Below are 72,089 nucleotides of genomic sequence, written 5' to 3'. Positions count from 1 at the left end.
AGACTTCCTTGAGCCATCGACTCCAAAACAAATCAGCAAGACGCTGAGCAATCCTCCACTGCTTTCGCAGGTAAGTGTCATCATCGCTGAATAGTCCAGGTCTTGGCAGGTTGGATGAGAATCCAATCAAGAAATGATTTGGAGTCAATGCCTCCTCACTACGTGGGTCAACAGAAACATGAGTCAACAAAGGACGGCTATTAATGATGTTCTCGACTTCAGCCAGCAATGTCACAAGAACTTCCTCCTTAGGTGCTCTTTCTTTGAGGACAGCCTTGAGAGCGCTCTTAACACTTCGAATGAGACGCTCCCAGGCACCGCCCATATGAGGACTAGCTGGTGGTATGAAACGCCAGTCCACGCCCCTGTTGACAGCTTGCAATTTGAGCTCGTCTTTATCCAGCTCCCGAAACGCTGCCTTCAATTCCGTATCCGCCCCACGCATATTCGTTCCGTTATCGGAATAAATAAGTTTTGGCCAACCTCTACGAGCGGCCATTCTACGCAGAGCCATTATCAATGCATCAGTAGTTAAACTCGACACGGTCTCTATATGGATAGCTCGCACTGTTAGACAAGTAAAAAGCACTCCGTATCGCCGCGCTCTTTGCCGTCCGACCGTTATCTCTACGGGACCGAATAAATCTATCCCGCAAACAGTGAACGGTCGCTGGTGATAAGTCAAACGCGCCTCTGGTAGGTCACCAAGTCTGGCTGGAGTGGGTTGCGCTTTCCTAATGCGACAGGCGTAACATTGAGAAGCAACAGTACGCACAGTCGGGCGCAGCCGGACTAACCAGTATTTTTGCCGGAGCTCGTTAACTACCAGCTCATTGTTAGAGTGTCCAGCACGGATGTGGTAGTCCTTGACTATTAGCCTGGCGATGTCGTGTCGACCATCCAGTATAATAGGGCATTTTACTTCATCAGCCACTCCTGTTGCGGCGTTTATGCGTCCACCAACTCTTAACAGGCCGTCTTTATCCAATATTGGCGTAAGCGAGCGTATTCTGCTATTAGTTTTTATATCTTTGCCGTGGCTGAGAGCATCTATTTCCTCTTGGAAACTTTGTGCTTGCGCGTAGCGCAATAACAAGTTTTCCCCCCTGTGCATCAACTCATCAGTTAGACCAATTATATTTTTCTTACATCTTTCAATAAACAATAGCACGGTAGCAGTACTACGCAACAGACGCAACCAACTAGAAAAACGAGCTGGTTCGGGAACAGGTAAGTAACAAAAATTGTCACTACTGTTTACTGTGTGTAATACACCGTGTTCATCTTCTTTTTTTGTTTCAGATTCCGGTTCCTGTGGCCACTGCTCCGTTGGGGAACGAAGAAACATGGGACCCGTAAACCACTCACTGTGGTTGTGCAAGTCGCCACAGTCAGCGCGAAGTTTCGTCGCGAGATCCGCAACGTTTAACTCGGACGGAACGTAATGCCAATCGCTAATGTCACTCAGCTGATCGATCTCACCAAGTCTATTAGCGATAAATGTTTTGTGATTTTTTGTATCGTTTCTAATCCAATTTAAAACGGTTGTAGAATCGGTCCAGTAATAAATATGTGTACTCTTTAATCTGTGTTCGTTTTTTATTGTATCCGCTAACCTACATCCCAATAGCGCCGCCTGCAACTCGAGTTTAGGAATAGTAACTGCAGGTTTTATGGGCGCGACGCGGCTTTTACTAGCGATGAATGAGATATACAACTTATCATTGATTTGTTTACGCCAATACGCAACAGCTGCGTATGCGCACAGCGATGCATCGCAAAAAATGTGTAGCTCAGTTCGCGTCCTACTCTCGCCCATTGAACCGGCAGGGTTAGTAGGCTCCGCCCCCAACGTCTCGCTCCCACACGTTGCATTCTTATCAATAGCGCCGGGCGACATTGATGAATCATCATTGAAATACCATCGTGGAATGCGAATATTATCTATTTTCTTTAGATTAATTAGCCATTGACGAAATGACACAAACAAATTATCAGGTATACTTTGATCCCAACCTAACTTTACTTTCCATGTTTCCTGTAATAGTATTTTTGATTGAATAGTGAAAGGCGCGAGAAAACCGTGTACATCAAAAATCGACATAATTATGCTAAGCATTTCACGTTTGGTAGGTTTTCGCTATAATAGTAAAACATCAACAGGAATACGTTTTAAAGATACATCAAACGCAAACGTATCACTACTTGGGTACCATAACAATCCTAACGTGCGCTCGGGCTGATTTTCAATGTCAAACCGTACGGTCTTTTCACTTAAGGTCTCTTTTGGAATATGTTTTAATACATCTGGGCCCATAGTAAGCGACCACGTTTCGGATCCATATATCAACACTGGCAACACACACTGCTCGAATACTTTTGTCTTGAGACACTGCGGTATTTCGGACATGAGTATATGGCGAAGCTTCCCGAACGCTGCCCATCCGAGTTGGATTCGACGATTGACCTCTTTCTCGAAGTTGGACCTACCTAACTGGACTGTTTGTCCCAGGTATACATAATTGTCAACAACTTCGAGTGTAGAGTCTCCAACCTTCAGAGGAGTGGGTGCAACACGGACATTAGACATGATTTTTGTCTTGTCCATGTTCATTCTGAGGCCCACTTGTTGAGACGCTCTACTGAGGCCATCGAGCATTGTGCCTAGATCCTCCAAGGTCTCAGCCATGACTACGATATCGTCCGCGAATCGAAGGTGGGTGATGTACTCGCCGTTGATATTTATGCCAAATCCGTTCCAGTCCAGAAGCTTGAAGACATCTTCCAGGGCGGTGGTAAACAGTTTTGGAGATATGACGTCTCCCTGTCTTACCCCTCGCTGCAACTGGATAGGTTTCGAGTCCCGATCCTGGAGGCGGACCGACATTGTGGCGTTTTTGTACAAACCCCTCAACACTTCGATATATCGATAGTCAATTTGGCACCTTTGGAGAGACTGTAGCACTGCCCAGGTCTCGACCGAATCGAAGGCTTTCTCATAATCCACAAACGCCAGGCAAAGTGGTTGATTATACTCCTCGGTCTTCTGTATAATCTGCCTTAGCGTATGTATGTGGTCTATGGTACTAAAGCCTTTTCGGAAACCGGCTTGTTCGGGAGGCTGGAAGTCGTCGAGCCTGCGAGCGAGACGATTCGTAATGACTCTTGAAAACACGCATGCGGGCAGGAAAGTTCTCGAGTGGCGACCACGGGCTGGAAGACGTAGCGTGGGCAGGCCTCCTACTAGGTGGACCGACGATCTGGTAAAGGTCGCGGGAAGAGCCTGGATGCGGGCAGCGCAGGACCGTTCATTGTGGAAAACCTTGGGGGAGGCCTTTGTCCAGCAGTGGACGTCATTTGGCTGAAACAACAACAACAACAACATCTGGGCAATTACTCATCCAATTTCGCATTTCAAATCCGCCCTGTTTATGAATGAACGTTATATCGCGAACCATTTTTGTAGCCGTGACGTCATCAGGCAAACTATCAATATAATCGTCCATGTATTGATTATTTTTTATTGCATGAACAGCCTCAGAAAAAGAATTTTGAAAGCGCTCAGTATTTTTGTTTTGACAAATGTATTGTGCAACAAACGGCGAGCAATTCGCACCGAATATTAATGACGTCATGACGTACTTCTGAACGTTAACGTCACTGGAATCTCTCCAGAGAAATCTAAAGGCATGGCAATCATCATCCCTAATCTTTATCCTAAGAAACATGTCCTTTATATCGCCAATAACACCTACAGGTGTTCCCTAAACCTAAACATAATACCCAACAAAGACTGTAACAAGTCCGGGCCTTGCAATAAAAAAACATTAAGTGAGCATCCCTTAGATTTGGCAGCTGCATCGTAAACTAATCGCAGCTTCTGTTTATTGGGGTTATCAACCCCAAAATGCGGCAAATACCATACATGATCTCTAGGGGTAAGTAAATGTTCATTTTCGCTAATTTCACGAGCATAATCATTCAGAAACAAATGTTTAATTCTATCACGATATCGAGAGCCATATCCTTCATCACCTGTAATTTTTCGCTCGACAGACAATAAGCGTTTAAACGCTGAAGGATATGAATCAGGCATTACGAAGTCATCGTATTTCCAAGGCAGTCCGACGTGCCAAGCGCCATCTATTAATTGTGAAGTTTCATTTAAAATTTCTATTGCGCGTAGCTCGTCAGGATTATGACGCGGTTTAATACCTACTCCTATAGACTCCAAAGAAAAATATCTATGAACGGCATCGTGTAGTCGCTTATCACTATACAAGTCACAGTCAAAGGTAGGGGTTGTGGCGGGGGGCAGAGGCGAGTTGTTATTTATTGAGTTAATTAAAGACAAATTCAAAATAGCGTCCGCGTGCCCACCGACAGACCCACCTGTGTATAGCTCGGAACAGTTAGTAAGAGACACAAATGTGACGTCACTCATCCATCCGTGAACGCTCCATCCTAACGGGGTTTTTGTGACGTAGGGCCCACACTGCTGCTCATCGTCTTTTATACATTCAATTGGGGTCATAAGGTGGTAATTATCTTGACCTATTAACAATTTTGGTTGTGCACTACAATTACATAAACCTAAATGTTTATATTTAGAAAACAAACTTGTATTTGAAATATTTTGCACAGGCAAATTTAATTGCGACATTATGCGAGCACACAAGTTAAAAATATCACCATTACTGTTCATAATATCAAAGTTAACAATTTCAGTTTGACATACCAATTCATCGTTCCATGCGCTCCGCGCGCGCATTGTACTTTGTTTACCATGCAGTCCCAGCTGATCAGCGATATCGGACGCGATCAGGGTCACGGTCGCACCATCGTCCAACAACGCATGTGTGTGCACACTTACACCACTAGGACCGCGCACGGTCACCGGCACTACCTTTAAAAACACTTTATGACACTGAGATTCGATCACATTATTTACTGTTTCATCACTAGAACGATCTTGTGATTTTTCAGGCTGCTCCTTACAGGAGACCGGTTTACTCCAATGTAGCAGGGGGTGGTGCGGCTGCCCACACCCATCGACGTCGCAGTTGGCGGCAGTGCACTCCGAGGGCTCGTCGTGACGTTTTTGTAGGCATCTATAGCACAAGTTATTTGTGCGTGCGAATCTCCAGCGGTCTCTGCGCATAGCACGTTTAAACCGCATGCATTTTTCTAATGCATGAAATTGACGCCGGCAAAACATGCACTTTAACGAAGTGTGCGGCTTGTTGTTATCATCGGCACAAAATAACACGGCTTGGTTGTTTCTGTTGTATGTAAAATCTCTCTTCTTGTTATCAGACTGACTTTGTATGTAGCTAACGCCAGATGATGCAATTTTTTCAGCTTCAGCGTACAGGAACTTTGACAACATTTCAAGTTTAGGTAACATTGTGTTGTCTTGGTTGTTGTGTAAGTAATCTGCCCACTTGGTAATTAAAGTAGTCGGCATTTTAGATATAATAATCGACACTTGCTCAGGGCTGCGTAAATAATCCTCTTCGTTAATAGCTCGTGCAGCTGCGACACAGTTCTTTATCTTGATGGCAAAATTAACTATGTCACCGTGGTAGTTTTGCGACAAGGGTTGCAATTTTTTTAGTTGATGTGATATCTTACGCATTATATTTTCAGGCCTGCCGAATCTGAGTTCGAGAATATCCATAACCTCTCTTGGTGATGTGGCGGTGATAAGCAGTGAGCTTGTGGCCTCCTTTGCGTCACCACGGAGACACTTTCTTAGACGCCATAAATTTTCTGTGTCTGAGTAGTTGCACATGCGTGTAGATTCTATGAACGCTTCTTTAAAGTGTAACCACTCCATGGGGTCGCCAAAAATAGTGGTAGGTCCTTAGATGTCGCTAGCCTTGTGAGCAGCTGCTGATCAGTGTTTGGCGGCCTAGACGAGGCAAGGTTGATCGCCTCACGTAGGGCATCTGCCAGATTATTTACCTCGCTGTTCCTTATTGATGGGCAGCGGGTGGGAGCTTGTTCTGCTGGTTTAATGTTCAGATCAGCGTGCGACGTTTCTAACCACTGTGTCACCTTGTCTTTGGTGGATTGTGATGATGCAGATTGACGCGATCCGTCCAGGTCTGCTATATCAGCGTCCAACTTTCTTTCCAGCAGCTCCTTCTCAATGCGTGCTTTTGTACGTGCAGCTGTAGCTTCTGCCAATGCAGCTTGCGCCTTAGCTTCTGCTTGTGCAGCTTCCAGGTCCAATTTGGCCTTAGCTTGTGCTGCTTCATATTCCAGCTGTTTTCTGCGTGCCAGTGAAGAAGAGGTTTTTGCAGATACACTTGCCTTGCTGCTCTTGGTCTGGGAGAAGGTTTTATGGTGAACAACATCTGCTTCGCTTTTGACTTCGCGCTTCTCAACACAATGTGCAGTCGCTTGCTGTCGCCTAGATGCGCCACGTGTGGTCACGCCCGGCGTGTGTGTAACAAGCGACATTCCTGCTTACAGGTTTAATTCCTCGTTGGTGACCCGGTTCGAAGGACGTTTGTAGACGATGTGGTCGCCAGCGTGAGGAAAAGAGAAGTGAAAACACTGAAGTCTAGTTTTGAAAACCGATCCCGGCGGCAGGCGTGCGGGCCCTACCAAAGATGAGTTGCGACTGTCAAGTAAAATGATTTTAGGAACACCGCACGATTGCCCCCCAGATACGCTCATTTATTAAATAACAATAAAGCTTGATAACCAAAGGGTCCTGAACGTACATAAGGTAAGTAAATACAGGTACATCATACAGGTAAGTGTTTGCATTGCTTATTTACTCTAATTGATTACTGAAATGACCATAGTTAGTGATTTTAACCAAAATGAAGACGCCTAATCTGTTAGTTTTAAGTACAAGAAGATAAGGTGTGTAAATAAAGTCAAAAAGTGATCAGGCGCTTCCTATATTTGTTTTCCATTATTTTACATTATTTATTTTACTGTTATACATACACAAATGAAATATATTTTAACGATTTTACTTTATTTTTCAGGTTTTATTTTACAGGTTTTGCAGCAGTGTGGCCATCGCCAACAACCACCTTAATACTGTTTGAAATATTGAAATAAAATTGTTGTATCACATCAAGTTGATTAATGAAACGCATTTATTGATTTTATTTAAAATTGTACGAAATATGGACATAGATTGTTATTCTACATTAAAAAAAATTTTTTTTTTGAACGATTGGCTTTCCTCTTATGGTCAGTAGTGTCAGTATCCCTCTGGAGGCTCCAACAGTAATTTGCAAGCATCCCTGGCTCCCATCTACCTTGGTAACGCTTCTCATACTCTGCTATTTCTTGATGAAATCTTTCTCCGTGTTCATCACTTACTGAACCCATGTTATCCAGAAATAAACTTAAATGGGAGTGTAAGAAATGACATATTGCATCCTAGTTTGTGATACGCATCCAGCATCCTGTTAATTTTTTCATGAAAATCTGGTGATTTGTGATTGCCTTTTAGGAGTAAATTGATCGCAAACGTAACAAAATAAGTCAGGAGAATTAACACATACACGCGGCATTTTGTAGATTTATGAGTAATCTAAATGTTCTGATGACTTTTGTACACATCAATGATAAAATTTTATAAGTACCCTCAACCAAATGTTGCGGAACGTAAATAAAGTAAGATTTCTATTATTTATGTTTTGGGACGTGATACGAAGTTATGAATTTGTTTTCTGTTGTTTACTAAGTATACCTAATACGAATCATCACTCGGGGTATCAGTGATTTTTTTGGTGTTGCATAGTGCATATTAGAGTGTGAGAGAAAGGGAAAGAGTGTGTGTGTGTGTGTGTGTGTGTGTGTGTGTGTGTGTGTGTGTGTGAGAGAGCAAAAATGGGTGTAATAATTTAATTTAAAGTAAATGTTCAAAATGTCCGCCGTTGACCTGAATGCACATTCGACAACGCCGCAAAAAAATTCTTTGTAAAACCTTCTTCTTCATTTTAATTTGGTTTTGTGCTTCAGTCAGCTTTGTCCGCAGTTCATCAATATTTTCATATTCCCTATTGTATACCAGATGAAGGGCAAGAGCTTCCTCGTTGTGGATAAAAAATGTTCTTTTCAGATATTGTCTCTAAATGTGTTCTACATAACGTGAACTTAAGGGATTGCAAACATTACTTAGTCCTAAGAAAGTCAAAAACATGTAACGGAATCTCCAACTTGCCACTTGAGTGGAGCGATTACAGAAAATAATGGCCTATTAAGTACATATTTTTTTTGTGTTATTATAAAAGTTCATAAAACTGCGCAGTTTTTAAAATTATTTTGGACCTACGGAAGTTCTTTTTTTTTTTCAAACTTAAAAGTTGAAAATTTTAGAATGTTCCGCTAAAAGCATATTTTTTATGTTTCTAGCAAAAATTTTGTATCTTGCATCAAAGATAGGAAGTTGATTATTTTTTTCAAAAATCTGCAATTAATAGGGAATCTGTCAAAAAAAAGAAATCTGAGAAAAGTCGACCCAAAAAAAAGATAAAAAAATTTAAAGCCTACTGGGTCATACAATTTGAAAAAATCACAAAATTAACGATAACTTCTAAACTATGAAAAATCGTAGAACATACATGGGGGTCAAATCGATAGGTCTAGTCCTCACCTATCACCTGCCTTCGGCTTGACACCTTACAAGAAACACCCTGTATAGTAGGTTAGTTAGACTATAGACCAAGTGACTTTTGTAAATCTTTTGTACATAAACATAAACATTAAGTGAAACTGTGAGTCTGTGAAACAAACAATGCTTGCTTACAAGTTTCCGCGCGTAAGTACCTCGTACGTCGGTCGACGCTAGGTTCGTCCGGTACAGGCGTGACTGACGTCACGCGAGTCGTCGTCGCGCAACCCGCTCGCTCAGGCGCGCTTCGTCCGGTACAGGCGTGACTGTGCATGTAAACCGTCAACGTCTTCGGTCGTCGCGAGTGATTTTGAGCGTGTTTTGGACAAGTTAGCTCCCAGTGACTATTTGATTTTCTAAACGCATAAACAATTTTAAAGTAATGGTGCTAACGCGTTCGCGTGCAAACAGTATGAACCGAAGTGCTTCTACTACCGCCACGTCGGCGGATGTGGCTTCGCCACCACTGCCTCGGCAGGACTATAGTCCGCCAGGCACTGCTGCCGCGACGTTGGAGGGCATGCACGAGCCTTCTTATGGGGCAACCACTACTGTTGCCGCGCCTCCTGCTGCTGCTGCGGGGTCAGTGACCCTAACCAACGAGCAGTTCGAGTTCCTAATCAGTAGGTTGACGCGCGATCCTGTGAGTACAACACCTTATTCTGGCAATTTTGCGAAGTGTACTGCGCGGTTTGACGGAGAAAAGTCAAGCGACGTGCGCACGTTTATTGATGCTATTACCACATACAAAGAGTGTGTAGGTATGGAGGAGGGCATAGCTCTCAGAGGCCTGCCTATATTATTAACCGGCCTAGCTGCGACATGGTGGCTTGGTGTGAAATCCACTGTACATTCGTGGGCACAAGCAGTAGAGCTGCTTCAGCAAACTTTTGGTCCACGCTTACCTCCATACAAATTATACAGGCAGATATTTAGCAGAGAACAAGGCAATAATGAATCGACGGATGTTTTTGTTTGTAACCTTCGGGCGCTGTTCGCTCAGTTGCCGCCACGCTCGTTGAGCGAAAAGGTACAACTTGATATGGTCTATGGATTATTGCATCAATGCATTAGGGAGAAGGTTCCTCGTACCATGTTTTGCACATTTGGCGAATTATTAAGCGAAACCCGCCGAGTAGAGGACCTTGTGGATGAGATTCGTCCAACAGTCTCAATTAATAGACCATCATCATCATCCACATCAACAACACATCCTGATTTGCCTCCTTTGACGGAAAGCAAACGCCGTCCACACTGTGCGTATTGCAAGCAATACGGTCACTTGAAGGAGGATTGTCGACGGCTTGCCACCCGGCAGCACTCTACCGACACTTCGGACAGGAGTCAACGACCCGGCCCTAAACCTGGGCCGTCCTCAGCGCTGACGTCGCCGCCTATTTCGTGTTTCGGGTGCGGCACTCCCGGTGTAGTGCGTTCAAAGTGTGCTAAGTGCTTAAGTTCAGTGCCTAAATCAGTGAAATCAGAGACAGTTTTTCAATCTATTGATGTTACAAAAGGTCTTGATTCACGCATGCGACCTGTAATTGACATTAAAGTGTTCGGTGAAATAGGACAAGTACTTGTAGATACAGGTGCTAAACATTCAATCGGTAGTAAAAGCCTAAGAAATCACTTAACAAATAATGGTCAATGTTTTGAAAGCATTCTAGTTGAACTAAAATTTGCCAATGGGTGTACTTGTACTAATTATGTTGATGTGGCCACGGTCAACGTTACAGTGTTAAACATAGTACTCCCAGTGAAATTTGTGATGTTGCCTGATGCAACTGAGAGTTTGCTAGGTATGAACTTTATTAAAGACATTGGCATGATACTTGACTTCAATGAGGGTACGTAATCTATTCGGAATGTACATACAATTTTTCCGATGATATTTGAGAAAAATACAACATCTTAACAGGTATGCAGCTCGTCGTTAGGTCTTCGCGAGGATGAGGGCACTAATTTGGGTCCAGGTGACCGGAGCAGATTATCTGAACTCCTTAGTGTCAATGAAGATATCTTCAAACCAGGGGGAGGACCGACGAGTTTAGCTGTTCATCGCATAGATACAGGAAATGCGCTTCCTATTTCAGGCCCGCCTTATAGAGTATCACCTGCTGGAACTGGAAATTATAGAGGAAGCAGAGTCCGAATGGGCTTCTCCGGTGGTACTAGTGCCGAAAAACGACGACGACGATAATCACTTACCATCAGGTGATCCGTCTGCTCGTTTGCCTCCTATCACATAAAAAAAAAAAAAAAAAAAAAAAAAAAAGAACGGTGAGACTCGATTTTGCGTCGATTACAGAAAATTAAATGCGCTGACTCGTACTGATAAATATCCGCTTCCCGTAATCGACGACATTTTAGCTACAGCCAAAAGCAATTGCGTTATGTCCACCATAGATTTAAAAGCTGGATATTGGCAGGTAGAAGTAGCTCCTGAAGACAGACACAAAACTGCTTTTGTTTCACCATTTGGAACGTTTCAGTTTCGACGCATGCCGTTTGGCTTGAAAAACTCACCGTCGACGTTTCAAAGATTAATGGACCGTTTCCGTTCGGGCTTAAATGACATTCGCAATAGTGGATCAAAAGGCATGACAGTCGTGGCATATCTTGACGATATTTTAGTTATCTCGGACGACCTTGACTCTCATTTGCGTGACCTGCAGCTGGTTTTCGACCGTCTTCGTCTGTTTAATCTGAAAGCCAACAGAGAAAAGTGTGTTTTTGCCAGAGAAAGGGTAACATACTTAGGACATGTAATTACCACTAAAGGTATCGAACCGGATCCCATGAAAATCCAAGCTATACAAGAAATGAAGCCTCCTACGAATTTAAAAGAATTACGGACTTTCTTGCAAACTTGTGCGTGGTTTCGCAAATTTATTCCAAGGTTTTCAGAAATCGCACAACCTTTGTCAGATTTAACCAAGAAAAATAAACCATGGAAATGGGAAGAGAGAGAGACTGCAGCCCATGAAGCTCTTAAGAAGAGTCTTTCATCAAGTCCAATCTTACGACAAGCAGACTTTGATGAACCTTTTATTCTGCGTACAGACGCCAGTGCCTATGCACTTGGTGCAGTACTAATGCAGGGTCCAACTCCAATGTCTGAGAAGCCTATTGAATATGCCAGTAGGTTATTATCGTCAGCCGAGCGAAATTACTCGACCACTGAAAGAGAAGCATTGGCTGTGGTATGGGCCCTTGAGAAGTTTCGAGGTTACCTCGAAGGTGCCCAAGTTCGCATTGCGACAGACCACCAACCTTTAAAGTGGCTGCTGTCTTTAAAAACTCCAAGCGGGCGACTGGCCCGATGGGCTTTGAAGATTCAAGCTTTTAACCTTGATGTTGAATATACTCCAGGAAAAGTGAATGTAGTAGCAGATACCCTTAGCCGTCCTGTGTGTTCTGAACTCGAAACTGACGACAACACCACTTGTGATATCTGTCCAGTGTCCATTGATCTACCTCACCGTAGTTCTGAAGAATTACGCAAGTTACAACTGGAAGATCCGGAAGTTCAGAAAATCCTTTTGGACTTTGAAAATAATGACGACTCTTCTAAATGGACGGATCGAGGTTATTATCTATCACAAGGAGTTCTTTTTCGTTTTGATCCAGATGGAGAATCTGAGGAATCACAATTGGTAGTACCAGAATGTATGCGTGCAGAAATTATGAAAGAACTGCACGATGCTCCTACAGCTGGACATTTAGGCTTAGAGCGCACATTGAAGAAAATCAAGGAAAGATTTTATTTTCCCAATATGCGGCAATATGTATTCAAATACCTCAAAACGTGTGACCTTTGCCAGAAATTTAAGCCGACTAATCTCAAACCTGCTAGTCTTCTGCAGACACCCGCCCTACAACAACGCTTTGAAGTCCTCGCCATGGATTTGTTTGGTCCTTTGCCTGAAGGCAGCAAGGGTGAAAAGTGGATATTTTTGGTGGAAGACACAGCAAGTCGATGGGTTGAACTTTTCCCCTTAGCCGAAGCTACTGCTGAAAACTGTGCCAAAATATTGATTGAAGAAATTTTCTTGAGATATGGATTTGCACGCAGAATCATCTCTGACAATGGCACCCAGTTCGTATCGGCGGTCATGCAGAAATCAATGCATGTCTTGGGAGTTCAACAGAACTTAATACCAGTGTACCATCCTGAGGCCAATCCCGCTGAACGGAAGAACCGCGAGATGAAGCAAATGTTGGCAATTTTAATTGATCCCGAGCATCGTCGTTGGCCGGAAGCATTGCCAGCAGTCCAATTCGCCTTAAATACTGCTCCTACCCAAGGTACTGGTCATACCGCCGCATATCTAACTTTTGCACGTGAGTTTCGATCTCCAATCGAAATTAATAATGATCTGCGAGCCGTCGTAAATCAGGAAAATTATGTGCCTCAGATTACACCCGGGTGTGTAATGTATGATATAACTACATATCATATAATACTTAGAGGATATAACATCAAATTATATAAAATCATTTAATATAATAATTATTTACTATAATAAACGAATAATATAAAATTTAAAACAAATAATATTCAAATCATATAAAAATAAAGTGTCGAACAATCAAATGAGATAAAATTCTTTTCCTATAAAACTTAAATCATATAACAATAATAATTTTATATAAAGTTCAATTGTTATAATAAGCATTGCATGCAGCAAGCAAGCAAGCAAACAAGCAAGCTAGCAAACGAGCAAGCAAGCAAGCGAGCAAGCAAGCTAGCATGCAGGCAAGCAAGCAGGCAAGCAAGCAAGCTAGCAAGCAAGCAAGCTAGCAAGCAGGCAAGCAAGCAGGCAAGCAAGCAGGCAAGCAAGCAAGCAGGCATGCAGCATGCAAATTTGACTAAAAACTTGAGACTTCTGTCACGGCTCCGGCACTGCGGGGCTCTGGCGGTCCCTCGCGTGCTAATCGTCGCAGATGGCTTTCGCTCGACACCGCGTCTTCGGCTTGCTGGCCGGCTTCGCCGGCCAGCCTCAGCCGCGGCGCCTCGCTTCCGGCCACCTGCTCCTCAGCCCGCGGGCCGCCTCGCCCCTCCGTGCCTACGCGCTTCTAAATTACACTCTAGGGGTAGGGCAGACAAGACTACGTGGAGTCGGTTTTACGGCGATTCGTTTTTGTCACTAAAGTCATTTATAAGTCAAGCTAAAGAAGAACATACTAAAAGTTATATCTATCAGAAATTATATCAATTAAAGAGTATACCAAATAGTCGTTATAACAAATAATATTTATTTTATGTAATGGTTATATAAAATATTATTAATATTAAACAAAATTACATCAAATGAGTCTTAGATTAAGTAAGGTTTATATCAAATGTCTTTATGCGTTTTGATTGGTATCTGAAATGACATTATTAGAAATGATTTATTATATGAAGTAAACATTATATCGATAGTGGAAATATCAATTACTGTAAGGGACAAAACACGACTTTTCAGGAGAGCCAAAAAACGATTTTTTTTTTCTTTATACCTCAATATCTTTTTATGTGATGTTACGATTTAAATAGTTTCTATGGCAAAGTTTCTTAGAATTTTCTGTTCTTTCATAATATAAACGCCAAATTTTCGAAAAATGGGTAGTTTAAAAGATAGCATGTCCCTTACATTAAAAAAACGAGCTTGACTGTACCTTACAATGTTGAAATTTCACAGTATGGAATGTCATGTATGTTGTAAGGTACATTTAAGAATAAACACGACAGTAATATTATTGTAACTTGACAATTTTAACATTGAAACCTGATGTAAGTAGAGGTTGCATTCGAGTATTCATTAACAAAACGAAGAGAAAAGATAGAAACAAGACAACTTAGTGTTCACAAATGCAGTTGGAGGCATCAAATACACATCACCAACAAAACATTTAGTCACTGATGATGCCTACGTCTGCATTTGTGAACAAGTTGTCTTGTTTCTATCTTTTTCTGTTCATTTTTACGCAGTTAGGTTTTTTTTTTCAATCATCGTTCGTTCGTTTTAGCCGAATGACGTCCACTGCTGGACAAAGGTCTTCCCCCAAGGATTTCCACAACAACCGGTCCTGCGCCGCCCGCATCCAGGCACCTCCTACAACCTTCACCAGATCGTCGGTCGACCTAGTGGGGGTCTGCAGCACATTACGTCTTCCAGCTCGTGGTCGCCACTCAAGAATTTTTCTGCCCCAGCGGCCATCAGCTTTGCAAGCTACGAGCTCCATCCACTGCCACTTGATTTTAGCGATTCTGCGGACTATGTCAGTCACTTTGGTTCTCCTGCGGATCACGTCATTTCTGGTTCAATCACTACGAGCATAGCACGCTCCATCGCCTTTGACCTTGAGTCTTCTTATGAGGCCCACAGTAAGCGACCACGTCTCAGATCCATAAGTTATCAAAGACTTTTGTCTTGAGACAGTGCGATATTTCAGACGTGAGAATATCACGAAGCTTCCTGAACGTTGCCAGCCGAGTTGGATTCGACGATTGACCTCTTCCTCGAAGTTAGACCTACCTAAGGCTGGTTTTAGTGTCACGCAGACCGTCAGTGCGGATCGCTCCGCACAGCCAATCTGTATGAACTGATAGGGAGCGAGCGATTCCTGCGGACCGCATTACTCTAAAACGCTTCCTCGAAGTTTACAGATCGGCTGTGTGAAGCGGATCCGCACTGGACGGTCCGCGTGACACTATAACCAGCCTAACTGGACTGTTTGTACTAGGTATATATAAGTGTCAACAACTGCCGAGTGTAGAGTATCCAACCTTTAGAGGAGTGGGTGCAACACGGACATTTGACATGATTTTGTCTTGTCCATGTTTCATTTTAAGACCCCCTTGTTGAGAGGCTCGACTCAGGCCATTGTGCATTGTGCCTAGATCTTCCACGGTCTCAGCCATGGCTATGATATCGTTTGCGAATCGAAGGTGGGTTATTTACTCACCGTTGATATTTATGCCGAATCCGTTCCAGTCCAGAAACAGTTTCGGAGTTTTCAGTTTCCCCTGTCTGCTGCTGCAACTGGTTTCGAGTCTTGATCCTGGAGACGGAACGACTAATGGCGTTTTCGTACAAGCCTTTCAACATTTCGATGTATCGATATAGGTAGTCAATTTGACACCGTTGGAGAAACTGTAGTAGGTGTGCCCAGGTCTCGATCGAAGCTTTCTCATAGTCCACAAACGCCAGGCAAAGTGACTGACTATACTCCTCGGTCTTCTGTATAATCTGCCGTGGCGTATGTATGTGGTGTACTAAAGCGATTGAGAGATTGAGAGGCTGGAAGTTATCGAGCTTACGAGCGAGACGATTCGTAATGACTCTCGAAAACAGCTTGTAGACATGGCTCGGAAGTGAGATGTTAATGTTGCTATAATTATTCTTCAACAAGGTTTTGTCGCCTTTTTTGAAGAAGAGTGTCACCACACTTCTGTGCCATACCGTAGGCGTTTTTCCTTCGAGGATGACGGAATTAAACAGCTTCTGAAGAGCCTTCAGCCCCTCGGTCAAAAACCCAACTGCGTAAAAATGAACAGAAAAAAGATAGAAACAAGACAACTTAGTGTTCATAAGTGTAGTAGGAGTGGGAGGCATTAAATGCATATCACCACCAAAAAAAGTAATTGATATCTTATATGCATATTAACGTAAGGGCCTAATTATAATAAATCAAAAAGTTTTAAATGAAGTAAGGTTCAATGAGTTCAAAAGTTAAAACCAACAGTTTAGGGTAAGGGCTGAATTGTATTATTAAAAGGAATTTACGTCCTTTAAATCATTTGTTTCCCCAAAAGTCGTATTCAGACGACTAAAAATGTTTAAGGTAAGGGTCATTTTTTTAAAGATATCAACATTTCAAGTATACCAATCGATAGAGCCGAAAATTCTGAATGCGTTGGTATATATAACTCATTTTGGCCAAAATGTCCCTTACATTAATTGATACTTCCACTATCGATATGTTAAAAAATTATATCGAGTGTTATTATAACATACGTTTATTATACAATATGAACGTTATTGAAATGAATTTATATCATATAAACTTATATAAACTGTCACGCACCCATTACACCCTACTTAGAAGATTTTGTACGTCGCCTACAAGATGTAAAATGGCGAGTTGAACACCAGCAAGATCTTCGCAAGGATGCTGCGGATAAGAACCGACGAACTGGACCCATCTACAACGAAGGAGACCTCGTTCTTATAGAAAGTCATCGCCTTAGTCAATCAGCAAAAGGATTTACGAGTAAATTTGCTCCTAGGCGCGAAGGTCCCTATCGTATTTCAAAAGTAGTTTCACCTACCACCTATGAAATTGTAGATAGAGATAGTAACCCTCGAGGGAAGTATCATGCCAGTCTACTCACACCTTATGTCGGTGATTCGAATACCGCAATCGTGCACGGCCGTAAGAGGGGAAGACCGCGGCGTAAAGTACCGGTTGCCAAGCCATCCTCGATGTCTTCTGATGGCTTGGAGGGGGAGGATATAGCGCGCGATGTTTTACCGCGAACCAGGAGTGCTGTGTCTCCCGTGACTGCCACTAGCCCGCTCCGCCGCTCGCCCCGCCTACGCACACCGCGCTCATAAACTCCGGCGCCCCACGTCGGCCAGTCCGTCTCAGAAAGGCAAACGGTGCGCGCGTCACGAGCCGCGGGGCCGGCGCGCTTTGTTTCTCACTGTTATTTTGTCTTTTCTGCTTTGTAATTTTTAAATCTACTTGTGTCACGTTTATAATATTGTCTTTAGTGAATAAACCATTTAAAACCTACTTATACGCCTATAACTTCTATTTATCGATAATAGGAAACCGTATTAGAACATGAGCCCTGCACTAAGTTACGACCGGCACATGCGGCCGTACTGTGTATTTTGACGCGTCAGTGGATATCGGAAGAAATAAAATACATTGCGCAGTAGTTAAGCATGACATAAAGTGGTTACTGACTAAATCGTCAATGTACAACGTGTTTGAGTTTTTATCACCACTAAGTTCGATATCGCAGTAACTGTCACGGCACTGAATTCGTTCGTAAAAATGTTTAGTTTTTTTATTTATAAGCAAAATACCTATGGATTTGCAATACTTACATGTGGTAAATGACGCCATTGTTCCTGTAGTTCTTCGTTTCACTTGTGTTATTGCACGTAACGACGCATTATCCAACAATATCGGAGAACATTTCCTCAGTACGACTGAATCGCGACTAACCTGGCTTCGCGGGCGATGTTCGTTTCTGGGCATATCGCGGAGACACGCACCACGCCCCCGTTTCACATCTATTCCCTTCTATGATCTGAGGGAATAAGGAACTTGTATGAAAGAGCATTATTGTCATCTGTTTACAGTACTTTTGAATGATAAGTAGGTACAAGCTTATCACACATAAAAGCATGGTTTAATTAAAAAAAAAAATATGTAGCTTCTGTAAAAAAAAATATTTTGCGGAAGGAAGCAAATTACACTAATTTGCTTCCTTTTTAAAGGTTTTTTTTATTAAAGAGTACTTAGTTAATTAATTAGTTTTTAGAACAATAAATAAACTCGTAACGTGATAAGGTGTAATGGTGTAAGTAACTAATTTACTCATTACATTTTTAGGGTAGATTTGGATTAAGCTCAGTCCAGTCGTCCAGTTCAGTAGTCGTCGTTGAACTCACAGCTGATTGTGGCTGATAGTTGACTGACTCATGGGCGAGCGCGGGTAGTGGGGCGCGGGACGGAGGGCGCAGCGTTTGCCCGGGTCACCGGGTGAGCGCCGCGCGCCGTTTGCGTTGGGGCAGTTGGGGGACTATTCTGCACTGTAGTGGTCGATTATGGAAATCGTAGATATTTAAAAAATAATAAAAAAAAATTTTGATGTCAGTTTTTTTGCTGATTCGTGATCAGAATAAGCTACTTAATCAACTCCCTAAATATGGCGGGTATTGAAATCAACACTCTGTATAACTCAATAATTTAATTATATTATTAATAGTAAGTTACATAAGATTAACATAAGCAGAAGGCATAAAATATCTGGAGCACTCTGTCAGTTAACGGATTCAATAACCAGTCAATTGTAGGTGTAGTGTACACTATTGTATGTTATGTTGAATAACTAAGTCGAACCAATAACACCAAGCAACACTGTTATAACACGGATATCGGCTCGCAGCAAGCAACAACGCGTCTTCTCTTACGGCGGTCGGTAGGTCCACAGAATACATAATAGTAGTACCTACAGAAAGATTACTCCGCAAGACGATTTAAGGCGATTACATGGCCGAACGACCTTGAGCATTAGAGCGAGACAACGCGCCTCCCGCCGCGCGCCCGCGCTTCTGCCCGATATCAAAGAGCGCTCAGAATACAAATGCAAAGCGCTGCCAATTCTAACTTAACTGCCTACGGGAATGTTGACTCGATTTTAATTTATGCAGATCGAAAAACATTGCGATGCTTATTGTGTGTTTCAAAACAGAATTAAAAAAAAACATATTATATACAATAATAATAATTCTCGTCAGCATAATTTTCAAACTAAAACAAAATTAAATTATTGAAATATAATGATTATATTTCAATTAGTACATCGTTCGTTTCAGCCGAAAGACGTCCACTGCCGGACAAAGGCCTCTCCCCCAAGGATTTTCACAAAGACCGGTCCTGCGCCGCTCGCATCCAGGCACCTCCCGCGACCTTCACCAGATCGTCGGTCCACCTAGTGGGAGGCCTGCCCACGCTACGTCTTCCGGCTCGTGGTCGCCAATTAGTACATCATTATACTTCAATTAGTACCATAACTATGAAAAATAAACAATTATTTCCTCCTGTAAAGTTTGCTCAAAGGGACATTTATAAGCAGTTTGAAAGTTAGGCTGTCGATATTCGTGTGTCTAAGTGAGCTTCGAAACAGTTTTTAATTGTGTGTACGAGTACCTACCTAAATGTAAATGTCTGTCTGTGCAAGTATACAAAATATTGGTCAACATTGAATAAAACATTTTTGATTCTTGAATACAATTTTTGACTTTACTTTCTCTGTTATTATTTTTTGGTAAAATCAAGAAGTTTTTTGATACATACATTTGGCTATTATAATCCTGATTAGTTATGATGAAATTTAATATAAGATTTTCGTTTAGCGTTCTATTTCAACTAAAATAGATAAACACGGATTGAGCGACATTTTTATATGATTACATGTCAAGTACGAATACGAATACTGTGTGTCGAGGTAACGCCATTATAGTGTAACAATGACAATAATATGAGGGTAGTTTAAAATATTTAACCCCACCCGAACGGACGATTCCGCCAGCTGCCAGTTTGCTTGTGATCACGGCAGCCGAAAGATCAAGCCGCATACAAAAAAATCATTTTTTTTTCTATGCGGTTATTATTTTTGATTTGATTTTGAAATAAATCACATAAAAAAGCAATGAAAAGCAGTATATCAGAAAAGATGTCTGAATTTGGCGGCTCGTAATTAGCTATCCAATCATTATCTGGATATAAAATGTTTTTATTAGGCTAAAGACATAATATTGGATGTTCATACCAAATAAAAAAATCGGTTGAAAACACGCGAGAAAAAAAAGAAGCAGTTTTAGGTCAAATTTCGGAAAATAATAAATAAATTATAAATATCAATAAAAAAAGTAGCTCATTTAGGGTCAAATGGGCGAACTTGTATTCAGAATGACCTTACTTACGAAGTTTGTCTAACGGTCTACCAAACTTCTGTATATTTTATATTATTATCAGGGATCGAAATAGGTGGTATCAATTTAATTTACCTAACCTTATTCGCGACGAGACGTTTGAGCTAGATGAATCGAAAATTCCCTAGGAATAATTCCGATTTTTTGTGGGGAACAATGATATAAAAAAACTCATACCTACAAAACCAATGGACCAACGGGGTACCTTGTAAAATTTACCAATAGAAACGCATAATGCACAAAATTGATGTGATTGTTTCCAAGAAATTGATAAAATACGTTTTTGCTAATTACAGAATTTAAATAATCTTTTGTAGGTATTTTTTGTTGTCTTGTGATTTCCTTTACCTAAGTGCGTTGTTTTATTATTATTACCTACTAATACCTACATAAGAAAAAAAATCTCGTCTCGAAGTTTATACAGGGTGTCCCGTAATGTAACGTCAAGCCGGAACTGGGTGTTGAGGCAAGTTGTGCTGGTTATCAGAAAAATATAAAAAAAAATCTATGTGGCATATTTTCAAAATAATAGGCATTTAAAAAAAATCTAAAAATTCTACTCCAGGTGACGGTTCTTTTACTCGTGTTGCCACAAATCTTCACTTTTTCCAAATTTTTTTTTTGTTATGTAACCCTGAATAATGCTTCTCTAAATTGTTATCAAAATTACAGAACCAGCTGCTCCAGCTTGGATGAAAAAAATACATTATTCCCAAAAAAAATTTCAAAATAAAAATTTTGCCGAGTTTAAACTGACTGTAATGAAAAAAAATTGTACTACGCGAGTGTGGCAAGTGACGTCATAATTTGGTGCATTTAGTAAGGATTCCAAAATGGTATAACACTTGGTAAATCCATGCTGTAATTGTCGACAATTTTTGTTTTTTTGGAAATAATCCCGTTTTTAACTTTATCTACCTTGGTTAAAAAATATTATTCTAATGTGCCCAAAATTCAAGTTTCTGGCTTAAGTGAGGTGGAGAAGCCATTTTAAAAGGTATGAGCGGGACAGAGAGGGCCATCTTACCAAGCAGGGATGTTATGGATATCCGTAACCGTAACCGAAACAATCGGATATCCGAAATAAAATAATATCCATAACCGTAACCGAAACTGATTCAAAAGTTACGGATAGTTTCGGATAATGGCGGAGTCTTAAGGGTACAATTCCAAACTGCAAAACTCTATGAAATCTGCACTATACACGCCGCAGCTGCAATGCCGCGCTGCCGATTTCATAGAGTTTTGCAGTTTGCGGTTGCAGTTTGCGATCTGCGGCACGTCTTGGAATTGTACCTTAAATCTTAATATTTGTTACCAACTTGTCTGGCATTCCCTGGCACCATCTAATATGCCAGCCTGTTTTAACTTTATCATACATAGGTGTCGTCTTAGTTGGTACATAAAGTAGCTATGTGGGTCACGCAGCATATTGCTATTCCTTTTTCTAATAATTCCGTAACCGAAATTATCCGAAACTTTCGGATAATCTGAAATGATTTCATATCCGTGACCGTAACCGAAACCGGTATAATATTATTCTAATATCCGTAACCGTATCCATAACCGAAACTTCATATCCTTATTATCCCTGTTACCAAGTACAAGTGCAGGCAGAGCAGGTAGTAAAGGCGCGATGTCACAGTATGACTTACTTGACTTATGGTCCTATGTCCCCTAGATGGGGCAGAGGGCGTCCACAACAGTCCTCCATCTCGTTCGGTCTTGAGCTTCTCGCTTGATCTCGCTCCAGGTTTTGCCGATCTTCTTCGCCTCGTCCGCTACAGTGCGCCGCCAGGTTTGCCTGGGTCGACCACGTTTGCGTTTTCCTTGGGGATTCCAATCCAGAGCCTGCTTAGGGATGTGATCGGGGTCCCTTCGGAGAGTGTGGCCAATCCAGTTCCACTTGCGGCGCTTGATCTGCTGGTCGATCGGAATTTCGTGGCAGTGTTCCAATAGCTCGACGTTGGAGATTTTCTCGGGCCAGTATATGCCGAGAATTCGGCGAAGGCAGCGGTTGATGAAGACCTGCAGCTGGTGCGAGATAACCTTGGTGACCTTCCACGTTTCACACCCATAGAGCAGAACGGATTTAACGTTGGACCCGAATATTTTGATCTTGACCCTTCGGGACAATTTCCGTGACTGCCATATGGGGCGAAGTTGTGCGAAGGTAGCTCTGGCCTTGGCAATGCGCGAAGTGATGTCCTCTTCAGTACCTCCAGTTTCTGACACGACGCTCCCGAGGTAGGTGAAATTGTGGACTCGTGCCACATCCTCTGCACCAATCCGCTGTCACAGTATGTCAACTACTAATTATCGTCATGGCGACAAAAGTTTCTGTGACTGACTGTACGGTAGTCAGTCACAGAAACTTGAATTTTGGTCACATTAGAATAATATTTTTTAACCAAGGTAGATAAAGTTAAAAACGGGATTATTTCCAAAAAACCAAAAATTGTCGACAATTACAGCATGGATTTACCAAGTGTTATACCATTTTGGAATCCTTACTAAATGCGCCAAATTATGACGTCACTTGCCACACTCGCGTAGTACAATTTTTTTTCATTACAGTCAGTTTAAACTCGGCAAAATTTTTATTTTGAAATTTTTTTTGGGAATAATGTATTTTTTTCATCCAAGCTGGAGCAGCTGGTTCTGTAATTTTGATAACAATTTAGAGAAGCATTATTCAGGGTTACATAACAAAAAAAAAAATTTGGAAAAAGTGAAGATTTGTGGCAACACGAGTAAAAGAACCGTCACCTGGAGTAGAATTTTTAGATTTTTTTTAAATGCCTATTATTTTGAAAATATGCCACATAGATTTTTTTTTTTATTTTTCTGATAACCAGCACAACTTGCCTCAACACCCAGTTCCGGCTTGACGTTACATTACGGGACACCCTGTATAAATGTAGAATAAATAGACAAATAAATCTAGAAAAATAGATAATTAGCATCTTGTTTAAATTATTTTAAAAATTTTATAATGCCTATACTTATTTAAAATGACGTACTCAGATCACTAATTTAGCCGCCGAACTACTTTGAGTACCGAGTGTACCATCTGCGCTATAAATTCTTTATAGAAAAACAAAGGAGCGGAGCGGGCCGACATGCGACACAGCCTCCCCGTGCGAACGCTAGTGAAAGACTGAGCTCCCGCATTCGAGCGGCCCGCGTGTGGAAATTACAGGGTATTTTGAATGTATGACACGTGTGGTGTACTACTACACAAATAAAGAGTGTGCGCTATGGCAACACTGACTAGTACGGCGCGGTGGGGGGTCAGTCGTAGTCGGGCCGCCACACAGGACGGACGTCAGTGCTTGCACTAGCTTACACAGTGAACATATACCAGTGTTTTATTTAAGACACCACAATGGCGACGAGGATAAAAGTGAGTAATTAATAAAACCTCGTAAGTCCCCGCGTACTTGTACAAGTACATATTAAGGATAGTAGTTCAGACCTGACATTTAAACTACATAGCAAGAGTAACTGCCCAATGTACTTACCCAAGTACAAATCTTTCTTTCCCCATTTACAGGGTAGTTTTTTTACAATGGCAAAAATGATACGACCAATCTCATTCAATACTCTATGGTCAATTCCGCCATGTTAGACAGGTAACGTCAACTGTCAGTGTCAGTGTCATTTTTTCGCAAAATGGTCACGGGGTCGGATTGCCGGCTGGCACTAGGATAGTTTATCTGTTTCTATCAAACTAATCTTTGGTTTTTTGTCTTGTTTTTTAAATGTATCAGTAAATATAAATTATAGTTTTTGTAAATTAAACAAAATTTAAAAAGAAACTTAGTATTTTAGGAGGTTTATGATCGGTCAAAATAATTTGTACTTGATATAGTACGTTAGGCATTTGTTACACAAAAAATTGTATGAAATTTGTATTAGGTATGAAATTAGCGTTTTTTTTTTCTTCAATGTTCATTACTATGTAATTTCTTTCATAGTATAGCTATGTCCATCATTCTTTTATTATTTAAAATTTGACTTCAAGAGCTTACTTTTACGTATAAAATGCTAAACTTAATTTTATTTTTTTAATTTGAATTTAATTTTCAAAGATAGCTCGTCCTAATTGTCGTCCGTTTCCATTAAACAAAAATAAATATATATTTTATACAGATACCAATTTTCAAGAAATGTTTTAATTTTTTTATAGCTTACTGTTGTTTCAATCTACCTACAAAATATCATAACATTTGAATTTATGGCTTTTTAAAAAATCCCAAAAATATTAGTATAAAAAAATAATTTTGGTGAAATTCTCCATATAAAACGCTAAGGCCAAATAATTTTGTCTTAAAGACTGAATTTTATAATTCTTGCTTACTTAAGTGACGTTTAGAAGAAAAAAATGATTTATTTTTAATACATAAATAAAACCTTTATCTTAATGATATTATTTTTTTACACTGTATAAAAAGCCTAACGTACTTACAGGAGTACAAACTATTTTCAATATTTTTCTATTAAAACAGGTGCTAAAGATGCTTAACTTACAGTAAAAAATACAAAACATAAGGTAACACTTAAAAAACTATGCAAAACCGTCTATATTTTATCTCGGTCTGAAGCACATTTCTTAGTTTGTACTTGGTATAGTACATCCGGTAGATATGAATACTGCTGTTGAAAAAACACAGGACTTACGAGGTTAATGATTATACAGGGTGTTTCTTGTAAGGTGTCAAGCCGAAGGCAGGTGATAGGTGAGGACTAGACCTATCGATTTCACCCCCATGTATGTTCTACGATTTTTCATAGTTTAGAAGTTATCGTTAATTTTGTGATTTTTTCAAATTGTATGACCCAGTAGGCTTTAAATTTTTTTATCTTTTTTTTGGGTCGACTTTTCTCAGATTTCTTTTTTTTGACAGATTCCCTATTAATTGTAAATTTTTGAAAAAAATGATCAACTTCCTATCTTTGATGCAAGATACAAAATTTTTGCTAGAAACATAAAAAAATATGCTTTTAGCGGAACATCCTAAAATTTTCAACTTAAAAGTAAAAAAAAAAAGAAATTCCATAGGTCCAAAATAATTTTAAAAACTGCGCAGTTTTCTGAACTTTCATAATAACACAAAAAAACATGTACTTAAGAGGCCATTATTTTCTGTAATCGCTCCACTAAAGTGGTAAGTCGGAAATTCCGTTACATGTTTTTGACTTTCTTAGGACTAACTAATGTTTGCAATTCTCTAAGTTTACGTTACGTAGAACACATTTAACCCTTTTCTTGGCATTGTGCATTTAAAGATACGTTGACCAAAACAAAAATATGGACGAGAAACCAAAAACTATTTTTAATTGTTTTTTTAATATAACATTAGCCCAAATACTACAGATTGTGTTACACAGTATAGAATCGCTACAGGCTGCACAGATTTATCAGTAATATACAAAATGTCAGACCATTGACAGGCGTCTACGCACCGGCTAATAATTTTAATTATTTTCGGTGTTATTTTTAAAGAATATTGGTGATTATTTGTAGTAATATGGATAGTAAATAAAGGTTTCTTGATGATAGTGCTGTTTTTTCATCCCAAAACTTGTATAATTATTCTTGTACGATGCGGATTGTCCGAATGTATCTCTAAATGCACACTGTCAGATACGTAATAATTTACTTTCAATTTTGAATGTATCTTTAAAGACACATTGCCAGGTTCTCGTTGACTTTATTTTATGATTTTTTTCATAGATTTTATCGCATAAAAAAGGGATCATGTTATTAGTTAGTAATATTTAAAGCTGTAAATTATATGCCGATGTGAGTTTTAATTCATGTAATAAATAATGTTGTTTTTTGGACAACTTTGTGCTGCAGCAACAAAATCAGGCGCGCAAAATGCTGGGTCTGGTTCCAAAATCTGGAACCAGATCGAAAGTTAGTGGCGGTGACACTTCAGCTGATGAATTAGAAGTCGCACTTAGCCTCCTGATTCTCTTGGGTGGTTATCTTCCTACTCCAAACAACCCAGATCACCCCCAAAAAGCGAGCAGCCTATTCAGGCTGCTGCATGCTTCTGGTTATAAAGCTGGTGATTGAAGGATTTCAGCCAGTTCGACTGCTGCATAGTTTCCCAGAGAGTTCCAGAGATCCATTTCCGCTATCTTGCGTTTCCACTGTAAGTTGGGTATCAAATTATCTTCAATCGAAGACGTGAATACAGTTCGGTACCAGTTGGCATCAATACCCCTCGTATTTTTTTAATGCTCTTGCAGGATTCCTATGTGTCCTATCTGCATTTGCTTCTCCTGGATGGTAAGAAGGGTGTGAGGTTCAGGAGGTACTCCAACGACGCTGATGGAGTGGTTCTCATACATCCAAATGCAGCTATACTTGCAAGGCGTTACAGACTTTGAAGTGGGTTTTTTACTTTGTTTTCAGTTTTTTGTAAAATATACTTATTTTTTATTTCTCAAATAAGGAATAGCTTAAGGTTTTGTACTAATTTTCATTTAAACAACTATTTTTTACTAACAATTAAACCATTTTTTAGTTTACTACAAAGCTGGCAATGTGCACTTAAAGATACATACTATATTTCCAAAACTACATACCTAAGATTTTTTTTCGTATTTTTTACATGATTTTTACTCGTCCTAAATCCAATATTTATAGTGTAAATCACAAATATTAACCAAAACCGTCTTTGCCAAGTATAGGGTTAAAGACAATAACTGAACAGAACATTTTTTTATCCACAACGAGGAAGCTCTTGCTTTCTTTTAAAGAGTTCCATACAACGACACGAGACAAGATAATATAATAATTTATTGTCACGTAGAAAATATTCAAAAAGGAAAGTTGTGAAATTCATAAGTGGTCTTAAAGTATATCCTATCCTCCTACTATCGTTGTGTGTTTGAGTTTCATGAAATAATGCACCATAATATAGGTTTATTATGGTGGCTGAAAATTATATATTTATTATAGTAAAGTATATAGATTTATTTATTTACTTTAAATGCAAGTGAGCTTACAGATAAATCCTAAGCGCTCACATTGGCAATTTGAAATTACATATTCATATTAATTTAATTATTTGCACACTAAGCGTTTAAAAAGGTCCTAAAACTAAATCCAACATCAAATATTAGTAAGTGCATACTTATATCTATTTAAGGTTAGTAGACAAAAAAAATTCATAATTTACTACAAAGTACCTACTCCAACGAACTGACATGACCCGAGACAAGATAATATTTTAAACTTTCATGATATTAAGATGATTTCCCGTCAAAAGAGACAAGTCGTGAATTGTCAGAGACTAGCTATGAACCGTCAAAAAGGAAAACAATATCTCACACAGTACAAACAGCTGTTTGTGTTGGTCTCGGTTTTCTTTTTGAAATTGTGATGTGATCTATATGATTGATGAAGACTTATGTAGTAACCATTAAATTTGACGTAGCCTAGAATATCTATTATAAAAAAAAATGGACCTGACTTCCATTGAAAATATTTACAAGGTAGCAACCTACAGTACTGTATCACCATAGCTGGGCACCGATAATCAAATAGTTAACTTCATTAATCGTTAAACCGTTAATAAAAAAATTAACTTCGTTAAACGTTAAAACGTTATATTTCGCAAGATTTAACGCATGTTAACGTTAATCGTTAATCCGTTAACACGTGATAATAAAACGAAAAAAATATTTGTATGCAAGGTTCAAATAATTTCGAAAGCTTATATCGCATTTATAGAATTTATTCTAACTCTTTTATGTTTGCGCTACAAGCTTTCGAAATTATTTAAACCTAGGCTTGCATAAGTACAATTAGTTTTTCGTTTTAGTACAACTGCATTACAGAATAAAAGCTTGTTTTTAAAAAAGTTTTTTAAGTGTTATAATTTTATTTTACACTTTTTAATAGTATCTCAATCTCAGAGCCTTATTGGTTCAATTACAATACAATTTAGCACCAAAGTGCTCGAAAAGACAAATCCAGCAAACCCAAACTCGATAAGTTTCCACCGTTTCGTTTAGGAATTCCTATGGCCACCTCCTGACTCCATCATCAGGACCCTGGACATCATCTAGTACTAAAGTGCTCGAAAAGACAAATCCAACGAACCCAAATTCGATGCGATGCCGCCATTTCATTTAGGAGTTCCTATGGCCACCTCATGACTCCATCATCAGACCAGCTCAATGGTACCATAACATTGCATTGTCATCGTACTTACATAAGTATACCAAATTGCAGCTCAATCGGTTGAGGAAAACTGGTCTTAAATTCAGTTGCAAGAGTTGTCCCATCCACAAATACTAACAAGTGTCGTTAGTGATCTGGTTACAAAAACTGTTGTTTTGGGTTCTAGAAGTTCTGGAAACCCGAACGTTCTTGTCAGAACGCGTTTTTCTAGCGTTTTTCAGCGTGCCTGCTGTATCTTTTTGGTAAATAGTAGGTACTACATTAACGATTAACGGACTTAGGATAATTTAACGGAAGTTAACGAGTCCGTTAACATTTTTTAAAGTTAACTTAAAAGTTAATCCGTGAATAGAAATGTTAACTTCGTTAATTAACGATTAACGGATTAACGAGTTAATGCCCAGCTATGTGTATCACGCGCACAAGTGATAGGTTGACAGCTGATCTCTGTCAAATTAGAAGTAATATGGTAGACGTCAGCAATGTGACGGTGAGCCAGTGAATCGGCACTCATTAAGGTAATATACAAGTACAGCGTCAATCATCAATTTCTCGACATTGCAACCAATCTGTGCTTGATTCTGAGTACAATTAAGAATCGGTATTGTCAGACAAACCAAAGTAAAAAAATATAAAATAAATGTCGTTTACCTACCTAGATCCCACTAAAAAAAAAAAAATCGGAACACCTGTTTACTGTGTCAAATGTGAACTAGAGGACGGTACACAAAAGTCGTACTCCATTTTGGAAAAGTCAAACTAAATTGTTTATGCAGTTGACACAGCGCTGTACCTATCGTTGGTCAGATGTAGATTGTAGATATTATAGCGTCTGACAAATATGGTGATTGCATTGAATTTTAAGACATCAAATTATTCTTCTTCTTGTTGTGTCTACAACAAACCTATACAGTGTCAGCCCGGAGCTCCGCTTCAGGAGTGGTGTTGTCGGTAGTATACATTGAATCTTCCCGCGTGCAGTTGATTGGGCGCGCGGAACGCGACATCATTTGTGTTCCATCGACTGGGGAACACAGCCACATTTTCACTCCAAGTTTGAGCCATCCAGGAATCTTATTTTATTATTATCCGATGGGAAGTTATTCCTTGGCACTTTGCCGTATTCCTTGAGTTTATGTATGCAACATCTTATTTCACATCACAGAATTTTGTCACAGTCACAGCACAAATACATTTCACATTGTTTCAAGAAAGAAAGAAAACTGTTGTAACTTTAATAACACGTCTAAATCTGGCAAGCAACTAAATCGCTGATATTGTATGGATCATACCTACCTACGTAGTGTAGTGTTCTATAATTTGTATAAATTACCTCAATGGTTAGCACCAATCAATCACCAAGGGTACATTATCAAAGGTACAAAGGCGTATAAAAGGCAGGGTTGTAATAGTCATCTTGCATAGCCAGAGATAAAGCCAATATTATGTATTAGCCATCATGTGGAACGATTATAAACAAGCGATCAACGTTGTAAATCAAAATTGCTAGTCGTGGAAGGACGTAATATATGTGGGAATAAAAAAGGGGTGGAAATTAATTATGAAATATTTGTATAATCTATACACACGCGATTGGAAAGGAAATGCTGAGTGAAAGCCTTTTTGGTATTATTTCCAAATTAATTTATACGCTGTCCAAATTTATAATTTTAATGTGCCAAATAAATGTACCTATATTCTTTCTTCTTAATTTCTTACATTATAGGTAAGAATAAAGAAGTCAATATAATTGAGAAATGTGATCAGCCTTGTCAGCAAATGAAATTAAGTCAAATTTAATCGAATATTTTATTAGCAGAACCAATGTCACTATAATACAGGTATCCAGTATCTGAGTCAGTTTCAATAATAATGTTCTACCGCGGATGGTACCGGTAGACATATTATAATATACAGACAAACTATACAGACATTCGTACACTTAGCCTAAAAAAAATATACCTATACCTATCCTATGTGAATATTATGTTGCTATGCCCAATAATACAATATTACATTATTACGAAAAAAAAAAAAGATTGCTGTTCATTTAATTTTTCCCTGTTAAAATTTGGGAACGGCTGCACCAATTTGGATGCTTTTGGTTTTGATATGTTTGACATAGTCTAGTGACGCCTTAAATGGGAAAACAATATGGGTCTAGAACCAGTGATGATTCGATGAAAATCGAAGCGCACTCGGTGCCGGTGGTGGTTTGGGAAACCAATCACTACCAAAATGGTTATAAAACCTGTAATGTTTGATGAAAATTTAAAGGCACGCGGTGCCGGTGGTCGAAAATCAAACGCTACCAAAATGGTATTACATAATAATACAATATAATATTATATAGCGTGACAGATCATTTTAGTTTCGAAAAGAATGGACATTTATAACTTCAAGTCTCATTCATCATAGGTCTAAAAAAATGCATATAACAACGATAGGAATTCATTAACTCGGTAGCATACAAATAATGAACGATGAAAATAATTATGTAATTATTCAACAGCGTTGTTATTCATTCGTAAGTGTCATTTATTGAGAAATTCAACAGCATTATTGAAACCTTGTCAGCAAGCGCGTCAGTGAGACAGTAGCTTCACAGTTCATATTAAAAAGCCTTATTTCATGGCAAAATAAAGAAAAGTCTATGAAAAAGTGTGAGTGATGTGCCTACCTACACATTTCAGATTACATAAGATTAACTTGTGGGAGTAGTGAACACACTATATTTTGTGCCACAAACTGTATAAAGGTAAATGATCCGAATATTATAACTATCTTTGCTCGCATCTATGTATAAAATACTAGTAAAGCCTTTAAAAGCGAACCACAGCGGTGACTGAGTTTCTTGCGCTGCTTCTTAATTCTCAGCACTGGCCCACTTACTGTTCCGAAGCAGTGGTATATGAAACTTTATTTTTATTGTATTTTAACTAGATCAGCTGAGCTAGGATGCGCACCCTGAAGGAATCTCCATGATTTTAGACAACAGACGTATGGGCCTATCACTCAAAGTTTATAAAAAGTTTATCATGGCGCGCATCCTAGGCCTACACTAAGGAAATTAAAATTTTAAGAAAAATAATTGACATAAAATATTAATTTGAGATACCTACCTATCTTGTGGGAAATTCGTAATGTAATAAGTAGACACACCTACTATTTATTAACTTATTAATTTGAGGTCAAATAATAATGTTTCGTGATGTTTGAGTCTAATATTTTATTTGATAAATTGGCTATTGTCCAAAGATGGTTAAATATTAATTTGAAGATTTGTTTCAATTTAATTAAAAGGAAGATGTGTAACGTGTCAGGAAATTGAATAAGCAAAATATTTATGTGTAATTTGTAAGCTTATAGAAAGTAATTACTAATTAAGTATTACAGATCAATGTTTTTTGACTTGACTTGTTTCAATTCAATTGAAAGGAAGATGAGTAACGTGTCAGGAAACTGAATAAGCAAAATATTTGTGTAAAATTTGTAAGCTTATAGAAAGTACCTACTTACTAGTTATTACCACAGAATAAGTAATAGTGCAGGTACAGAAGGATTACTCCGCAAGACGATTTAAATAAATGCGAGTCTTGCTACGACGCGATACAGTGGAATTCAGCTCGCACAGCACTACGTACCTACAATTTTATTCACCTACAAGTTTTGTCTCTTTCTATCGCGTGCCTCTGAACTCTTCTTACGTTGTTAGGGTTGCTGTCTAGTGAAAAATTAATTAATCTACTTATATGTAATGACAATGAGGTACGTATGTAGGTAAGTACGCATTCATTATGGAAAACCTTGGGAGAGGCCTTTGTCCAGCAGTGGACGTCATTTGGCTGAAACGAACGAACGCATTCTGAGCACTGAGCAGTAGTCATGGTAGGTTAGGTTCCTATACTATCCTAAGAATTATTGATTACCTACATGACCAACATACCTTTCAGCATCTTTGGGAAGCGAAAAAAAAAGATAAATCCGGTGTAGATTTCTTTTCGAATTTAAACACCCGAACCCCGCACAATATTTATTTCTTTTTATGTCCATTTTTAAATAATACTTCGATCATAGAATTAGGTACATACTACAACGCACGCCAGCGTCCTGACGGGCGCGCGCGTGACACTCGACTGATATAATACCCGCCGGCGGGGCGCTTCGCTGTAGGTAATTATCGGATGTACCGCGCGGAGTGAGCCAGGCCTGTTATTACAAATCAATGTACATTAATGGGCTATTGTCCAAAGATGGTTGAATATTTTGACCTTTTGACTTGTTTCAATTTAATTGAAAGGAAGATGAGTAACGTGTCAGGAAACTGAATAAGCAAAATATTTGTGTATAATTTGTAAGCTTATAGAAAGTACCTACTTACTAGTTATTACAAACCAATGTACTTTAATTTAGTAGTAGTATTAATTATAATATAGCTTGTCTCGAATCAAATAAAATAAGGAAGAGATGTGGTGTACTACTACACAAATAAAGAGTGTGCGCTATGGCAACACTGACTAGTACGGCGCGGTGGGGGGTCAGTCGTAGTCGGGCCGCCACACAGGACGGACGTCAGTGCTTGCACTAGCTTACACAGTGAACATATACCAGTGTTTTATTTAAGACACCACAACACGTAATACAAGATTTTTGAAAAAAAAATGAACAACAGTTTTTTAGACCATACAATTTTCTATCATTTGGTGAAAGAATCATTAAAATCGCTTCAGCCGGTTAGGAGTAGAAATTTCATTGGTGAAATTAGAAGAAAGTTAAGAATTTTTTCTGTCAAAGCTAATAGTTGTAACAAAAAAAACGAACAACAATTTTTTAGTTTAAGATATTATACATCTCACACATAATTTTTTTTCTTGTTTGGATCTTCCATTTAGGAGGAGTAGGGATTCAAAGAGAGGTCTATTTTGAAGTTTTGCCTCACCTATCGCCTTAAATAAATGCGAGTCTTGCTACCACGCGATACAGTGTAATTCAGCTCGCACAGCACTACGTACCTACAATTTTATTCACCTACAAGTGTTGTCTCTTTCTATCGCGTGTCTCTGAACTCTTCTTACGCTGTTAGGGTTGCTAAGTATGCTGTCTAGTGAAAAAATAGAATTAATCTACTTAGGTATTTGTAATGAGGTACGTATGTAGGTAAGTATTAGTGTTATTTCACCTTTGTAAAAATAAGATTTTAAATATATCTACTTAGGATAAAAAAGTACTTATTTTAATACAATGTCTTCATTCATACCTATTTTAACATAAGACAAATAAATTAAACATACCTACTATCACAGAAGAAAGAATGACATCATACCTACCTACTTACTACGCAAACACGAAACTGCTACATCCTAGAATGAGAGGCGTCACCCGAAAATCATTTGGCTTTGCACAAACTAAATCTAATGTTACTCGCTGTACTTTGGCAACAATTTATTTTTTACTGAATATTGTTGGGGTACCTATGCATTATGGTAAAAGAACTAGCTTGTCGTAATTTGGTGTATCGATGTTACTCTTCCGTTTCATTTACCTACACGGAAACGTAATAGTGGTAATAGTTATATATATTTTAACGATAAAATTCTTAAAACATCATAAATTGTATTCAAAAGAAATTATTTATTCTTCTTCTTCTTCTTCTTTTATTTTGGCGACGGCTTGGTTTTGAGAACCATGATTTCGCCAATGTCACGTAAACATTATTTATTAAAGGCAAAACATCAAGTCCCGACGGGCGCGCGCGTGACACTCGACTGATATAATACCCGCCGGCGGGGCGCTTCGCTGTAGGTAATTATCGGATGTACCGCGCGGAGTGAGCCAGGCCTGGTAGGTCTCCTCTCCCTCCTCTCCTCACAGCTCCTCCCCGCCCCGTGACCGCGCGCGCGTGCTTCTCGAGACGACAGAGTTAAGGTCATAGCATACTTATTCACAACTATAAATGTCTATACACTACATCCTTCCCTTGTTATTGTTTTTCATAAAATAATTATACCTAATGAATTTATGACAAGTTAAGGGCCAGGGATAAGGTTAACGTACAAATGAAATACATTCATAATAATCACCAAACTGTATTGTCACTAAGATGAACATTTTCATTTTCCATAAGTATCTATGCACCATCATCATTACCAAGTACAATCAGAAAGTCCTTATTATCATCCCTCAGTTTATCCACCCGAGTTGTGATTGATCTACATCGCCATTATCATTTTGTCTGAGCATCACTGGCATTATTCTCCTCATCTAACACCTTCGATTGTCCTTCCACACGTTTTAGGTGTACGACGTTTCGTCTGATCCGCTGACCAGTTTCATCGTTTCGGAGACTTACGTCTCCTCCTTTGTTCTCTTCGACGATATGTGTCTCGGGTTCGTAGTTCAAGCTCAACTTGTTTTGTTTAGTCATATTCTTGACGTATACCTTATCTCCAACTTCCAATTCACAACCAGTAGCTCTCCTCTTCATGTCCGCATATTTCTTCCCTTTTTCTTTTAGTTCTTTATCTCTATCCCTCATTTCAAGGTCCGCCGAGGAATGCGTCATGTCTTGAATCATAGGCAGCTTGTCTCTAAATTGTCGTCTGAAGAACAGTTCCGCAGGTGTTTTTCCTGTAACTGTGTGAGGTGTACTGTTGTACATCGCCATGTACTCAAGAAGAGCCTCCTTCCAGTTCTTTTTTTCCACTTGAGAAATTTTGAGGCGTTTGAGAATGTCCCTATTCTGGCGCTCCACCTCTCCATTCTGTTGTGGCCAGTAGGGAATGGTATTATAAAGCCGTATGTTCCTCTCTGCACAGAACCTCATAAAGTCTTCGCTGGAAAATTGTCTCCCGTTGTCTGCTGTAAGGGAGACCGGATTGCCAAGCCTGCTAAAAATATCTTTAAGCATTCCGATTATTTCAGAGCTTGTTATGGTTCTGCATGTTTTCACCTCTTTATATCGAGTGTAATAATCCACGACAACCAGGATATAATCTCCACTAGGCAAGGGGCCCATAAGGTCAATCGCTATATCAACCCACGGTTCGGAAGGTAAGTCATAGTCATAGTCATAGTCACTCCTTTCTAATGGATTTGGGGCGCTGGGTGCAGAGACCAAGATGCATCCTTTACAGGCTTTGCATATGTTCTCAGCATCTTTGTCGCACTTAGGCCACCATACCTTGGTCCTCAATCTGCCCTTCATCGCGACTATCCCTGGGTGGCCTTCATGCGCAGCTTCCAGAACTCTTCTGCGTAATTTGGTTGGGATTACAATTTTCGTCCCCCTGAGGAGGATATCGCCATGGAAGCATAGTTCATTCTGGAAAAGTTTATAGGCTTTAACTGTTTCATCCCAGTTTCCATTGTAAAGGCCCTCTTTGACCTTCTGTATCTCTGCATCTCCAAGGGAACTTTCAGTAATATCTTGCAATGGGATGGCTACTGGTCGCGCAGATTCGGTAACCGCCTGAACATAGTCTCCAAATATAGCCGTCGGGTTTGTTGCCACTTCACAGAGTCTCGATAGTGGATCGGCTATATTGGTCTTCCCCGGGCTATATTTCACCTTGAAATTGTAGGATTGTAGTCTTAACACCCACCTTTCAATGCGAGCGCACGGTTTTGCTTTTGGACCAAATATTACTTCTAAAGGCTTATGGTCCGTTACTAGATCGAACACCTTGCCATACAGGAACATATTGAAATGTTCGACTGCCCAAACTAGGGCTAAGGCCTCTTTTTCTGTTTGGCAGTAACGACGCTCGCAGCTGCTGAGGGTTTTATTGCCAAATGCAATAATTCTCGGTCCGTTCTTATTGATCTGCACCAGTACTGCACCCAGACCCACTGGACTTGCATCTGCAATCACCACAGTCTTATCATTTGGGTTGTAATAACCTAATTTTGGTACCTTCATAAGCGCCACTTTCAGATCATTAAATGCTTTCTTTTGGGCGTCTCCCCAGTCCTCTTGAATGTCCGTGTTTCTTCCGGTTCTTTTGCGTAGCAGTTGTTTGAGGGGTTCTGTGACTGATTGCTAAATGTGGTATCCATTTTCCCACATTGTTTACTAAGCCCATAAAGCTCTGCAATTCGGCGACATTAGTCGGGGCTCTGAATCCTTTTATAGCCAATATATACTTATCTAGTGGTTTAACTCCCTGTTCCGACAGTTCTATGAAGTTGATGACTCCTTCGCAACCCAAAAGGATTCGTTCTAGTGTTTTCTAGAAAATCTCCAGCGCACACGAGATACCAAACATCATCCTCTTGTATTGATACAATCCCTTGCTAGTAATGAAGGTCGTAATATGTCTTGAGTCAGGGTGAAGCTCGATATGATGAAACGCGTCTCGTATGTCCAGTTTACTAAATACTTTGGCTTCTCGAACTTTTGGCAACAGTTCTTCCATCGTTGGCAGTGGATGGTTTTCACGTTGTATGGCCGCATTTGATCGGCGCATATCGACACATAATCGGATGTCCCCTCCGTCTTTAAGCACAGGAACTATAGGCGAGATCCAGTTAGAAGGCCCTTTCACAACTTCAATAATGTCCCTTTTCAGTAGTTCAAGTTTCCTCTCTACTTTTTCTTCGAGTGGGATGGGAATCCTCCGATACGGCTGAGCAACGGGTTTCACTGTATCGTCAATCGGGATGGTAACTAAGACGTCTTTGAATTTTGGAAACGCCTCAATTTCAACCTGGTTGATATCCAAATTGATTTGGAGTACTCCCAAAGCGGTTGCCGTCTCACGTCCAAGTAGGTCACGTGTGTCGTTTTCGATCACGTAGAATGTTGTGCTGTCCTGTGATGTTCCGGAAAGTTTTATCGTAGCTTTGAATGATCCTAAAAGCTTAAGCGGTGTAGCACTCCCTTAAGCTACGAACGTTTTCTCAGGATTCGGATCTTGGTTGGTGACTTGGGCGTTATCTTTCTTCATTCTTTCCCAGGTTTTGTCCGTTATAAGACTGTGCTTGCAGCCGGAATCTATCAACATCTCCACGTTGCTTCCACCTATGTTACACTTGGCTTTTACGTCGTTCTCAATATTGAAAATGTAGTCAACTTTTCTTTCATCCGTGCTTATGTTTGCAGTTTCTTCGATGTTATTTGTTGTCCTGCTTTTCTTCTTTATTCCCTGGCTGTTCGCTGATGCCTCTCTTTCCATTTTCCTCTTCTGAGTTGGTCTCGTCCGGCACTGATTTTTGAAGTGTCCAAAGATTCCGCATTTAAGGCAAGCCTTTCCTATTGCCGGGCAGATGTTGTCACGGGCCACATGTCTGGTACTTCCACATCTGCTACATATAGTTCTGGGTGGCTTCTCTTTCCATCTCTCTGTACTTACTTTATTGATTGACTCGTTTTCTACCGGTTTCCTACTAAAGTTTCCTAATTGACGATCTATGGCTTCCAATGCATTTGCTTCTGCAACTATTTCATCCAACGTGATCTTGTCCCCTGTTTTCAGTATCTTCTTTCGGAGTTCTTCTGTCTTGCCCTTTTCAGCAATTTGGTCTATGATAATTATGCTCGTCTTCTTTATCCTCAAACTGACACTTCTTGGCCTGAAGTCGAAGTCTGACAAGAAATTTTTCGAATTTCTCATCCTGTTCCTGTTTTAGGAGACGAAACAGATGTCGCTCATACACTTTGCTCTGCTTAGGTGCGAAGTAGTTGTCCAATTTTCCGATCGCGATGTTAAAAAGTTCGCCTTCAGTTGCATTTGCTCCCGGGATGTTGTAGAAGATTTCTTGTAACTCTGTACCACCGAAGTGTAAAAGACTGGCTCTTTTCTTTGTATCGGTGTCTATGCCTGCCGCCTCGAGGTAAATGTTCAGACTTCTCTTCCATCTTTCCCAACGGACAGAGACTGAACCAACTTCTCCTTCACATTCAAACTTCTCTAAGGTGTACTGTGCCATTGGAGGTACCTGTTGACAATGTTGGTTACAAGCTTTTTTCCGCAATTTAATGCATAGTCGCAATTTAATGCAATGTGGCAATTGAATGCCCAGTCGCAATTTAATGCTTAAGTTATAAATAACTCTCCACTCGCAATTTAATGCTTAAGTTATAAATAACTCTCCGCTCGCAATTTAATGCTTAAGTTATAAATAACTCTCCGCTCGCAATTTAAGGCATAAGTTATAAATAACTCTCTACTCGCAATTTAATGCTTAATTCATAAATAACTCTCTCACCACATTACCTACTCACCGCACAATACCTACTTCCTGGAATTATCGAAGAATATTAATTATTTTATTAGCCATAGTCCTAGTTCCCTTATTTCATAAACAATAATAACCGTATTGGAAGTAGGTATGTATGGTTGACAAGTATTGAGGTATTGTCACTCTCCTGAAATAAACTAATAGAAACCACAGTTACCTAGAACGCGAACTAAGGAATACCTACACAACTCAAAGCCAAATGGGTACCGGAAGTCACTTTCAATTCAATTTCAATATTTTCAATTCCTAAGTAAAAAAAAAATTTTTTTTCAACATTAAGTAACTATAATAACAATAAACACACGCTTTATTTAAAGTAGGTAAGTAAGTATTATTATTAGTACTTAAAGACTAACTGATCTGTGTGCCGTTACATAAAGAAATTTTTAATTTAATTAAAGTAAACGGGATTTATATTTATTGACAATGTGTCATTCATTTTATTGTTTTTTATTTTGACCTTAATCAACTGTTAGTAAATTTTTTGTTACTGTGAATGTCACAACATGTGATATTCTTGAATAATTTACATGTATTTGAACTGATTCTATTGACATCCTGCAATTGAACATCAATTTCATTATAAAAATATTTCTTCTTGTGACTATTTGACTGAAGACTAATTATTAAGTTACTATTATTATAGGCTTAGACTTAGACAATAATTTAAAATTCAAATTAAATAATTTGTTACAGTTTTAACTTTGTATATTTCATCACATTTATTTACATTACACTGAAATTAACCTTGCTAGTAGCAGAGTAAAAATGTTATAGAAGTCAATTAGGTACCTAGCTACCTACCTAGTCAAGTAGGTAAGTAGGTAGGTAATTCGCGAATCTCTGAGATTCGTTTTACTTTATTAACTTCCTTTTACAGTTATAGGTTATGTCGATGGGTGCCTGGAATAAAGCCGCAATAGCCATAGCAGCAGTTTTCCGATTAAGTGATTTTAGTAAACTGCGGGTCCCTATACACCTTTTGAATTTTTTTCTGAATTTTATCTTTGAAACTGCCTGATTTACCAAAAGCACTATGGATATTGAATCGCTATTCCCATTCATCATTTAAAATTTGTTGACCGGAATAATCAACTATACAAATATACAATGTTAAAACTTTTATTTAAATCTTCTACAAGCAAACGGCTATTACTGTATCCTTCAGATCAGCGCCCGAGGCTGCAATACACTATTGCTGTTTGATTAATTGCACACTTTTTACCGGAATAAAACCACAATGGACTCTTACGGAACCGACTTTCAATGTATGAAGCGGCAATATGTATTTCTACCTTTTTTAAAGTATATTCTAAGCACTATAACCTTATGCACATTAAATGTTACTCTAGAAAAAATAACGCATCGTTTGATATACAAACCGTTTTGATACGCCTCGTAGTTTAGAATTATTCAAAATTGACACTAAATCTCTTCTCCTGTAATATTGTGTTTTGTCGATTGTGGCTTTATTCCCGGCACCTGTTTATGTAAGGTGTCAATCAAACACGAGATCCAGATCAAGACTGCTTTATTGAGACCAAAAGTCTACCCCCAATACATGCATAATTTTGTATTCACAAATACCGACAACCCCCTTTTTTAAATAAAATAAAAAATCCGATTGAACTAGATACATGCAAGATATAATAATACATATAGGTAGGTAATTAATATTTGACCTAAGAGTTCATTTGACTTAAATATAGTTGTTTATTTATATTAACTTAATTTCATCATTATACATTAAAAAAGTTATAGAATTATAATTCAATAAATTAATTTCCATTTTCTAATATAATGGAAAGTTTGTTATAATATTTTATGACCAGCATAAATTGTTATCATTTCAAACTAGCTACATAGAAATAAAGTAATACATAAATGACCTATTATAACAATATCATTAAATTTGAACATTATGAACTATTTTAACACAATTTTATTTTGTATATTTGCTTTGAGTATTATGTATTCAGTAATAAGATAAAAATACAATTTATTAAATATTTTATTTTTTGTTAATTTGTGTTTTAATTAATTTTATTACAACAATTATTATAATTACATATTATATTATACCTACAGTGTTTGATTTCATCAGTACCATATTGAATTGCACAAAGATTTGGATTAGCAAATCTATGGAATCACGTATGTATGTATAGGTAGGTACATACACAGTAAATTGGTAAATTTAACATGCAATAAAACAATCTATCCGTTATACATCGTTGATCTCATATCTAATTACCAAAGGTTTCTTAAAAATGACAAGGTGTCAAGCTTATTTTACTTAGCTGGCATTCTTATTATTATTAATATATAGTGTACTTAACTATAGAAGATACATCAATGTTCATTTGGCGAAGTGTTGTAGCCCCACCGATCAGGCTGTCTCACTGACCTGCCAAAACGAGTGATATAAGGTTGATTATTGTTTGTTACGGGTGCGGAAGAATTTTGCATAATAGAATTCCGAACGGTGACATCATCATAAGAGTATCTATCACGACTGCCGTAATCAGCTGATGTGCTATTCTTTTGAGAGTAGTTACTATCAGTGATTAGATGCCGGCGATTTCTAATTAAAGTACCTCCATTGACAATTTGTATTGCGTACGAACGCGGTCCTACAAGTGAATTGACTATACCACCAACCCAATGTTTATTAATTCTGACTTTTACCTTCTGACCTCTTTTTAATTGTGATAAATCCCTTGCGCCTCTATTATAATGAAGTTGTTGTATTTCTTGTTTTAATTCAAGTTCATGTTTGACACGTTTAGGTATTTTTGCTTTTAACAGTTTTGGGGAACAAGGAATAATGCTTCTTAATTTTCGATTATTCAGTAATTCAGATGGTGACGCTAAATGTGTATTAATTGGCGTATTTAAATATTCAAGTAAGCCGAGCCTGAAGTCTTTTTTATCTAGCAGGGTTTTTTTTAACATTTGCTTAATTGTTTGGATTGTTCTCTCCGCTTGTCCATTTGACTGCGGATAGTGTGGTGATGACGTCACATGACGAAAACACCATTGTTGTGAGAATGTTTTAAAATCAAGAGAACTATACTCCGGACCATTATCCGATATTAGTATGTCTGGAATTCCTTGTCTGGAAAATACTATTTTTAATTGATCAATTATCTAATTTGAAGTCAAATTCTTTAATTTAATTATTTCTACAAACTTACTATAGTAATCTACTATAAGCAAATATACGTGACTGTTAAAATGAAAAGTGTCAGTTCCTATTTTGGACCATGCTCTATTAGGAATATCGTGTGAGATTAAAGTTTCTCTTCTATTCTGATTTTTATGCGTTAAACATGCCTGACAGTTGGTAATATAATCTTCTAATTGAGTATTCAGATTAGGCCAAAACATGGTATCTCGGACTCGCAACTTGCATTTTTCCAACCCTAGGTGACCGATGTGTACATTAGAAAGCATTTCTTTGCGCATACTTTTGGGAATGATTGCACGACTACCTTTCCACACAATACCATATGATGTAGATAGGTCATCTTTATAACACCAGTACGGTTTAATTTCATCACAAATCTCCTGTTTGTGTTCGGGCCAGCCATCACGTATGTACTTTATTAATAACTGTAATTCGGAGTCATCGTGCGTTTCTTTTTGCAACCTAACGAAATGTGTATCTGTGAGCGGATTACACGCAGTTATGGCACATACTTGTGCCTGTACATCAAAGTGATCGCGTTTGCACGCTTGCAGCTCGCTATAACAAACCGGTTCTGCCGCTCGAGACAAAGTATCAGCGATATATAAATATTTCCCAGGTTTATAAACTAACTTAAAAGTGTACAATTGTAGACGCAGTAACATTCTTTGTAGTCTCGCCGGGGTATTAGCTATTGGTTTATTTATGATATTTACAAGAGGTTTGTGGTCGGTCTCAATAGTAACATCATTTCTGCCATAAATGTATGTATAGAACTTCTCGCACGCATAAACACATGCGAGTAATTCTTTTTCAATTTGAGCATAATTTTGTTCAGCTTTCGTGAGCGACCTAGATGCATAACTGACTGGAAGATTATTTTGCAATAAACAAGCGCCCAGGCCATTTTTACTTGCATCTACTGAGATGACTACGGGCTTATGTAGAACATAATATTGTAAAACAGGAACATTTATTAAGCATTTCTTTAGATTATCAAAACATGTTTGATGATGAGTCATCCAATGCCATTCGATATCTTTTTTTAATAGCTGCCTAAGACAATGTGTTTTTTCAGATAAGTTTGGTACAAATCTACCAATGTAATTAACTAAACCAAGGAATCTCTCTAAATCTTTGCTGTTACTAGGTGGTGGCATTTTAGATATAGCTGTAGTATGGGAACTATCTGGATAGATTCCTTGAGGAGTAATTTTATGTCCTAAATATTTTATTTCTGTAAGCCCAATTTTACATTTATTTATGTTTAATTTTAGGTTAATTTCTCGACACCTGTTAAGCACTTTTATAAGCCTATTATCGTGTTGTAACTTAGTTTTACCAAAAATTATCAGATCATCAACAAACAGGCATACGCCTTCAATGTCATCAAAGTTATCGTACATTTTTTTATGAAAGACTTCAGATGCTGAAGTGATACCATAAGGTAAACGCAAAAATTTATATCTGCCGAATGCCGTATTAAAAGTACATAAATTTGTGCTATCGTCATGGAGTTTCTGCTGCCAGAAACCATTTTTGGCGTCTAATGTACTAAAGTACTTTGCTCCAGCTAATTTAACAGCTATCTCGTCAAGCGTTGGTAAATTAAAATGTTCGCGCTTTATTGCTCTATTTAAATCTCGTGGATCTAGACATATTCGTAAGTCACCATTCGGTTTTCTTACGACAGTCATGCTGTTTACCCAGTCCGTGGGTCCACTAACTTTTGCAATTATGTCATCTTTTACCATTTCATCCAGCTTATTTTTTACATCATCTCTAAGAGCTACAGGTAATTTTCTAGGGGCATGAACAACTGGCCGAATACTTTCATCTATACCTATTTTGTATACTCCTGGCATGCAACCTATACCTTCGAAAACATCTGAATACTCACTAAAGATGTGAGATTGTATGTTATCAGTTTGCAAATTGTCACTAACAGAGAGAATTAATTTTACTATATTAATTCCTGACAAGATTGACGACCTAATATTGGAGGTGAATTAACGTCTGCAACAATAAAATTCAAAATGTGATCACTGTTTCTAAACTTTACTTTTATATTACATGTACCAATTACTTTGATGTCACCGCCAGAATAGCCCCGTAATTTTATTGAAGTTTGAATAAGACATTCTTCAGACAAACCAATACTTTTTAAACACCTACGAGGCAACACATTGGCATCTGCACCCGTATCAATTTTTAAAGAAATTTCTTTATTATTAATTAAGAATTTTACACTCCAGTCACTGCTGGATTTATTGAAATAATAGATTACCTGATCGGAGGACTCGTCGCTTTGCACTTCGTAGACATTTTTCTTAAAACACACTCTAGCAAAGTGATTTAGTTTGTTACATTTTATACACCTTTTGCCGTAAGCAGGACACTTATTTATGTTATGAGTCATGCCGCACTTGCTACACTGTAACTGTTGTTCTTGTTGATAGTTTTGAGCGGATGAATAGTTGTAAGTACTCGGAGGCGCAGACTGCCCGGAACCAAACCGTTGCACGCGCTGCCCGCGTGACACAACGGGCCGTGACGCGCGCCCGCGACTCGTACCTCGAAAACTTTGATTTGATGATGTGTTCCCGCGTCTTGATATCCAATTTGCTGTACACGAGCTCTCATTGCAATGGTGATTGTCGTCATCACAGTTCTTAACGGCGTAAACTTCGTGTTTCACAAATTCCTTTTTTATGTTTCCCGCATGTACTTTAGATAATTGTGCAATGTTGCAGATATCCAATGATTTTTGTAACGTCAAATCCGGTTCTCGTAATAATCGTTCTCTAAGTGCATTTTCTTTTAGGCCGCAAATCAATCTATCCCGTATTAAATCATCCAGTAGATCTTTGAATTCACATTTTGATGCCAACTTGCGTAATTCAAGAGAGTACTGATCAATTGTTTCACCGTCTAGTTGATCTCGAGTAAAAAAGTGATGTCGTTGTACCGTCAAATTTTTCTTGAGCAAAAACAATTCATCATATTTTTTTATTAAGCTTGTAATATCTATACACTGGTCTTTAAACTGGTCATATAGTTCTCGACATTGTTCACCGACGATGTGTAGAAAAATACATATTTGCACTTTTGGGTCCTTTTTGTTCATCTCACATGCATCAAAATAGATCATAAATGCACTTTTCCATTTTTCCCACTCCTTAGATATATTTCCTGTTGTTACATTGTCCAAATTATTCACAAATGCAAATGGCGGGGGTGGAGGCAACACTGATTCCATCTTCTTTTGTTTTAATTAGAGTTCACAATTACTACGAGTACGATGCGTTTTAAATCCAATAGTTTTATAAATTAACTACGCACACTTGACGTAACTTGAAAGGACAAATTATTTTAGATTGTCCTACCGACTGCGCCATGTTTATGTAAGGTGTCAATCAAACACGAGATCCAGATCAAGACTGCTTTATTGAGACCAAAAGTCTACCCCCAATACATGCATAATTTTGTATTCACAAATACCGACAGCACCCATCGATGTATTTTATTTATTGGTATTTGGGGATCAAACAATCCCCGCAGACTGCCAATAACCAATCACATAAAACAAGGCAGCTAGAAATCCGCAAAGTTTCACGTTTATGTTTAGTAATTACTGAGGTTCGAACTCAAGTAGGTAGGCACAAGTTAACTTGTAGGTTACGCCGGTTACTCGCCGGTCACGGTATTTAACTGAACGAAATAACATTTGTGACAAAACCAAAAGGGTACCTAGTTACTTACTTGGTAATAACTTTGCTTTACCAACGATTAAAATCGGGTTCCTAGTTAAATTTGTTTAACTATTTGTAAAACTTTTTCCTCCATTTTGTTTTGTTGTTAAATGTATAAAAATCCCTAAAACTCAGAGTTTATCTCGTCGCCATTCGCACCTTCGGTAGAACAAGGGCACAATTGCACTTTTTGCAATTTTACAGGAGAGCTATTTTAAGATTTTTATTGGATTTAATTTGGTCTAGCTCTGATAATATTCCTGTAAAGTGGTCCACCTTTGCATGACATAAACTATATACTATATACTTTTTACGCGCATTGCTTGCAAGAATAAAAAGCTTTTAGTTTTTTTTTTATTAATTTTTATTTCATTTATGCCCTTGTTCCACCAATATCTAAATTATTTTGTAGTTATGACCAGTTTGAGCTTTAATTTAGGATGATGTTAGAATAAAAATAAGCAGTGTTTTTGCATAAATAATGTATTTCTTTATTAGTTTAAAAGTGTGTAGTAACTTCACACAAAAAACCGGCCAAGTGCGAGTCGGACTCGCTCACTGAGGGTTCCGTACAAACCTGCAAGGTTTACAAAGTTCGTTCATTACGACAATCGAGTCATAACTATGGTATTTTTATTGCAAAATGAAATTCATAAGTTTATATTTATTAAAAAATATATATTTTGTAATGTAACTAAAAATTTAAGGTTTTCGGAATTTTTCCTTCATGTGTGCTATAAAACGTTGCTTCATGCCAAATTTCAAGATTCTAGGTCGACTGGAAGTACCCTTTAGGTTTTGATTCCCTTGCGAGTACTTGCGAGTTTCAAAATATGCAGCTTAAATTGCTGTTTCTTTTGATTGCGTTGACATAGAAGTTTGATTTTGTTACAACTTAAAGGTATTATAGACCTGAGTATTTGGTATGAATTTCAATTTAATACCTCTACACGTTTATGAGGAAATGGGTAGTAAGTTTAAAATTATTTAAAAAAAATATATTATGTGATGTAACTAAAAATTTATGGTTTTCGTAATTTTTCCTTTATCTATGCTATAAGACGTTGCTTCGTACCAAATTTCAAGATTCTGAGTTCACGGGAAGCACCCTGTAGGTTTTGATTCCCTTGCAAGTGTCGAAAATTTGCGGCATAAACGGCTGTATCTTTTGATTGCGTTGGCTTAGAAGTTTGATTTTTTCATAGCTTCAAGGGACAGTAGACCTGAGTAATTGATATAAATTTCAGCTTCATACCTCCACGCGTTCCTGAGAAAAAGGGTCTTGACAGACGGACGGACGGACAACAAAGTGATCCTATAAGGGTTCCGTTTTTTCCTTTTGAGGTACGGAACCCTAAAAAGCGAATAAAACTTAGAGATAACATGACTTTTTAGTATCTATCTATAGAAAAGCGAAAGGTCACTGATCGACTCACTCATCACAAAATGTCAGAAACTATATCACCTACAAACTTGAAATTTGGCAGGTAGGTTCCTTATAGGATGTAGACATCCGCTAAGAAAGGATTTTACGAAACTCCAACCCTGAGGGGGTTAGACGGGGTACACGCGTACGAAGTCGTGGGCGGCCGTTAGTTCTTTAATCAGCCTTCACTCTTTTGTAACTACTGTTCCAAAACAAATTTACTTAGCAAAACTCTGGAAATATGCTCGTAATTACTTATAAAATAATAGAATTTTAATAAAAATAACTTGAATTTAACAAAAAAATAGTCTCTTTATGTTTTATTCAGTACCTACACTGTTTTTAATTATAACTTAATCCTTTCATAATGGAGTTTTAGTTAAATTGTTAAATTTCTAAGCACATTTTTTGGAATTGCACTCGACTTTAAGACCAAAGAATAAAAAAAATTGGACGGACAAGGGCATAACTGTCTGAACGACTTTTTCCCTCCAATTTTTGAATTACTTACTAGGCATAAGTGTGATAGATGTGGCCTTGTCACTCCAGAAACCAAAAACATTAAAGGGCATATTCACCATTGCGGCGTTAGCGCTCCAAATGACAAGTACTTCATTCCCCGCCGACGGCGCAACTGACCAATGAGACTTTGTCGCGTCAGAACAGTAAAATAAAAGCGCTAATAAGACAAAGCCGCTTTTTGCCCCTGGCAGTTTTTTGAAGGAATTAAACTGGTTTCTTTGTCTCTACAGTTGAAAACACATTTTTAAAGTATTTCTGCATACTTAACTCATTTTTGCAATTTTTGACAATTGTGCCCTTGTTCTACCGAAGGTGCGATATGTAGTGTACACTATTGTATGTTATGTTGAATAACTAAGTCGAACCAATAACACCAAGCAACACTGTTATAACACGGATATCGGCTCGCAGCAAGCAACAACGCGTCTTCTCTTACGGCGGTTGGTAGGTCTCCTCACAGCTCCTCCCCGCCCCGTGACCCCGCGCGCGTGCTTCTCGAGACGACAGAGTTGAGGTCATAGCATACTTATTCACAACTATAAATGTCTATACACTACAGTAGGCTTGATAAAGCTGCGTATTTCAATAATACTTATGTATGATTATCTTAATAAAGATTGTTTAAAGGCCAAGTCACACAACATTAACTATAATAATAAAGAAATCGCAGTAAGGAACCATAGATTTGGCACGACTTTGTCTAGATTTTTAGGGTTCCTCAAAAGGAAAAAATTACATATAATAATTTAAAAAAAACTTTTTTATCGCGCATGGAATTTATTCCTCTTTTTTTCTGTATGCGCTACAAGCTTTCGAAATTATTTGAACCTTGCACACAATTATTTTTTTCGTTTTAGTACAACTGCATCTCAGAAATAAAGCTTGTTTTTAAAAAAGTTTTTTTTTAATTATATGTAATTTTATTTTACACTTTTTAGTTGTATATCAGTCTCAGAGCCCTGGTCATCATTTAGCACCAAAGTGCTCGGAAAGATGAATCGAACGAACCCAAAGTTGATAAGTTTCTGCCGTTTCGTTTAGGAGTTCCTATGGCCACCTCCTGACTCCATCGTCAGGACCCTGGACATCATTTATCACTAAAGTGCTCGAAAAGACAAATCCAACGAAACCAAATTTGATGCGATTCCGCCGTTTCGTTTAGGAGTTCCTATAGCCACACCTGACTCCATCATCAGACCAGCTCAATGGTACCATAACATTGCATTGTCATCGTACTTACATAAGTATACCAAATTTCAGCTCAATCGGTTGAGGAGAACTGGTCTTAAATTCAGTTGCAAGATTTGTCCCACACATACTAACAAGTGAAGTCAATATAAAGCTTGTAATAATAATAATAATAATAATAAAAAGCTTGTAATAAAAACGGAACCCTTATAGGATCACTTTGTTGTCCGTCTGTCTGTCTGTCAAGACCCTTTATCTCAAGAACGCGTGGACGTATCAAGCTGAAATTCACATGAAATACTCAGGTCTATTGTCCCTTTAAGCTGTGAACATATCAAACTTCTAAGCCAAGCCAATCAAAAGATACAGCCGATTATGTCAATATTTTTAACAAATTTTCGACACTCGCAAAGGAATCAAAACCTACAGGATACTTCCCGTAAACTCAGAATCTTGAAATTTGGCATGAAGCATTGTCATATAATGCAAATATAGGAAAAATTGCGAAAATTACATTTTTTTAGTTATAAAATATAATAAAAATATTTTAATAAAATGAAACTTACTACCTTATTTCTCACGAACGAATAAAGGTATGAAATTGAAATTTATACCAAATACCTAGGTCTATTGTCCCTTTAAGCAGTGAAAAAAATCAAACTTCTAAGTTAACGCGATCAAAAGATACAGCAGTTTATACCGACACCTTAGACGAATTTCCGTCACACGCTAGGGAATCAAAACCTACAAGGTACTTCCCGTGAACTCAGAATCTTGAAATTCGGCACGAAGCAACGTTATACAGGGTGGAATTTTGTAATGCCACCTGGAAGGAAAGTACTCTTAATACTGTAGATAGAAAATTTTACTGAAAGAAAACATTCCTTTATTTTTGAAAAGAAAGAGAACTGCATTCAAAGATTTTCGAAATTTTTTCGAAAATTCTCTACCATACCATAAAATTTACTGTACATATTTAAAATAATTTAAGATTTCATTCCTTTCATTTGATTTATCAAGTTTGTTAGAGAGATTTCATCCTTATACTTAACCCTAACGATCGATGCAATAAAAATACAGGGTGTAATTTTTAGCAGATTTTAGTTGGTTCGATTCCCGGGTGTGGCAAGCAAATTATTGGAAATCTTTGATTGCAATTCTATTTCTTTTCAAAAATAAAAGAATGTTTTCTTTGAGAAATTTTTTCTTTCTATAATATTAAGAGTACTTTCCCTCCAGGTGGCATTAAAAAATTCCACCCTGTATAGTACAGACTAGCGGCCGCCCACGACTTCGTACGCGTGGATCCCGTTTTACCCCCTTCATCTATCTTACGCGGTTTAGATTTTTTCATACAAATGTTTTTTCCCGCTAACTCCCGTTTCCGTTGGAATTTCGCAATATCCTGTTGTAACTAAGCTTTAAGTTTACTAAGGGACCTGCATGCCAAATTTCAAGCGTCTAACTTAAGCGGTTTAGATTTTTCATACAAAAGGATTTTCCCGGTAATTCCTGTTTCTGTGAGAATTTCAGGAATTCCTTTCTTAGTGCACCTCTACGGTACCTAAGCTACGTCCCTTATAAATTTCAAGTGCCTACGTTTAGCCGTTTAGGCAGTGCGTGGGTATGTCAGTGAGTCAGTCATACAAAAGGAATTTCCCGCTAATTCCAGTTCCCGTGGGAATTTTGCAATATCCTGTTGTAACTAAGCTTTAAGTTTACTAAGGTACCTGCATGCCAAATTTTAAGCGTCTAACTTACGCGGTTTATATTTTTTCATACAAATGTTTTTTCCCGCTAACTCCCGTTCCCGTGAGAATTTTGCAATATCCTGTTGTAACTAAGCTTTAAATTTACTAAGGTACCTGCATGCCAAATTTCAAGCGTCTATCTTACGTGGCTTAGATTTTTTCATACTTTCTCGCTAATTCCCGTTCCCGTAGGAATTTTGCAATATCCTGTAATAACTAAGCTTTAAGTTTACTAAGGTATCTGCTTGCCAAATTTCAAGCGTCTAACTTAAGCGGTTTAGATTTTTCATACAAAAGGATTTTCCCGCTAATGCCCGTTCCCGTGGGAATTCCTAAGTATCCTATAACCTGCCCAGGAGTATGAAGAATAAATGTGCCAAGTTTCGTTAAAATCCGTCGAGCAGTTTTTGTTTCTATAAGGAACATACAGACAGACAAACAGACAGACAATAATTTTACTGATTGCATTTTTGGCATCAGTATCGATCACGACCGTGTCGGCGTACGTCTTTGTACAGGAGCAGGAGCCTTCTAAATTCGAGTTCCATATTATTTCATTGTTTTTGACAACACAAATTTTTTAGCAATTCCGAATCAATTTGTTCGGAACTCATTAGGTGTGCGTGTAAGTTCCTGGACTACTGACAGTTGACCTTCAAAATGGCGGAGGCGGCTAGCTGTCGCCACCTGCCGGCGGCAGCCGCGAACGCGTCGACAGCACGGCGGCGGCATGTCGACAGCTAGCCGTCGCCTTCTGACGTCGACTGCAGTTACATGCGTCGACAGCAAATTGCTGTTCGTGTGTAAGAACCCTAACTATGATTGTTCTAAACTGAACGGTTTGCGCGAGAGTCACTTCCAAAGTATTAAAATGTGTCCCCTCTCTGTAAGTTCCAAAATAAGATAATATTAAAACTAAAAAAAATATATGATGTGCATTACGCATTACCATGCAATTGGTTTGAACGATATCTAGTAAGTAATTTGATTTAATACGTCATAAATTGTAAACCGCTACGTTTGTACGGCGGAACCCTCGGTGTGCGAGTCCGACTCGCACTTGGCCGGTTTTTTTAGAGATAAACTAGCAACTCCATCGAGAAATGGGTAATTTTTTACAGAATGTTTTTGATGGGATTTCACTTCTTTTTGTAGTAAGTGGCATAAATTTTATTAAAATGGACATCGAATTAGAATTGTTTTAATAACTTAACCTTAGCGAACCTCACGATATAATAAACGAAATCAATGAGGGTTTTCGCGATTGAAAAATCCACCAGATGGCAATACGTAGACGCGAGGTCCAAATGCTGCGTGATTGGTGGATTTTGACATATCTGTAAAAAAAAATCTGGTGCAGAAATTCGACGCTCAAAGTGCAATGCGCCATCGCGGTAAAGGCGAACACCACGGTGCCGGTGTGGCGCTAGTAGTATTGATTATGAATGTGGTTGTTAGTTCAAAACGCCTACGCGCCTGTATAAAACTCGTTGTCGATTGTAAAAAGTCAGTAGTCAATAATACAAAGCTAAAGGATCATCACGTCTGTGTTTCAATTCACTAGCTACGCAAATAACAACCCTAAATCAAGCTATCGGAAGGAACATAGTGGCCTAGCGAGCCGGAGCGTAAGCGGTCGGACCCGAGCGATAAGAGAACAAAAGGCAACCCTTTTTTTTGCATAAATTAGCATTGAAGATTGAAAGTTGTTTACGAGTGAAGAATATTATTTTATAACTTTGGATTTGATCGTTATTTTGCGGATTTTGGACATTTTATCATCGGAATTTCACTTCAAGATTATTTAAATGGCGTTGCTGGATATACAAGCTACACAGTGATTGTATTTTTACGCATAAGGATTGATAAATAACCATGGAAATCGTCGAACAAACTTTATGTGAATTAGAAGATTTATATCGTCTTATTGCGAAAACGTACGAGAACTTTAAGAAATGCCCAAAGGTGCGGCTTACACGTGGTTATGTGACAGTGAAATTACAATCTGTTGAAGAATATTGGAATCAGTTTCGTCTCGCACATACTACATTAATGAAAAGTGTGACAAAAGAACAACGGAAATTATTGCCTTCCTTTGAACAAAACCAGTACTTTATTTGTGAAGAACAAGCTATGCAAGCGAAATCTGATATGAAAGATTTGTTGTTTACAATTGAATCGCAACAAAAATCAACGAGACAAGAAACACACTATACATCTTCAACTACACAATCCCCAGAAGTGAAATTACCGCGTATAGAAATACCGAAATTTAGTGGGAATTATGAAGCGTGGCCTACGTTTCAAGATTTATTTATTTCACTAGTGGATCGGAATAACACAATTAGCGGCGTGCAGAAATTACACTATTTAAAAACGAGCGTTACTAGCGAAGCTGAATTATTATTGCGACATATTCAAATTAATGAAGCAAATTACACGCAAGCTTGGGATACATTGAAAAGGCGGTATAGTAACAAACGACTTATTGTAACATCTTTATTAAAACGCATGTTCTCTCAAAAGAAACTTAATAGCCAGAATCCCTCCCACATAAGGTCACTTATTGATACAACATCTGAGTGTCTAAATAGTCTAAAAAATATGAATATAAGAACTGATGATTGGGATCCACTTATCAACTATCTGGTGGTGCAAAAATTAGACACAGACACACACAAGGAATGGGAAGAACATGTTAGCAACCAATGAAGTGAAGAATTACCTACATTTGAGTCATTAAAGATGTTTTTGGAGTCTAAATTTAGAACGCTCGAGCTTGTGTAACAACCAACTTCGTCCAAAGAAAGAATAGTGAGATCTTACCACACATCTGGCGCTGCTACCGAGAAGACATGTCCTTTATGCGAAGAAACTCACACACTCAGTCATTGTAAAGACTTTGGAAAGATGGAACCGGAACAACGAAGCGAGTTTGTGAAGTCAAAGTACATTTGTTACAACTGTTTGGTTCCTGGACACAGAGTTATAGCATGTCGACTACTCACCAAGTGCAGATTATGTCAGCGACGTCACCACACCCTTCTACATTCGAAAAGGTCAAACGATGCCTCTGGCCCCACTGAAAGGAATGATACGAAACAGCCAAAGGTTTTACACGCAAATGTAGATGAAGAGTCAGAATCAGGAGAAGAAATAAACTTAGCAGTGATGACGTCTCAAACAAACACAACTCACAGTACAGCTGTTGCGTTGCTAGCAACAGCCCTGGTGGAATGCAAGAGTGAAGATGGCCACACCACAGTTCTGCGAGCTTTAATTGATCCTGGATCACAAGGATGTTTTATAAGTGAACGAGCAGCACAAACAATTAGAGCGAGACGGTATCCAGTGAAGGGAAGCATTGTCGGAGTAGGTGAAGTAAAATCAAGATTAAAACAAGTAGTTCAGATAGAGGTCTCATCGAGAAATGAAGAATTCAGCCTCAGAGTGAAAGCATATGTAATTGCAAAGCAACTGACTACTCAGATACCGACTCAAAAAATACCAACAAACAATTGGAATCATTTAGATGGGTTAACACTGGCTGACCCTAAGTTTAGTCAACTAGCCAACATCGACTTACTTCTTGGTGTAAATGAATACGCACAAATCATACAAAGTGAAGTTATAAAGAGTCCACCTGGGTCTCCTATTGCACAAAGAACAACTTTGGGCTGGATCTTATTTGGAAAAGTAAACGATTGTGAAGATGTAAGGGAAGAATCGATAATAGTCATGCATCAGCAAATAGAAGTGGAAGATATTGTAACAGATAGTATATCGTTTAGTATTATCGAGTGCTCCTTTAGCGTTATTTTCTTAGTTTATTATTTATTTCGTTATTCCGATACGTTATTCGTTATTTTAACGGTTGTCCGAAAATGTCACTTTGACTTGACAGCCAAGCGCTCACTTCAGACTGTTGCACTCGGCCCGCCGCCATTCTCGAACGAGCCGTCCTGCTGTGCACACTAAGGTTAGTGATGATAATTTGTTATTTGATTTGTTTATCGTGAGTGTTATAATAAATAGAATTGTTTAACTATAATTTGTCGTTTGAATTGACTCCCTTCTGAGATTGAATCTTACATCTCAGAAGTGGGATAGTTCAAAACGAAACGTTTTGCAATTACCACCCCACAAGACTGACGGTTAGTAATTAAAATATTGATAAATATCTAAAATATATCTCAAGGTGATTAGAATAACACATATTGATTGAGCCTGTAACATTTTATTCTTGATTTCGACCATTACGTATCCGATGCAAATAGATTTATTTTTATTTTTTTTTTACGTTCACATCATTGCTGAACCAAATGTTCAAAATACTTTGCACATGAGGTAAAATACAGTTGTTTAACTACTTTGAACACCTTCCCATTGTAAAATATTGTATTTCTAACCGGATGCAAATGGATATAAATCATAAAAGCATTAATTTAGTTTGAACGTTCTCTGTTAAACTTTTTTTTTCTCCCCTTTTTACTTGGTGTTTCCTTGAAATATTAACTAGATAATGAAGTTTAAGTAACCAATAATAGCGAACGAAATTCATATCGACATTTAAACAATACGTTTTGATGATGCAAATAGATTAATTTATTATTTCATTTATCTGTCGGCCGTTTGGTGTAGTGGTTCAGAACGGACTACTATGCCGAGAGGTCCCGGGTTCGATTCCCGGCCGGGCAGAAATTTAAAATGATGAATTTTAATTTCTGTGACGGGTCTGGGTGTTACTTACTATGTATAATATGTATGTATTTAAAAAAAAAAAAAAAGTATATAAGTAGTATATCCGTTAAGCTAGCACCCATAACACAAGCATATTAATTGCTTACTTTGGGGCTAGATGGCGCTGTGTGAGATTGTCCAAAGATATTTATTATTTATTATTTTATTTATTTTCTGTGATCCACCTCAAATATATTTTTATTTATTTATAAAACAGAGTACATGAAATAATTGTTTCGAGTTTCAGAAAATGAGTGATTCCGGATCGAAGACGAGGCCACTTCGCCATAATCCGGAATCTCGAAGTCGTAGCAGAGACAATCAAGAAAGAGTGAGGCGCAGTCGCAGTCGAAGCCGACGCGATGAAAACGAGGTACGAGCTCGACGGTCCCGGAGCCGCACGGGAGCGCATGATCATCGTCCAAGCCGCAATCGAAGTCGCAGTAACAGCAGCGAGCGCCGACTGCGCAACCGGGAACGCATGCTGTCTCGGGAACGGGAACGCCTGCGGACACTCGAAAGGGAGGTACGTAAAGAACGTGATCGGTTGACATATTGTGAACGGGACTATTCCCATAGGCGTTTCGACACGCCTAAGTTGAGTAAGAGCGATAGGAGACATGACAGACGTGATGATAGTCCACGTAATCATTCTCTGGCAACGCCGACAAAACGGCGTACATCTGGCGCTGATGATAACGCTGATTATGATAACCCAAAACGATCTAAAATTATGACAATGGATTTGTTTGAGAACTTTTTGAATGTGCTAAGGTCTAGGTCTGGGGATCGTGAATCGTTTGCCACCATGAATAACGTGATTCCGGAGTTTGATCCCTTGTCTAAAGAGCAGACAGTCAACGTCTGGCTTGATAAAGTTGATGAGTGTTCAGAAATCTATAATTGGTCGGATAGGCAAACGGTACACTATGCCCTACCTAAACTTACTGGAATTGCTAAAACATGGTATCAGGGCCTACCCTCTATTAAGCATACCTGGTCCGAATGGAAAATTATGTTAAAAGAGTCATTTCCCGCGACGGAAAACTATGCCGAACTTTTGACAGAAATGCTTAATAGACGGGTGCGTCCTGGTGAATCGTTTGAACTGTATTATTTTTCGAAAATTAACCTATTGAATAGATGTAAAATCTTTGGAAAATAAGCAGTGGACTGTTTACTTTACGGTATAGATGACAGAGGGGTCAGGGTAGGAGCTCAAGCAGCTAAATTTGATAAACCTGAAGACGTACTCGAATTCTTTAAGACTATTAAGCATAATAACCGGTCTCAGAACGAAATCCATAGAGATTTTGGTCGTGATAAACGTTCTGCTAATAATGTAGGAAATACTTCCTCCACAAAGAACACAGATTCCGGGTCACTTAAAAATAATAACACAAAAGGGCCTTTAACGTGCTTTAACTGTAATGGCGTCGGACATCCTAGTTTTAAATGTCCCAAGCCTATTGTAAAGTGCAGTAACTGTAATTACTTAGGCCATGAGTCATCTCGCTGCCCTAAAGGGAAGGAACCACGAAATCCACCGCAAGATAAAAACGTTCTCGAGGTTACCATGACTGAAAGTAGTAACGATAAATATAGGATCGCAATCAGAATTAATGGAGTCACGTCCATTTGTCAACTAGACTTAGGTAGTGAAGCTACACTTCTGCGAGAAAGCGAAGCTTTGAGGTTAGGACTGAATTGGGCAAGTGTGACTGGTCCGTATTTGAGAGGATTAGGTAACGTACCGTATTTACCACTAGGTCGTACGTTGGTCAATATTGAAGTTCAGGGGATCTTAGAACCCGATGTTGAAGTTTTCATCGTAGATGACAGTATAATAGGCTTTGACGTACTGTTGGGACACAGCTTTATCGAACGTCCAACCTTGAAAATTGTAAAGACACCTATATGTCTAAAGTTTGAGCGCATAGAACCGAATGACGAACTAAAGTTACACCTCATCATGACCTGCGATATTTCGATAGAAGTAGGGGAAATGGCATCTGTCCCAGTCCGATCGAATATTCCGTGCCATGGTAAGATATATGTAAATGGATCAGTAAGAGGTAATGCTGGACGGGAGTATTACTTGTTGCCAGGGGAATACCAGATCCAAGGTTTCGAATGCAACGTTTTAATACAAAATGTTAGCCCTAATACTTTGTATTTTAAGGAAAACTCGTTAGTTACTCGCGCATACTTTGTAGGGTCAGGAAACAACAGTCTACAGGTCATGGATGTTCACAATGTTCCACCTCCCCAAGAATCAGTAATGCCAAAATGTGGAAGTCAATTAACTGATAGTCAATTGACTTCCACATTTTGGCATTTATATTTGTTAGAAAAATATAAAAGCTGTTTCTCGACCGGGATGCACGATCTAGGATATACTGACGTGACTGAGATGGAGATCCATCTTAAGGATACCACACCGGTTGTTTATAGGCCGTACCGCCTACCCCACTCTGAGCGCAAGTTGGTACAAGATATGGTAGGTGATATGGTCAGACATGGTATAGTGCGAGAATCTGCATCGCCGTATGCGAGCCCGATCGTACTCGTCAAGAAAAAGTCTGGAGAGAAGAGACTTTGCGTCGACTATCGGGCTCTAAATAGTCGCACTAATAGGGATCAATATCCATTGCCAAGAATAGAGGATCTACTGGACCAGTTGTCAGGTCAGTCCTTATTTACCTCTCTTGACTTGGCCTCTGGATATCACCAAATCCCTATAGCGGAGAACTCGCGAGATAAGACCGCATTCGTTACGCCCGATGGGCAATACGAGTATAATCGTGTGCCCTTCGGGCTGGCGAATGCCCCAGCCGTGTTCCAGAGGGCCATACATAAAATTTTGAGCAAGGCAAAGGTAGGATATGTCGTTATTTATATGGACGATAAATTAATACCATCCAAAACCTACGAGGAGGGATTAGCTCGCTTGGAAGAGGTACTCAACCTCATACGTGAGGCTGGCCTAACCCTTAAGATGGAAAAATGTAACTTTTTCCAAGAGAAAATCGACTTCCTGGGCTTTGAGGTAGGTAAGGATGGTATCAAGCCAGGTGTCCAAAAGACTGAAGCTGTGTCCGGGTTTCCTACCCCTCAAAACCAGCATGAAATCAGGAGGTTTCTCGGTCTCGCTAGCTTCTTTCGAAGGTTTGTGAAGGGGTTCGCTTTGATTGCAAGACCCCTGACAAACCTTCTAAAGAAGGACGTTCCGTGGCGATGAAGTGATGCTGAGGCTGGTGCTTTTGAGGAAATCAAAAGTTTACTGGTTGCAAGACCACTTCTCGCAATTTATGACCCTACCGCGGACACACAACTGCATACGGCATTAACCGCCTCTGTGGTCTAGTGGTAAGACCACCTGCTTCAGACGCCGAGGTCCCGGGTTCGATTCCCAGTGGGGGCAGATTTTTCTGTTCGGTTTGGTTGGTGGTAGGGCTTGTTCTAAGTCCGCCTGGCTAGCTACCACCATCTTACCTAAGTCTGTCGCCATAACAACAATGTTAACAGCATTGTTGTGTTCCGGCAGTTAGAGGTAAGATAGCCAGTTCCTCCGTGGTTGAGGATTCCGGGTGAAGCTCGCTTCCACCTTCGGCCTGATCGTCACTTACCATCAGGTGAGATACAGGCCAAGAGCTTCCTCGTTGTGGATAAAAAAAAAAAAAAAAATACGGACGCCAGTAAATTTGGGGTTGCTGGTATCTTACTCCAGAGAAAAGATTCCGAACCATGGAGGCCAGTGGCATATTTTAGCCGCCAGACCTCGGTTGACGAAATGAAATTACATTCCTTCGAACTGGAGACACTCGCGGTCGTCAGTTCTCTGAATAAATTTCGTACGTACCTCATTGGAATCAAATTCACCATAGTCACAGATTGCAGTGCTCTACGCTCCACCTTTACCAAAAGAGACCTTGTCCCAAGAATCTCCCGTTGGTGGATACAATTCTCAGAGTACAATTGTGACATAGAATATCGTCCTGGAGAAAGGATGTCTCACGTGGACGCCCTCAGCCGTGGACCTATCACACCGTCTTCTGCAGATCAGATTCATACACTTGACATCTTATCTGTTGGGACGGAGGACTGGATTACCACGGTACATTCGTCTGATGATGAAATTAGACGAATTAGGGACGTTTTAGTGGATCCCGAAACGGCCAAAATTGCAGATACCTATAAAGAGTACACAATTAAAAATGGACGTGTATTTAAAATCCTAGGGGATGGCGAATTGAGATGGGTTGTACCGACAGGAGTACGTTGGCAATTATTAAGGGCTAATCATGACGAAGTCGGTCATTTCGGCTTCGAAAAGACTTTGGAAAGGATACGATCCCATTTCTGGTTCCCAAAGATGAGAAAGTTTATCAAGAAATATGTGGCAGCGTGCCTTGAGTGTGCCCAACATAAACTACCATCTGGGAGGAAAGAAGGGATGCTACACCCAATCCCCAAGGTCGACGTACCTTTCCATACCTTACACGCCGACCATCTCGGGCCGTTTCCGCGTAGCAAGCGAGGTTCCATGTACATACTTGTGATTGTCGACGCCTTCACTAAATACGTGAGCGTAACCGCAGTACGTAGCACGAAATCTAAAGAGAGCATAAAAGCCTTTAAAACTTTGTTTAGCTATTTCGGACCCCCTTCATGACTTATAACAGACCGTGGAACAAGTTTTACTAGTAAACAATTCAAGTCCTATGTACAGTCGATCGGCATTAAACATATTTTAAACTCTGTCGCGACGCCGAGGGCAAACGGGCAGGTCGAACGGTACAACCGTACGATCCTAGCCTCCCTGGGTTCTATGGTGCACGGTAAGCCAAATAGTTTTTGGGACGAATTGTTACCAGAAATACAGTTAGGGTTAAATACAACGGTCCACAGCGTAACCAAAAAGACACCGACTGAACTTTTATTTGGTAGAAAGGTACCAAATCCAGCCCAGGGGTTACTTAATACCGTAATTGATGACATAGATCAAGACAAAGGGGAAAATCTGGAGGTGATTCGATCAGAGGCTAGCGAACTTATACAGGAGAATCAGGACGCAAACAAGGCTAGGTTCGATAAAAGTAGGAAAAAGGCCACCGAGTATAAAGAGGGTGATCTTATTAGGATTATATACTAGGGCTATAGTGACAGGTCCAGGTCAATCCAAAAAACTGGAGTCAAAGTGTCAGGGACCCTACAGAATTAAAAAAAGTATTACCGAACGATAGATTCCTTGTGGAGGACACCCCTTTAACCAGGAAGGGTGCAAAGTATGAATCGGTAGTTGCGATCGACAAAATATTTCCGTGGCTAAGTTTTAGTGCCCCTGCTTGTTCTTCAAGTGAAGATAACAATAGTGATAATGATAGTGTAAATTAATGACATTATTTTAACAGAGAAAATAATAATGAAGTTGAATTATTATCTAGTGATATATTTATGATACTATGATTATTATGCGACTTAGTGATACTTAATTTTGTTTGATGAGTTTTCTTTGCGAAGGATAGTGAATTACGATGATTAGTGAGGGGTGACTCAAATTTGGCATGATTATCGCAGTCGTAGTAACGTGCTGATGGTGAAGGAAGTAACCACACGCTACACGACTATAGAATAGTTTGAGTGAGGATGTTCCATGTCGGGCATGATTGGCGTATGAACTCGCCGCCCAGGAGTGACTTGGAACATTGCGGCCGATATGGTGCGTGATGAATGGCGAAGGAAGTAGCCCTCGCACCATTCGGTCATAATTAAGACTCATTGAGATTGTTGTTTTCGGAATTATCGACAGTCGAGGTAAAAGTGATAAGTCTAAATCATATTTATCAGTGATTATTTAATAATGTAACTTTAATACTAACAAATATCATAAAAGAGAACACTGGCTCGTGTACAGCCACACATTTAGAACGTCTTGATATCATAATATTAATATAATTTGACATTATGAGTTTGGACTGTTTCTTGCGTAATATTACTTTGCCATAATGCCCATAACATAATACTTAAATTACGATGGTAAATAAGTCTCTAAAATGACATGTATGTAAATCTATAATTCAGTTAATTACCTGATTAAGTTGACTACTTAGTGAATTTATAATTATGATAATTTTAGCATTTCTTTACGTTATTTATGAATTAAAACTACGATTTGAGAGTAATCTATGCATTGTATCATGATATAATAGAGCGAACGCAGGGACCCGTTCGTGGAGGATGGCCGATTGTAACAGATAGTATATCGTTTAGTATTATCGAGTGCTCCTTTAACGTTATTTTCTTAGTTTATTATTTACTAGCGGCCGCCCGCGACTTCGTGCGCGTGGATTTCGTTTTACCCCCCCTTCATCTATCTTACGCGGTTCAGATTTTTTCATACAAATGTTTTTTCCCGCTAACTCCCGTTCCCGTGAGATTTTTGCAATATCCTGTTGTAACTAAGCTTTAAGTTTACTAAGGTACCTGCATGCCAAATTTCAAGAGTCTATCTTACGCGGTTTAGATTTTTTCATACAAATGTTTTTTCCCGCTAACTCCCGTTCCCGTCGGAATTTTGCAATATCCTGTTGCAACTAAGCTTTAAGTTTACTAAGGTACCTGCATGCCAAATTTCAAGCGTCTAACTTAAGCGGTTTAGATTTTTCGTACAAAAGGATTTTCCCGCTAATTCCCGTTCCCGTGGGAATTCCTAAGTATCCTATAACCTGCCCAGGAGTATGAAGAATAATTGTACCAAGTTTCGTTAAAATCTGTCAAGTGGTTTTTGTTTCTATAAGGAACATACAGACAGACAGACAGACAAAAATTTTACTGATTGCATTTTTGGCATCAGTATCGATCACTAATCACCCCCTGATAGTTATTTTGAAAATATATTTCATGTACAGAATTGACCTCTCTACAGATTTATTATAAGTATAGATATAGATTTCGTTATTCGATACGTTATTCGTTATTTTAACGGTTGTCCGAAAATGTCACTTTGACTTGACAGCCAAGCGCTCACTTCAGACTGTTGCACTCGGCCCGCCGCCATTCTCGAACGAGCCGTCCTGCTGTGCACACTAAGGTTAGTGATGATAATTTGTTATTTGATTTGTTTATCGTGAGTGTTATAATAAATAGAATTGTTTACTATAATTTGTCGTTTGAATTGACTCCCTTCTGAGATGGAATCTTACAATATGTTGAAAACACTGTGGGAAGTTGATACAGATATGAATCGAAAACTAACAAAAGAAGAAGAAAATTGTGAGAGAATCTACAAGGAAAATTACACTAGAACAGAAGAAGGAAGATACATAGTCAAACTACCTTTTAAAACAGAAACACCACAATCAGTAGAAGGAAATACATACAATATTGCAATGAAAAGATTACAAATGCTTGAAAGAAGATTTGATAGACAGCCAGAATTAGAGAAAAATTATAAAGAAGTCATGGAAGAATACATTAGATTAAATTACATGCAGGAAGTACCACAAAACGAACTAAATAATAAATCTGTTTACTTACCACACCATGCAGTCGTGCGAACTGAAAAGGAAACGACAAAAACCCGCGTTGTTTTTGATGCATCGTGCAAGGGCTCAAACAATATATCGCTCAATGATGAACTGATGAATGGACCTGTCCTGCAAGAAGATCTTAGAAGTATCATCATGAGGTGGAGAATGCACAAGGTCTGTTTTGTAAGCGATATAGAGAAGATGTACAGAATGATTCTCGTTCACAAAGAAGACGCCGACTTCCAGAGAGTATTGTGGAGACAGAATACTTCAATATCTGACGAGGTCAAACACTACCGGCTACTTACAGTCACATTTGGGACAGCATCAGCGCCCTATCTCGCTATAAAAACACTAATGCAGCTGTCAGAAGACGAGGGTGAAGACCATCCTATTGCCAAGAGAATTATACGCGAAGACTTCTACGTTGATGATGTAATGTCCGGGTGTGATACTGTCAAAGAAGCCATAGAGGCAAGCAAGCAATTGAAGACTGTACTAAGCAAGGGAAAATTCAGATTACAAAAATGGTGTTCAAACAATCCTGATTTCTAAAGTCTCTTGATGAAGGAGAAAAGTCAGCCAAAGCACACATAGATATGAAATTAGATGGAATCGTAAAGGCACTTGGCGTATCATGGGATTTGGGAAATGATGAATTTAAATACAATCTTAACTTACCTGCACAAGCTATTGACATAACAAAGAGAGACGTACTATCAGATTTACAAAAACTATTCGACCCACTGGGCTGGATTGCCCCAGCGATCATTTCAGCAAAGATATTTGTACAGAAATTATGGTTACAAGGAGTAGGATGGGATGATGTTATTGATGATGCCTTACAAGCTGAGTGGAAGTCTATTCGAGATGATCTGAGAAATGTGAATGAAATAACTATTCCACGATGGCTGAACACCCTAAATGCTTCAAAAGATAACATATCTCTACATGGTTTCAGTGATGAATCGATGCACGCCATTGCTGCTGTTGTATACTGTAGAGTAATTCAAACCGATGGAACCATAGATGTCAGTATTGTCGCTGCCCGAACGAAGGTAGCCCCTATAAAGACGATTTCAATGCCGCGTCTAAAACTATGCGCTGTTGTGCTCTTGTCCAAACTCTTGTATCACACATCCCAAGCGATGAGAATTCCAACTAATAAGGTATTCGCTTATACAGACTCGTCAGTAGTACTATCATGGCTGTTCGGCGAGCCCAACCGCTGGAAGCAATTCGTCGCTAATCGCGTGGTTGAGATTGCAAACAACATTCCTAACAGTCAGTGGCATCTTGTTCAGACTGATAAAAATCCAGCCGATGTCGCGTCGCGAGGTGCTAAATTGACTGAGCTGAAGCAAAATAAACAATGGTGGCATGGACCCAGCTGGCTGTTAGAGGAGCAGATTACATTTTCGAGACCAAACATACTACCAACGGATATTGAGAGAAGAAAAACTAAATTGATAAATATGAACATAATAGAAGACAAAATGAACAACAACACAATCCTAAATTTTGAAAACTATAGCAATTTGGAAGAACTTCAAAAAATTATAATTTACATGAAAAGATTTCTAAACTACAAAATAGTAAACATAAATGAAGAAATGAAAGCAATAAGTACAAAAGAATTAGATGAAGCTTTGAAAATATGCATTAAAAAGGCACAGATTGTCGATTTTGAAGAAGAGATAGAAGACATAAAGAAATACAAAAGAGTTAAGAGAAATAGCACACTAAAATCATTAAATCCGTACCTAGATGAAGAACAGATTCTCAGGGTGGGCGGTAGACTGCGACACGCGAATCTGGAAAGAGATACAAAACATCCAATGATATTGAGTAATAAAAATGCACTTACCTTGTTAATAGTTGCAGACGCACACCAGAAGACTGCACGGCGGGCTTCAGCTGATGTTGTGTCATCTCCGGTCACGATCCTGGATCATAAAGGCTAAAAATGTAATAAAAAGACATGTACATAGATGCATAATATGTGCCAAAGCAAATGCCAAGGCAAGAAGCCAAGTTATGGGTGACTTACCTGACATGAGAGTCAATATTTCACGTCCATTTGAATACACTGGCGTCGACTTTGCAGGACCATTCAACGTGCTCATGTCCAAAGGCCATGGAGGGAAGACACGAAAGGCTTATATCTCTGTATTTATATGTATGTGCACTAAAGTCATACATTTGGAATTGGTGGGAGATCTTACATCTGAAGCTTTCATCGCAGCATTTCGACGGTTTGTCGCACGAAGAGGACGATGCGCGCACATATATAGTGACCAAGGTCGCAACTTCGTAGGTGCGAATAAAGAATTAATAGAAGCTTGGAAGGCTGCACAGCTTGAATTCAAAGACGAAGTGGCTCAAACATTGGCACTAGATGGTACGCAGTGGCACTTTATACCACCCTACAGCCCAAACTTCGGCGGGCTTTGGGAAGCCGAAAAAGCTTCTCACTACCAACTTGACCTTCGAGGAAATGACCACATTGCTATGTCAAATTGAATCTCTTCTTAACTCAAGGCCATTGACACCAATTGATGACACAGATGTAAATAATTTGAGCCCACTGACACCTGCACATTTTTTGATCGGCGAACCTACAGTCGAAGTATCAACTCCAGATCTAACCAGCTTAAATATCAACCATTTGGCAAAATGGCAGTATACACAAAGATTGTTACAATCATTTTGGAAGAATTGGCAAGCGGAATATTTGACACGTCTACAGCAACGTCCAAAATGGGTGAGAAAGCAACCTGAATTTGACATAAATGACGTAGTACTGATCAAACATGAAGGCCTGCCTCCTGGAAAGTGGCTGATGGGCCGCATTGTGGCCAAACATCCTGGGCCTGATGGAGCCAAACATCCTGGGCCTGATGGAGCTACGCGTGTGTACAGTGTGAAGTGTGGTGACAGTATTACTAAAAGGTGTATTACTAAATTGTGTCCATTAATAAGTGCTAAGGACGATTAAGTAGTGATGATAATTGATGAACATTGAACATTAATGTGTGCATGCATTTCATTTTGTTAAAGTTAATTACATTTATTAAGTGATACTGATAAGTGTAAAGGCATAGGCCTTTTGATGGGCGGTGTATGTTAGTTCAAAACGCCTACGCGCCTGTATAAAACTCGTTGTCGATTGTAAAAAGTCAGTAGTCAATAATACAAAGCTAAAGGATCATCACGTCTGTGTTTCAATTCACTAGCTACGCAAATAACAACCCTAAATCAAGCTATCGGAAGGAACAGTGGTGTTACTCCAGATCTTCGATTTTCCTAGTTTTTATAGTTTTCCCTTTATGTGGCCATTAAACCAAATTTCTGTACCAAATTTCAGCTCTCTGAGTTTATGGAAAGTACTAGTTCTATTTTGATGATCATCAGTAAGTGAGTGTCATAAGTGCGAAACTTTGCTTTCGCTTAGCTTCGGAACTAAATGACCTAAAGACTTGAAATTTTGGATTTTAAGTATGTGATTATAGCTTACTAGATGACGAAAATTTCTGCGTTCTGGTCTTATCCAGAGGTACTGAAATAGGGGCCTGAAAATGCGGCGAAATGGTTCCAGTAAAGGATGGTACGGCAGTGTTTGCTTAGCGCTCGACTTGGCGAATTTGAAAAAAATGATTTTTTTTATTATTAGATTATGAAAAAAAATGAATGACTTGATAGGAATTCTCATCTGAGGACTTAGTGTGAGTTTACATCAAAGAAGATGTAGTTTAGTTCTTGAAAGTTTCCGCTAGGTTCGATGTCATACGTTTATTGTTACTTTTGCAGTCGACATCGAATGCGTTTGTCATAAACTCACACTACGCCCCCTTCTCTCAGGAACTTCTATGTAAATGCTGACTAGTAAGTAGGTAAGTACCTAAATAATTGAGAATCAAACGAACTTGCAAAAGTGAAGTTCGATACCAATTATGTGACAGCTTCATTTGACGCGATTTATAGAACATAGTGTAGTAGCCTTGCCACGTTACAGCCTTGCACGATTTTTTAAAGCAATTTTACATGACTTTTTCCTTTTAATTTAAAATAAAAAAGTCACTCAATTGACTACCGTAGTTGTTATCCCTACCCTTCTTCCGACAACGATTACGAGTTGTTGCTCATTTAGTTAAAAGACAATGACGATTTTTTATTTACGTGTGTAAATGTTTCTTGATAAATGACATTTTATTTGCAGGGTTGGGAATAAAATAGTAACACGTGTAAGGTAAAACAGTGTTGACTTTTACTATTCAGTGTTAATGGGTGGGTGTATATAAATCGCGTCGAATGAAGCTGTCACATAATAATAATTGGTATCGAACTTCACTTTTGCAAGTTCGTTTGATTCTCAATTATGTTTCCAGCTTCATTCTTAGCGATTTATATAACATAGTGTAGATGTTTAGAGACAGTTTAATAAAATGTCATCAGTGTACTTCAGGTGAGTAATAAATTGGATTGTAAATAAAAAATGTTTTTGTGTAACAAATCATTCTATTTTCAGGTGTATACGAATACAATTATATTAATTTAACCAAGAAGATAATACATTTCTAGCAAATTCATTATCATCACAAGACAAAACATCTTTAAATATTTAGCAAAGGTGATCGAAGAGTTTGACCAACCCGCGGTCTTTCTAATCAAGTCTATACCGACTCCGAGTCTGTTGGCCGCAGAAGTTGACGCATGGCGCGTACTGTGCGCCGTGAACAAGGATGTATCAATACCACTTTCAACAAGAACATCGCAAATCCAGTGACTCATTCTTTGGCTTGAAATTTTATTATGTGGTTTTTTATAACTTATAAATAAATAGTTACAAGTAGTTTTACGTAAATCCTTAGTTTTATTTAAATATATGTCGTAGAATATTGATTGTCATGTAATTACTTAGTAATCATTTAAATAAAACCAAATAATAATAACAACATTAATTTTAAATGTAATAAATTATAATTTGATTTATTGTAAATGTCTAGTTATGTTATAAAATAGTTTGCAATAAGTAAAAGGAGTTGTATTGACCGTACCGAGACAGGTCGGGCGCTACCTGCTAGCCGGTTTGGGTGGGGATGGCTGTATAAAAGAACGAGCACGACCGTAGTCGTGGCATTCTGGCCTCACCCGCCGCTCGGTATTGTTGTCTCGGTCCTGTGTGTGAGACTGCTCGAATATTATTATTGTTATTATTGTATTCTTACCGAAATACAACAATCTATAGTGTTAAAACTATACATCGTTTTATTTAACTTCCTGGTGAAACATAATGTCCTGCCCCTTCTGACCGTTCTCCGACATCAGAAGCGGGATAAAGAAGGCCAGCCCACTTCAAATTTTTTTTTTCTCCTTTCTGCCGTACAGGCAAAAACTCAAGGAACATTATGGCCATGTTTTTAAAATATTTCTAACAACCCTCACGTCAATGTTACTCCGCTAAGTCATTTATCGGCTGTTCTGGAGCCCTTCAAACACCGAAATGCAGAAATAGAAGGCCCGTGTTATTATTTTTTTTCAATTGACTATCACCATGTTCGAAATCACAGGGATGATTACATTATTTTGAAATCTATAGTCACAGGGATGGCTTTCAGAGTTGTGGCACTTGCATACCTACTATTCATGATGCTTTCTTTATATTTGATTAAAATGCACTTGTACTTTTTGACTTTTATCTTTTATTTTCGTTATAGTAGGTTTTATAAGACAAGGTAGTTTTCAGTTGATGAATATTCATGTTTTACCATAATTATGGTTAAAGGTAGTAGTTTGCAAATTAGTATTACATCCAATCATAAGTGATAATTTAATCTTAACTCAAAACAATTTTTAGTTTGGCTCAGTGGTACAAATAGTATAAAAAAAAAAAGTGCGCCATTATGAACATGCAATAAATTACGTCACGTGCATTGAGTGAAAAATGTTATTGTAAACTATTTGAACCTATCACGGTTCACCACTGATCTGAATATTATCGTGACGGATGTAAATAGACTGAAACTATTAGAATCGCTTAAATAGACTTCCTGAATTCATTATCGGTTTACCTTGTAGTAGGTACTCGTGTAATAGAATACGGGCGGTAGGCTTAAAATAAGATTTTATCTCGGGAAAGTAGCAGCTTTGCCACTTTGCACTTGCTTACCTATTCATGATCAATTGAGAAGAATGCCATAGGGTTTTGTACCAGTCTAAAGTTGAAGTCGAGGTACATGCTGTTCACAGTAGCGGTGATGATGATTTTTCTGTAATGGGAACTCGAATTTGCTTTTGAGCCGTAAATCGTAGTGTGTAGTCGATGGGTGATGCACACAGCGTTGTGATATCTAGTACTTAATGGTACAGTTTCAGTAATGGTAATTAGTGTGGGAAATGGAGATACTCGAGTGTCCTACGAATTTATTAGTGACTAATATTATTGAAGTGTTACATAGCCCTGGCTCCTTCTATGTTCTTAAATGTTAAGTGTCGATTTTAGAAAATACTACATTATTTTAATATCCCATCTCGTTAACTGCAAGCAGTTTTCTCAACTGTTAGGTCGGATCCGGAATATCGTAGCCGTATCCTATTAGAAACCGGTATCTGTTCTGAGTAGTCCCTGGGAATTAGGTAGTGCGATAGTTCTGGGTGGTGCAGTAGGATCTGGCCGTGTGTAGCTAAGAGTATGAAGTCATTGGTTGACTTAGGCTCCCGAGGTAGGGTATCAAAATGTGGACCGCAATTGTGATACCTGGGACTCATTCGATTTTTAAAGTAATTTTTGGTAATGATGATGTACCACATGGCCTTAGTGACTTCAATGTAGCAATTATTAGGAATTGTGAATAGTAATGATTGGATTTCTAAAAGCAGTGGATAGAGTATAGGAAACTAGTTGTAGAAAGAATATCTAGTAGTACTAAAAGTTAAGTTTCCTCATTTCTGAAAGCACATAAGTTGCTTGAAATAGAGGACCGTGTCATTTGTCTTTTTTCTTTTTTTTTTCAACTTGGCTACCGCACATTCTATGATGGCATAGCATTTACCAGCTACTTTCGATTTGCTTCGTGACACCAAATTACAAAATGTAGTCTTGGGAATCACTTTAGACTCTAAACTTCAGTGGGGTCCTCATATTGAAACCTTGTCAGCAAGGCTCAGTTCAGCTGCTTTTGCAGTGAGAAAGATAAGGCAATTAAGTGACATTGAAAAGGCAAGGCTAGTTTATTTGTCATACGGCATATTGTTGTGGGGCTCAGCTGCGGACATTGAAACTGTGTTTGTTCTGCAGCAGAGAGCAGTGCGGGCCATTTATAACCTTGGACCCCGATTTTCCTTGATAGAATTCTTTAAGGAGATTAATATACTGACAGTAGCTTCACAGTTCATTTATGAAAACCTTTTATATGTTCGCAAAAATATAGAGCAATTTACTAGAAAGAGTGATTTACACAAGTTCAATACAAGAAACAAAAATAAACTCGCCGTTCCAAATTTCAGACTGCACAAGATTGGTAATTCATTTATGGGGAAATGTATTAAACTTTTCAATAAATTACCACAAACTGTTGTAGAATTGCCCATTCATAAATTTAAAGCACATATCAAAAGCACCTTAATGAAATAGGGCTACTATAAAGTTGATGATTATATAAAAAATAAAAATGTTTGGAATGTTTAACTACCTAGCTCGCATCAATACTTATGACTATAATTTGTATATTTTAAAGACTGTAAAACCTTGAAAAGGAGGCTGACAATAGTGACTGAGTTTCTTGCGCTGCTTCTTCTCAGCACTGGCCCATTTATTGTCCCGAAGCAGTGGTAGGGTTAATTTGCAAAAATAAATGAATTTAGTACCGACCGAGTAGTAAATACCGAGTATCACATAATAAAATAATAAATGAAATCATTTATTTGCAGGAACATGCTTACAGATTGGTGTTAATTTAGTTAATTCCAGCATATTCTGTCGCATGCGACGTGCAAAAGTTCTTGTTCTTATAGTTTTATTTTTTTATTTAATTTTTCTTTATTCAGAAAACCACAGCTCTTATACATAACAGCAGCATAATAATAATACAAAAGTTATGTTAATTATTATTGCTACATTTAGTTTTAGACTCAAATTAATTGTAAATGTCAAATTAAGTTTCATTACCGATGTCACATCATTCTATTACTTAAAAAGTCATTCACTGTATAATACATTTTAATTAACAAAAATTAAAAAACTGTACTTTTAAAATTTGTATACAATGTAATAGTCTCATACGTTGGTAATTTAATTCAAATGTAATTAAGCACAGTTATAGAGCTTTCCGGGCAATACCTTTAAAACCTAGTCTGAAAATACCTTATCACGTCAAACTGATGTTGATTATTGCTGAAGTCTCACCTGCTCTATTGGGTGACGATCTGGGCTAGCATGGGAGAGCTGTGAGGGTCTTATCTACCATTGTGGATAATGATCCCGCACAATGTATTTTGTTAGTGGAATAAGTGACTTATGACTTATACAAGACTCATGACTTGCGACTATGACTGGGAGGGCTGTGGGGGTCTTATCTACCATCGTGGATAATGATCCTGCACGACTTATGACTATGACTGGCTCCTGTGTGGAGCGCTCCTGTGTGGAGCGGGGCCCCTGTGTGGGGCGGGGCTCCTGTGTGGGGCGCTCCTGTGTGGAGTTGACTTATGACTATGATTAGGCTCCTGTGTGGAGCGCTCCTGTGTGGAGCGGGGCCCCTGTGTGGGGCGGGGCTCCTGTGTGGGGCGCTCCTGTGTGGAGGTGACTTATGACTATGATTAGGCTCCTGTGTGGAGCGCTCCTGTGTGGAGCGGGGCCCCTGTGTGGGGCGGGGCTCCTGTGTGGGGCGCTCCTGTGTGGAGGTGACTTATGACTATGATTAGGCTCCTGTGTGGAGCGCTCCTGTGTGGAGCGGGGCTCCTGTGTGGGGCGGGGCTCCTGTGTGGGGCGCTCCTGTGTGGAGGTGACTTATGACTGTGACTGGCTCCTCTGTGGAGGTGACTTATGACTACAACTGGCTCCTGTGTGAAGATGACTTATAACTATGACGGGCTCCCGTGTGGAGCGGAGCTCCTGTGTGGAGCGGGGGCTCCTGTGTGGAGCGGAGGCTGCCTTGGGTGGCGGTGGCTGC

This window comes from Ostrinia nubilalis, chromosome W, assembly GCF_963855985.1.
Source record: "Ostrinia nubilalis chromosome W, ilOstNubi1.1, whole genome shotgun sequence".
Lineage (NCBI taxonomy): Eukaryota > Metazoa > Arthropoda > Insecta > Lepidoptera > Crambidae > Ostrinia > Ostrinia nubilalis.
Note: the sequence above shows the minus strand (reverse complement) of the source record.